At 40.8% G+C, this 71,005-nt stretch overlaps 1 protein-coding gene across 3 annotated transcripts; it reads left to right on the forward strand.

Moving 5' to 3' along the window:
- The first annotated feature begins 2,105 nt into the window (after nt 1-2,105).
- On the forward strand, nt 2,106-41,492 carry CLRN1 (clarin 1). 3 transcript variants are annotated; one of them, XM_025376637.1, is made up of 4 exons: nt 2,148-2,400; nt 27,559-27,738; nt 28,826-28,864; nt 40,045-40,310. In XM_025376637.1, the coding sequence occupies exons 1-4, from the start codon at nt 2,148-2,150 to the stop codon at nt 40,308-40,310; spliced, it is 738 nt and encodes a 245-aa protein (XP_025232422.1). The 3 variants fall into 3 exon arrangements, with proteins under 3 accessions (XP_025232423.1, XP_025232422.1, XP_025232424.1); XM_025376639.1 differs by lacking the exons at nt 2,148-2,400; nt 28,826-28,864 and adding exons at nt 25,480-25,504; nt 41,472-41,492 and having other exon boundaries at nt 40,045-40,181; XM_025376638.1 differs by lacking the exon at nt 28,826-28,864 and having other exon boundaries at nt 2,106-2,400; nt 40,045-40,359.
- The last annotated feature ends 29,513 nt before the right edge of the window (nt 41,493-71,005 follow it).

Consider the following 71,005-nt stretch of genomic DNA (forward strand, 5'->3'; position numbering starts at 1 on the left):
CATGATAGCAATTATTGTAAATCCAGTGGAGAATTCATTAGAGGGCCAAATAAACTGCGATGAGTTGTTTATTCTGTGTTAAGTTATACAAAATAAAAAAGACTTACTAATATTGTAAACTTCATTTTAAGTGCCTCTTTGGTATTTCTATATGGCCAGTTCTTCTGTGGCCATGTTTTTATTGCCCCTCTTCTCCCCAAATGTACAGGGCATTCTAGAATGAGTTCTATACTTCGTTGTCTGTCCTTAATGAGACTGGCTGTTGTCACTCCTAGGAGAGGCGAGCTGTGAGAGAAGTTTACTCCGAGTCTATACCTCAAAGTTCCCTTCAAAGTGTGCATAACGTAGAGACCCATTTATGCTGAAAATGGTGTGAAATAAGTCTTCATTTATTAATTTTCTCTAAGCTGTCATGCTTAAAGGTGGATCAAAAGAATAGAAGCTAGCATACACATGTGCTTTTGGCCAACTGAAAAAGTTCTATTTACTGATGTCTGTGTTCTTCAAACACTCAAGATGTGTAACTAATAATGGGCTAGTCTGCCCCTGTTACTCCCAGACAAACCCAACGCAAACTGAAGTGTTTGCCATCTTTTCAAGGTCAGGGGCTTTGCTTAGAATAGAACATCAACCTCAGATGTAGAAGACCTGGATTTGAATCCTAGCTCCACTACTCTCTTCAGCAAGTTGCTTAAACTCTCTGAGCCTCAAGTTCCTTATACATAAGATAGGAATAATTTCTTTTTCTTCTTCTGTCTTCTTTCTTATTCTTCTTCCTTCTTCCCTCCTCCTCCTCCTCCTCCTCTTCTCCTCCTCTTTCCTCCTCTTCTTCATTATATGGTAATTATGAGAATTATATGAGATAATTTAGGTAGAATACTTCGCAAGTTGCCAGACATAAGTTCTTACTAAACATTAACTTTGTAGGTCAGAGCTCAGGACAATAACATGGCATTAAATAAACATTCACTAGACACTTACACACACACACACACACACACACACACACAGAGAGAGAGAGAGAGAGAGAGAGAGAGAGAGTCTTGTGTCTGCAGAAGGAGGAATCTCATTGGAAATGTAAAGTTAAAAAGCTGTTACTGAATTCTGAACTTTAGTTTCCAGGTCTTGACCATTTAACTGGGCCTGCCTGCTACTTAATCTTTGCTCATAACTGTTTCTAATCTCCCAAACAGATTGCCTTTGCTGAGACCTGTGCATTTTTATGATGAATCCATAGAGTCACCTATCTGACCACCATCCGTCCTTCCATCAATATGTCCTTATCTTTACAGATCCTGGTATTCCTTGGACCCAGAAACACATTCCCTTGCTATTATCCTAATGCAGCTAAGCTTGTTAAAGGAAAGCATTTATAAATCTAGATATTTGCTCCTGCATTTTCATATTTCTGTAAGCCAAGAAAAATTTGAATCAAATTCTCTATTGATACATCAGGTATAAACCATGGATCTGGGAGAAATTAAGTTGGAAGGACTAGAACCCATGGTTGATCTAGAGCACTTAATATTCATGTAGAACCCAATTCTGTTTAATATTTTTATGCTGCTGTAATTAAAAAATTTTGACATCAATTATCAATACATGTACATAGGTTCTCCCTATCTCTGCTAAAGCTCCTTCCCCCACCACCAAAAACAATGACAAATAAAAACAAAAATGAAAATATCGATAAATGAACTTCTCAAGTTGCTGAAAATTTACCATCAGATTCAAGCCTGTTTCTGAAAGTTTCAACTCACCCAATCAGACAAAAGGCTGAGGAAGGGAAGCATTTATCAAGTTACACGGGGGACTCCATCTGTTATCTTAGACCTTTGTTACCAAGTGACACAGAGGAGATACTTGAAGGCAGTTTGAAAGACTTTTATTTTATAGATCCTTCATCCAAAGATTTCCAATTAGGGAGAAGAAGCAGCAGAAAAGGAGAAAAGCCAAGTATGAGTGATGAAGATGCCTTCATCTACTGACATTTAACCTGGCGAGAACCATCAATGGTGAAGTTGCCTTTTCAGCTGGGATCTGTCCGTTCAGCTTCTGTAATAAATGCAGTCAAAGGGGCAGTCCCTTCCCATTGCTCACAAAGGTCTTGTTTTTGAACCTCGCCCTCACAGAGGCCGTTTCTCATCATGCCAAGTCAACAGAAGAAAATCATTTTTTGCATGGCTGGAGTGTTAAGCTTTGCATGTGCCCTCGGAGTTGTGACAGCCTTGGGGACACCGTTGTGGATCAAAGCCACTATCCTCTGCAAAACGGGAGCTCTGCTCGTCAATGCCTCAGGGCAGGAGCTGGACAAGTTTATGGGTGAAATGCAGTACGGGCTTTTCCACGGAGAGGGCGTGAGGCAGTGTGGGTTAGGAGCAAGGCCCTTTCGGTTCTCGTGTAAGTAGCAATTGCATTTGAATTATTTAATACTTTAGGCAGACTCTTCCCAGTGTTGTGAGGAATTATATTTGACAGTTTTGCCCTGTTTATTGCAGGACTTTTTAAACTGGGGTGAACCATATGAAAAACCTATGACTCTGAGGAATTTCTTCTTCCTAGTTTTTATTGTTTTATACTTGCCCTTTTCATTGTAACATAGAGTTAATTCATTGTTACATAATTAAGGTTTTTGGAAATATTAGCAATTAAGATTCGTAAGTATTAATATTTATGTAAGAAATTATGGAGTCTTTTTTAAAAAGTAAACTTGGGGAAATAGGAAAGCTGTAAAGAATGATCTTTATGCCTTTTATTCTTTATAAAAAGAACCAAGGTTATGGGCTCCCTACTTAACCCTACCTGCTTTGCCACCTTTTTCATGATTTTGTTTCCTGCTCCCCACTCCCTCCCATTATTTCTGCTAAGACCTCTGCTGCTGCTAAATATTCAGTTTTCATTTTTAACCAATCTGGAATCATTTGGCTGTAGAAATTTAAAATGATCTGCTGTGCTAACTGGGAAAGAAATGGATGCCTATTTAGTATAGAAAATTTTAAACTGATTGACCTGCAAATCATGTAGAGAATATGCGATTTTCTTGTCTTGATTTTTGTGAAATGGAAGTGTTATCCACAGTATTTATCACCTGTTTATCTTAAGAAGAGAATTTTTAAAAATTACCATGTGAATAGGCAACTCATTAAATGAAAATTAATAAGAAGTCATTTGTTATATCTCTCACAACACACATTCAGAAGTTATTATTATTTCAGAAGGGCTGGTTTGGAACAATCTTATGAAGACACAGTCAGTAAATTACTGCATAAATCACTCTTCAGGAAAGGAGGTTACCAATTGAAGCATTTAAAATGAATTATTATTTTGCCCAGGTTTTTTTTTTCCTTCTAGTATAGGTAGAAGGCTAAATTAATTGAATTTATTATTAACATATGCAGTGCCTAATTAAATTTCAGTGCTGGTCTATTTATATTTCTGCGACATTCCTTATATCTTCTTAGCAGTCATTGGACACCAACCTTCAGCTCACATAGGTTACTAAGTGATATGAATTTTCATAGGGCTCCAGAAAATTTCCAAGAGTTAGTCATCAGCTTTTTAATCGATGAAGTGGATACCAGGTCTTTTCACTGAATGGCTTTTATTCATTAAGGTAATGGGGCTGTTAGAGTTGCCTAGTTTTCCTCGGGAAGGGGGAGGAAGAAAACAAAGCAGAATGTCATGTGATATGCAACTGTATTAAAAAACCGAAAAGGAAAAAAGATGAGAGCGATGATTTAACCATGAGTCACCGGCAGCCAAGGCGTGAGTAAAACTTCTCACAAATGAATTTAGACAAAAGCAAAAATACTGGTGAATTTTCTGGAGCCTTTACATTTTCTACAGTGAAATGGAGATAAACTTTACTCATACCATATGACATGTTTCAAAACAATAATAAGATGTTTTCTGAACACTTACTACATGCTAAGCACTTTATATGCTTTGTCTCATTTAATCCTTACACAGCCACATTCTTCTGGGGTTCAGCAAGTGATTTTTGTGGTTGTGTCCTATGCTGGTCCTGTCGAGGATGAAGTTGTTCTAACTGGATACCCCTCCCTTTGCTTTCTGTGAGGACTCACAGAACTGGTAGGGTTTAAACAGTACTCTCACTTATCTCACAGAATTGCATTAGTTCCCACATACCCCTAACATTCCCCCCCAGCCTAGTGAAGAAATTCTTCCATTTACTTGTTTGTTCTGCAGTGACAGCTCCATCTATATACAATAGACTATACATATTAAGTGTACTGTATATACTATACATATTAAAACCTCTTTCATTTTGGTGAGGCCCAGCAAAGAATACTTACGGTATAGCTTTTTTTTTTTCCTAAGCATAAAAGTATCTTTTTCAATGCAGCATGAGAGAGAGTTGGGAAAATGAAAATAAACAGATCCAATGGACTCCCCAAAGAGCATAATATTCATTTAAATAAACACCCCTCTCAGTGTTAAAACTTCCTAATCAACATGCCTTTGGGACACGTTGCACCCTTGAAGTTTACACTCCCATTGCAATGCAGCTTCATGGTTCACATTTTTTCCATTCAAAATGTCATTACCCTGTCAATGATGTTTCATCAACGTTTGCTTGGATGAGAATCCTCTGATATTCTTCCTGATAGAAATGTATAAGCCCTGTTCATATAAATGAATGAAAGGTCTAGCCTTATTTTCTCAGTAGTGGCTTCCTTGGAGCAAAAATCAGGGACCTCCAGAGAGCTCAGGTGAATGACTCTTTTCTGTTTCTTCCAGAGCCCAACTTCTGATTAGCGTACAATTCATTTCCCAGAATGTCTTCTTTCTTATTTTGCCTTTAGAAAGTTGTTAAGCAAACATTTGAATTCACAGAATCGTACCAGTGTAGGAAGAATGGAAAAGGTAACTTATCAAGGTAAAAATCACTTCGTGGCCAGTTTTCTTGGCTCACTGCAACCTCCCCCTCCTGGGTTCAAGCGATTCTCCTGCCTCAGCCTCCCAAGTAGCTGGGACTACAGGCATGCACCACCACACCCACCTAATTTTTTTTTGTATTTTTAGTAGAGACAGGGTTTCAGGCTGGTCTCATGGCCAGTTTTCTTTGTGTTGTCATGTTATCATCAATTAATAGGAATTTATATTTCAGTTCTGTTAGGTGGATAAACACTATTTTGCATACCTAAACTTTTCATTTATATCAGCATTGCCCAATAAAAATATACTACAAGCCACAAATGCAAGCCATATATGTACTTTGAAATGTCCTAGTAGCCACATTAGAGAACAAAAGTAAAAAGCAACAGATGAAATTAATTTTAATGATTTTTTTAAACCCAAGATATCAAAAATCTTATCATTTTAACATATAATCAAAAATTTATTGAGATGTTTTACGTTCTTTTTTTCTTGATGCTGTCTTGGAAATCTAGAGTGTATTTTACATTTATATTACATCTACTTCAGTCTAGCCACATTTCACATGCTCATTTTTTTGTGTGTGGTTTTAAGAAGAAGAGAGTTTAATAGGCAAGAAAGAAAAGAGAAGGCAGAAGGAAGAGGTTCCCTCATACAGAGACAGAGGTTGGGGGGGCTCCAAAGCCAAAAGAGGAGGTCCCTAAGTACGGTGGACACCAGCCAGGTATATATGCAGAGTCTGGAGGAGGTGATGTCTCATTTGCATAAGGTCACATGCTCATTTTTATGGCTACTGTATTGTTCAGTACAGATTTAGATGGGGATTTGCTCTGAACAAGTTGGTCATTGATGGTGTTCATATTCTGATTGAATTTTTCCTGGGTTCTGCTGTATAAGTCCATGTGTGTTATTTTCATGTGCAATGCTTGCATCACTTTTAAAACCCAGATATATGGCATAACGTGAGAATGAAAAATGGACCAGAAAAATAGTTTGGCAATGTAGTCATGTTTGTTCCTATAAATGTTCCCTGTTGACCACTCTATCTCTTTTAATTATAACAAGAATCTGCCCTGCCAGCATGCACAGTTATGCTGGGAAAACTTCTGCCTCATTTACTCTGGCTGATTCTCATCCACTTATGGGTCAGTGGTTCATTTTCTAGAGGTCACCAGCATTCATACCTAGCACACAATTTCATTTATTATAATGAAGGAATGTTTTCCTTTCAAAGAGGCACAACTGGTGGGCTTAATTTTTCTTGATATGTCACCTGTAAAATTTTAATGATGATGTTTAAACTCTAAATGTAGCCATCAAGACAAAAACTGCCAATTTTGAGCTCAGTGTGTGTGGGTGGGTTTCTGTTTTGGTAATTTGAAACATTGCAGAATATCATCAAAATATGATACCCAAGAATCATATGGTATCAATCGTTCCTAGATATACTGATCTATTCATTGCCAAGACAGTTCATGAGCTGGTAAAAACATATGGAATTATTTTCTTAAAATGTGAAAAATAAAATTTAACCAATCATGTATCACAGCTTGCAACTTTAGTCGTACTTTGAAAAGCATTTTAATTTGGACCTCATGATAGAAAATTTATAAAAAGCTGAACAGAAATTAGTTCACTTCATATTTTAGAAAAGCAGCGTTTCTTTACTAAATGAGGCATTTGACCCAGATTGGAGAGAAAATGTTGAAACTACTTCTATGAGCAAGCAGGTGGCTTCTCAAACACATGTTGGGATGAAATGGCTGGGGCTCAGGGGCTCAGTGCCTGTCACTGAGAGTTGGTACTCTCTATCTCCATGGTCTCCTCCAAGTGTGACTCTTGTCTCTTGCTGACCTGACCTGCCCCAGGTTTCTTACTGGTCATGACTCTGCACACCTTGCATCTCTCCTATCACCCTGCCTATGGCAAAGCTACAAAGGTCTTTGATGTGGCTCTGTCTGATATCCTGTGTTTCCTCCTATGGTCTGTGTGGAAGCAGGTATGGGGGTGTGTAGAGGGGAAGCCTATGAAGTTCATCTGCAAAGACTACTTGGTTAGGGGAAGAGGGAAAGAAGCCATATGCACCATTTCACCAGCAAGCATGGGCTCTTCTGCTTTTTGACTTAGGGGTCCTGTTGTCTAGTCTCACTCACCTATTAAAACAGTCCAGCAAATAGAGGTTTTGTTTACCTCCTATTACAAAAAAAGCAATTAATGGAATAGAAGATAATAATGTATGAGAAGCACTATTGTGAAAGAAAAACCTTCAGCTTCTCTCAGCCAAATAATTGTTTCCTCCTCTGTCCTTCCCAGACCTTGATGTTTGCTCTATTATTTCAAAACAACTATGTTATAAATATTTGAGAATGTGTATTTCTCTGCAAGGAGATCTTAATCCCCAAGAAGGCAGGAGCTGTGTATTATTCATCCCAGTGCTCCTTCACACCAGGGCCTCAGACAGTGCACGGCCCAAACAGGTACTTAATAAATATTTGGATTTGAGGTGGGTCTCTGCCACTCACAAGAGATTACACTTAGAAAATTCCATCACTTCATTGATTTTCAGTTCTTGCATCTGTATATGGGAGACGATACTAGGTGATTTCTGACATCTCTTACCATTTAAATGCTCTGTGATCTATATAATGAGGGACTGGCTGTTCTAGACAAGTTCCTTCCAGCTTTACAGTTGCATAACCCTTCTAATCTTAGTCACATGATGACTCCACTGACAGATTTTTGGCCACCATCATTAGACATGCTGAGTTACATGTGCCTTTGCTCTGATCCTCAAAACTCATGATTTTTAAAGTATTCTGAAATGTCTACCATTTATCAGGATCCAGATGGATTTTATGACTAAAGTGGATGTTTCTTTTCTCTCCCATTACAATCTTTTACTTTTTGTGTGGGAAATTGCATGTTAAAGAAAGGGAAATTGAAGAATGGGATGCTTTGAAATTCTGGTAAGATGGATCACTGGGTTCCAGAAAGTGGGGGCAGCCACAAATACTGAAACAAATGAGATGGTATTATTGAGAAAGCACAAATAGAAGAAGGTCAAAAGCAAGAAGAAGCTGACATCCTACTTCCTCCCATTTTTGCTTTCTCTGTTTTTCCAAGAAACTCCTCTTCCAGCCTCGCTGAAAAACTACACTTTCCTAAATCTAATTTCTTAAACTGATGATGGCAAGAAGTTAGGAATGACCAGTATATTTAAGACTCCAAGAGTATTTGTTTTGTTTCGTTTTGAGACTGGGTCTCACTCTGTCATCCAGCATGGAGTGCAATGGTGCGATCACAGCTCATTGTAGCCTTGACCTCCCCTTCCTGAGGGATCCTCCCACCTCAGCCTCCTGAGTAGATGATACCACAGGCATGTGCCACCACACCTGGTAACTTAAAAGAATTTTTTTTTTGGTAGAAATGGGGTTGCCCAGGCAGATCTCAAACTGTTGGGCTCAAGCAATCCCCCTGCATTGGCCTCCCAAAGTGCTAGGATTATGGGCATAAGCCACTATGCCTGGCCTCTCCAAGGGCTTTCTTTACCCAGAAGAGGAACTTGGCAGAAATTATCCTCCAATTGGTGAGGAATATGGAGAAAATGACTTTGAGGAAAGGAACTTCTGGTTCTGCCTACCTAATCCAGAAAAAGAAGTTTTACTTCTCCCTTCCCCTAGTAACTATCTTCCCATATTCATATAAAAAATTACAGAATCAACTTTGGTCAAGAATTATAATTTTGCATGTATGCACATGTGCACATGCACACCCATATACCTTCCCTCCCTTTAAATCATCCCACACCCTAATAATAGTAAAATCACTGACTTGAGCATACCTGGGAGAGGAAGAGGAGTCTGACAGGGGCAAGTCCTAAGTGGCACTTCTGAAACTTAACCCTGGTGTACGCACTTTACCTACTGCAGGATGACTCCACAACTGTTCTCACAATTTGCTGCTCTGCTTTCTTTTCTAATTTCTGAAGGTGACTTATCTTCCCCAAGGACTCTCAGACTTCTCAGAAGAAAAAAATATTGGGTGGGTCCCTGCTAGTCACAAAAGATTAGACTTTGAGAATGATAAAAGTATATCAGAATATACTCATTAATATTGAATTACTTTAATTAATATTATGATATTGATAAAAGCAATGTTCAATAATGAATACTATTTGTGCCTCATAGGGGCCAGGCATTTTGTATGTTTTATCTACAACCCTTACATGGGAGATGTTATGATGCTATTTCTCTTGAAGAAATATGGAAACTGGAAACAGAGAGGTCACAATAATTTTCCAGAGTCACATAGCTAGTAGGCAGCAGAGTTGGGATTCAAATTCAGATACATATGATAGATCATGCTCTTCCTCTGCTACATTTTGCCCCCTTAGAATATGAAAAAAGGATACAAAGTGATGAAGAAAATACGTAAGATTATTCTTCAGTTTCACCATCTATTTTTTTAAAGTTTTTAAAATTATACTTTAAATTCTGAAATACATGTAAAGAACGTGCAGGTTTGTTACATAGGTATACACGTGCCATGGTGGTTTGCTGCACCCATCAACCTGTCATCTACATTAGGTATTTTTCCTAATGCTATCCCTCCCCTAGCCCTCCAACCCCTGACAAGCTCCGGTGTGTGATGTTCCCCTCCCTGTGTCCTTGTGTTCTCATTGTTCAACTCCCACTTATGAGTGAGGACATGTGGTGTCTGGTTTTCTGTTCCTGTTAGTTTGCTGAGAATGATGGTTTCCAACTTTATTCACGTCGATGCAAAGGACATGAACTCATCCTTTTTATGGCTGCATACCATTCCATGGTGTACACGTCCCATTGATGGGCATTTGGATTGGTTCCAAGTCTTTGCTTTTGTGAACAGTGCTGCAATAGGCATATGTGTGCATGTGTCTTTATAGTAGAATGATTTATAATCCTTTGGGTATATACCCAGTAATGGGATTGCTCGGTCAAATGGTATTTCTGGTTCTAGGTCCTTGAGGAATCGCCACACTGTCTTGCACAATAGCTGAACTAATTTACACTCCCACCAACAGCGTAAAAGTGTTCCTATTTCTCCACATCCTCTCCAGCATCTGGTGTTTCCTAGACTTCTTAATGATCGTCATTCTAACTGGCGTGAGATGGTATCTCATTGTGGTGTTGGTTTGCATTTCTCTAATGACCAGTGATGATGAGCTTTTTTTCATATGTTTGTTGGCCGCATAAATGTCTTCTTTTGAGAAGTGTCTGTTCATATCCTTCTCCCACTTTTTGATGGTTTTGGTTTTGTTTTTTTTTTTTCCGTATAAGTTTGTTTAAGTTTCTTATAGATTCTGGATATTAGCCCTTTGTCAGCTGGGTAGATTGCAAAAATTTTCTTCCATTCTGCAGGTTGCCTGTTCACTCTGATAATAGTTTCTTTTGCTGTGCAGAAGTTTTTTAGTTTAATTAGATCGTATTTATCAATGTTGGCTTTTGTTGCCATTGCTTTTTGTGTTTTAGTCATGAAGTCTTTGCCCATGCCTATGTCCTGAATGGTATTGCCTAGGTTTTCTTCTACAGTTTTTATGGTTTTAGGTCTTATGTTTAAATCTTTAATCCATCTTGAGTTAACTTTGTATAAGGTGTAAGGAAGGGGTCCAGTTTAGTTTTCCACATATGGCTAGCCAGTTTTCCCAACACCATTTATTAAATAGGGAATCCTTTCCCCATTGCTTGTTTTTGTCAGGTTTGTCAAAGATCAGATGGTTGCAGATATGTGGCATTATTTCTGAGGCCTCTGTTCTGTTTCATTGGTCTCTATATCTGTTTTGGTACCAGTACCATGCTGATTTGGTTACTGTAGACTTGTAGTGTAGTTTAAAGTCAGGGAGCATAATGCCTCCAGTTTTGTTCTTTTTGCTTATGATTGTCTTGGCTATGTGGGCTCTTTTTTGGTTTCATACACAATTTAAAGTAGTTTTTTCTAATTCTGTGAAGAAAGTCAATGGTAGCTTGATGGGAAAGCACTGAATCTATAAATTACTTTAGGGAGTATGGCCATTTTCATGATATTAATTCTTCCTATCCATGAGCATGGAATGTTTTTCCATTTGTTTGTATCCTCTCTTATTTCCTTGAGCAGTGGTTTGTAGTTCTCCTTGAAGAGGTCCTTCACATCCCTTGTAAGTTGGATTCCTAGGTATTTTATTCTCTTTGTAGCAATTGTGAATGGAAGTTCACTCATGATTTGATTCTCTGTTTGTCTGTTATTAGTGTATAGGAATGCTTGTGATTTTTGCACATTGATTTTGTATCCTGAGACTTTGCTGAAGTTGCTTATCAGCTTAAGGAGATTTTGGGCTGAGATGATGGGGTTTTCTAAGTATACAATCATGTCATCTGCAAACAGAGACAATTTGACTTCCTGTCTTCCTATTTGAATACCTTTATTTCTTCCTCTTGCCTGATTGCCCTGGCCAGAACTTCCAATACTGTGTTGAATAGGAGTGTTCACCATCTATTTTAAGAATAGTATTGAAGTCTCACAAAAGCTGGTTCTCATGTAACTATCTGAGAGTATTTGGCCTTATGACTTGAATTCATTCATTGCCTTTTTATTTCACATTTTAGTGATTCTGATGTCTAAATCTTAATCTTTGATCCTCGCAAGGTAAAATAGCCAAGTCAGGCCTGTTTAATAATATTGGTTGAGGAAGTCACATGCTTATGATCAATCTTTGGGTTATGTAATTATATTACCTTAATGTTGGCAGTTTAGGTGTAAGGCAGAGATATCTGATCACATGTGTGGTTAGCTAATTTAAGATCACTGCCCACTAAAATCTTCATGGTATGATCTTCAAAGTTAGCTACTCTGACCACAGCAACGATTTCACCACAGAAATTTCCAAAATGGCAGACTCTTTCCTGAGGTGGAGTGAACAGTTTTAAAACAGAGTCAAGGACTAAAAGAAAAGCAGGCACAAAGCATTTGATTCATTTCAAAAACTAGTATTGTATTAAGAGCCAAGGGAACAGAATTGTAGCATCAATTAAAATGTTGTTTGAAAAAAATAAAATAAAAACAAAAGTTCATTTTTATCTCTGAAATATATTAAGGTTTTCATAAAGTTACAGGTGTATTTTTAAAAAAAACAAAACTGATATACATTAAACTGACAAATTTGCCTCTCATCTCATCATGCAGCTAAACACAACTGTCTATGGTGATATACACTCTTATTAGAGGTATGATAGAACTGACTAATAGCAAACTTTGTACCTGGTAGACTAATTTATGCAGGGTTCATATTTCGCTCCCTCTCAGCATGTTATAACTGTGGCAAAGCCATTCTCAGAAGTTATTACCCCAACATAATCATACCCCTGTGGATTCGGAGCAGTTAAATGGGTTCTGTTATCAGAGACACATATGTGCCACAGCAGATGTCGTCCCTGAGCCACCATGGGTGATTAAGACTCACTGATGGGACTGCCTCTGAATAGGCTTGAGTGAGGTGGATACACTTCAGCTGAGAGAAATTCAGGTAAGGGGCTGAGAAAATCAGATTTTGAATGGTTTCATCATACCATCAGGTCTCCTTCTTTTAAGTTCTGGGGTCATGGATTTCATTCAACCTGACCACATAGCCTTTGGAATCTTGGCTCAATACCTAAGTGTGAGACTATGGGTGATATTAAAGGAGATGAATGCATTGAGCTGATGTCAGAGAATGTCTTTTACTGGATTTTCATAATGACTGGCTGCAGATGGGCTGAGGGGAAAGTCAGATCAAGAGCATTTCTGTAAGAAGAAAGAAATCTTCCCTCTTATTCTCTTTCAAGAAAATGAATAGCTGAGCACCAAGAGGCCAAATACTTTTATAAAAAACACATCCTTTTATGTAGAGAAGGACAAGTTGAGACCAAAAACAGGACCTCTGAAACTGCTTTTAGAGCTTTAATCTAGGAAGAAATTGCTGCACCATTGCTGACATCATTATCAGAGGCTGCCTTAGTTCTGAGAGCTTCACAGATGGCCTTTTCTGCATTTTACATCTGGCCAGATGAAGGCAAAAAGGTTGATGAAACCAAAACTATTAGATCAGTGGTCCATAACTCTGGCTGCACTTTAGAATCATCTGGGGAGTCCTTAAAACTACTGATCCTGAGGCTCCATCCTGGACCAATTGAATCAGGATCGCTGGGGGTGGGACCTGAGCATTGGAATGCTTTGAAAGTTCCTCAGGGGACTCTAATGTGCAGCCAAGGCTGAGAACGACTGAGGTGGATGGTGGCCAAGACAGGTGAGGCCAAGAGTTAGAAGCCCTTACTGTTAGGGAAGGGGGAAGCCACAAGGAGGAGGGGAGGGGGAAGGAGCAGTATTTAGCATTTCTTCCACACAGTTGGGGGGTTTTCTGATCAAAATTAAGCCGGGATCTTTCGCTTCCATTTTCATGAAGGTCTTTTGCTTTGTCCATAGCCACCTGGCCTCAGGGCAATGAGCAATCTGATGAATCTGCAGTAAGAAACTGAGCATACTTGGCTGTCAGCTCCAGCGGCTTCCCCTGTTTCCAAATCTGCCCACCAGTTACAGGAGCCTGCTCACCAACTGGTTGGGTTAAAGGAGTCAGCTCTGTCCTTGACAGGGAGGCCTTCAGCTACCTGGCCCTGTCTGTGACTGCGTGGGTGAAGCTGCCTAATTCGGGGAACTTGATGGAAGATCTAAGCTATGTTCTCTAACAGTTTTATCAGAAATAAAGTTAACTTTTGACCTCCATCTGTCTGTCTCCTGTGGAAGGGCTCTGCTCCTTCCAAAGAAACTCTCAGGGGTTCTCCTTAGAGGTGTGTTATCAGTCCAAAGATCATTTTAGACCAGCCATTACAGAGGATGTCCAAGAAATTGCACAAGGGAAATAGAAGCAAGAATGAGAGCAATATATCAGACAGTGAGGAAAGTATGTGACTGGTTTCAAATAAGTAATTAACCATAAATCCAAAGTTCCAGCATTATTTATAGCAATAGTTGCCTACCTGGTCAGGAAAAAAAGTAAAAGACTGAGCTGCAAGATAGAAAGTTTGCCAGAATTCCATGTACTCCAAGGACTCCTGTGGAGTATTCCTCTGTCCCAATGCGGAGACCTGTACTCTGACCACCCGTGGGCCAAATCCCTCTTACCCACCCTCAATGATTCCTCCTGGGACCCTCACCACATCGAGTTCTTACATTCCTCACTCTTTTCAGGGGAAATACAACCCTTCTGCTCTTCTCACGATGTTAAAAATATTTAGACAATTACTTAAAATTAACAGCAATCTTCCACATAAATGATCTCGCTTGTGTTTCTTGTAAGCTCCGTGATTTATTTCTATTATTATCTATGCTGATAGTTAAGGAAACTGAGATATAGAGACTAACATGCATACTAAATGGCAAAACCAGATGAATTTCAAACTTCCCTGACTCCAAAAGCCACGTTCTGCCCAACCCGCCATGCTGCCGCGCAGTTAATGCCTGGCTCCCCACTGACCCCTCTACCCATTGTGCTTTTGGTGGTACATTGTATTCCAACTGCCTGAGACTCCTGGTTAATGCCATTACATATAGACTTAGGTTGAATTTACTAGGATTTTTAAGATTTGTAGGATAACAGATATGACTGGAATCAGTAATAGATAAAGGGATAACAAAGTTTCAGAATAAAATATAATAGAAAACCCCAGCAGATAGAAGTAAAATGAATGTTAAGGCAACTGAAATGAAAGCCATACATTTAGAAATATCAAATAAAACTCAGATTAATGGCAGATAATAAAGGAACACACTTAGCAGTCAGTAAAAACACTTTTTATCTTATTCTTATTAACCTCAAGTAAACTTTTTTTTTTTTTTTTGAGACAAAGTCTCACTCTGTCATCCAGGCTGGAGTGCAGTGATGCGATCTCGGCTCACTGCAACTTCCACCTCCTGAGCTCAAGAGATTCTTCTGCTCCAGCCTCCCAAGTAGCTGAGACTATAGGAGCCCATCACCACACCCGGCTAATTTTTGTATTTTTAGTAGAAACAGGGTTTCACCATGTTGGCCAGGCTGCTCTTGAACTCCTGACCTCAGGTGATCCACCTGCCTCAGCCTCCCAAAGTGCTGGGATTACAGGTGTGAGCCACCACGCCCGGCTGTAACCTATTGAAAATAGCATTACTTGACATGTGAGACAAATTATTTGTAAGTTAAAGAGTTTATGTGCCTTCAATGCTCTCACCCTTCCCTCCCCTAAAAAGATGATTGAGTGCCCATGATGTGCCTAAGCCTTCTGGTAGACTCTGAGAATGTGAAAGGAATTAGACGATACTTGTTCAACAACCCAGAATCTAAGCAGAAGTGTTCAGAAATGATCAGCCACTTGGGAGAGCTATACTAGCATATCATTCAGGATGGGCTGGGTTATGTTTTAATAACAAGTAAGTTTGAACTTCATAGGTTTGAAACAACAAAGATGAGTTTCTTGCTCACGGTTCATATTTTTTGGAGATTGGCTGGAGCTGCATTCCAAGCCACCATCTGGAATGTTGACAGTTACTGTAAGAGAGAAAGAGTTGTGGAGGCTCTCACACTGGCAATTAAATTCTCTGACCTGGAACTGACACATGCCACCTCCACTTACATTTTATTGGCCAAGGCTTGTTACACAGCCACATCTAACTGCAGAGAGGTCAAGATGAGCAAATCCTACCATGAGCTATAGATGGTGAAGTAGCACTCATTATTATCACAATTATTGTATTTGTTATAAAAACTCCAAGAAGAATAGGTACTCTCTGTGAGGAATAGGCATAGGAAAACCAGAGGAAAGTTCTTAAAGATGAGATAGATTTCACTAGATGGCATTGAAGAAACATTCTAAGTAAATGAACAGCATAAGCAAATGCATGAAGAACTTATTGTGGCCCTAGTACTGACGATGCCTGAGAGCGTGGAGGAGGGAAAAGGTAAGACTGGAGAGGAAGGCAGGAACCAGAACAGGACAGACTGTGTTTGCTTTCAGGCAGTGAGAAGTGGGGGCCAGTCATAAGGCTCCTCCAATATTTGGGGATCCAAACCAAAGCATTGGCAAAGAAATAGAAAGGAAGGGAAATATTTCCAAAATATTCAAAACAGAAACCAACAGAACTTGATGACAGAAGATGAACCCAGGTTTCTGCTGGATAGACCGTTGTTACATTCTCTGAGAGAAGGAATACAGAAGGAAAAAGTTGAGAGGGAATATGAAATTATTTTTAGTCATGTTTAATTTGATCACTTGCAGAACATCAACCAGAGATGTCCATCAGTTACACCAATTTGCAGGTTTTGAGAGAGGCCTGGGGTAGAGGCAGAGAAGCGGGAATCAGCAGATTAGAGGCAGTAGTTGGAACCATAACTGAAGATGAGATTTCCTAGGGAAGGGAGTTGAACAGGAAGGTAGACAAAGGCCAGGTGCAGTGGCTCACACCTGTAATCCCAGCACTTTAGGAGGCTGAGGTGGGTGGATCACAAGGTCAGGAGTTCAAGACCAGACTGTCCAACATGGTGAAACCCCGTCCCTACTAAAAAACACAAAAATTAGCTGGATGTGGTGGTGCACACTTGTAATCCCAGCCTCAGGAGGCTGAGGCAGGAGAATTGCTTGAACCCGGGAGGCAGAGGTTGCAGTGAGCTGAGATCACGCCATTGCACTCCAGCCTGGGCAACAGAGCGAGACTCTGTCCCTCCCCCTGCCAAAAAAAGAAGGTAGACAAAGATGTGTCCTAGAAAACACTATTATAAATGGGTAGAGAGGGGAGACTTGCCAAGGAGATTGAGGGAAGAGTTAGTGAGGTGAAACCTTGGAAGGACAGACCTTCACCAAGGAAGTAACAGTCAACAGGCCTAGATGCCACAGAGATGTCAAAGGAGAGACACTGGAAATGGTTCTTTGAATGTTACAGCCAGAATATCACAGGGGACCTTTTCCAAAGCAGTCTTGATGAAGTGGTGGGGAAGGGAGGTCCTTGAAGGAGCTAAAGAGGGACTGGGAGATCATGACCCAGAGATAAGGGTTGCAGGTATAAAAGGGAAAGACTGAGGTCGGGAAATAGACAGAGGAACCTTAAGGCCAGGCTGTGGGTGGGGTGTGTGTGTGTGTGTGTGTGTTTGTGTGTGTATACAACGGGAAGACCTTGAGTATAATTCTGTACTAAGAAGATAGAGCAGTAGGGAGGAAAAGACTGAAGACAGATGGGAGGATAAATAGTGAATTAGAAAGGTCCCTGCAAAGATGAGAAAGGATGAGTCTGAAAGTACAGGGAGAAGGGCCACCCTTGGCTTGGACAGGAGAAAACATTTATTTCACTAAGAATAAAGGGAAGGTTGGGTATACACCAAGAAGAAGGTGTAGATGGGTGGCAATGGAGTTCTGCCAGGTTGAGGGCATTTCATGATAGCCTCACCTTTCTCTGTGAAATGAGAGAGTTTAGTTTACAAAATATGTTTGAGCACTTCATAAGCCAGGTTCATAGGCTGAAAGAAATGGAGGTGGAGTGTGATAGGTCCTTAAGAATAGGGGAGGTTTGGAATATCTGACAAGGGATAGAGAGGAAAAAACTAGAAAAGACTTTGCAGAATGGGGGCCCACAGATCAGAGGCTCAGGGGTCCTCATTTGAGCAGGAGAGTTAAGGCAGGAAGGCAAGGGTCACAGCCCAAAAAATAGAGCCCCCACCAAATGACTGCAGGAGGGCAGCTTTCCTACGAGAGCATCCCTATCACTGTTTTCACTCCAAGTCATTAACTTATGACTTACTCAGCTCTGTTTCATAATAGCAGACTCGAGTAATGAGGGTATGACAGCCTCTCTCTGCGTGCCAAGGTATGCAGTGTGGATTTCCTTTTCTGCTTTCTCTCTCCTGTGGCTTAGGTGCCTTCTGTTCTGCTACTAGGATAGAGAATCCAGTGACTAGTTTCTTCTAGCTCTCTGTTCTGACTAGGTATCTAGTCAGAAATTTCTGTTTTCCAGACTTCACGGAGAGGGAATCAAGCTTTGAGTCATGGTTGAAAAAGTAGAGTTTAATATATATATGTATTACAAAATGCCACTCATGTTCTTGAGGTTACCTTGTATCTATACCACAACTAGCGTTCTTTTAGAAAGCACCATTACCCAAGTAATCCCTTTCCTGGGAATTCACCCAAAAAGGTTATTCCTATATATCCCCCATCTCCAAAATAAAAAAGAAAAAGGTATGTGCTTAGAGATGTTCCTGGAAGCATGAGCTGTAATGCGGAACCAATAGAAGACGACCTAACAGATTGCAGGGCATCCGTTTGGTTAAAAACGTATGTGTTATCTAAATGATAGTTATGAAGACAATATGTATAACACAGAAAATGCTTATATTCTGAGTTGAAAGAACAGAAGGTGATTTCAAAACTGCATTGAGATAATAGTAATATAGGAAATAGTAAGATGAACAAAGATTTCAAAGGAACAAAAATAAAGACAAATTTTGCTTTTTATATTGGTTAGGAGTATGGGTGAAATTCCAATTTTAATTTTAATTTTATTGTTATAATGTTGTTCATAAAAAAAGGTCCTCTATAGACAGTGAGGCTTTGGGACAAACTAACAGAAACAGGGTAGGAAGAAAATTCATCTTCCTTCAATCCCCTTTCTCGGCTTTAAAAAAAAAAGAGCTTTGTCATGTTCAGGTGTGCAATGAATTCTTTTTCCAAATCTGGAACTTTAAACCTACTATTAAATGGGAGTCAGTTTCCATGTAACATGTTGACAATCCCCCAAGTATGTTGGATTAATTTTTTTTAATAAGGGAATTTGAAATTCCATTTCAATTGCCAACCTGCATCTTTTAACTTCTAAAAACAAAGTAAAACAAAACAAAAACACACTGGGTCCTATCACCCTCTCTTGCTACTACTATTTTATCTCCATTGCCCTGAATTCCTCCCAAACCTCTTTCCACCTAGCTTTGATTTGTTTTCAGTCGGGTTTATTGAGGCATAATTTACATACAGTAAAATTCATCCTTCTTAGGATGCATTTTGACTAATGTATGCATTAGACTAATGCATTTTGACTAATGTATATTGGCTTATAATGACCACCACAACCAAGATATAGAATGCACCCAACCCTCCCGGGTTCCCTCTGTCCCTTTTTTGGTTCATCTCCTCTCCTACACCCAACCCCTTGGCAACCACTGATCTGTTTTCTGTCCTTATCATTTTGCTTTTTCCAGAATGTCATATATAAGGAATCATGCAGCATGCAGCCTCTCGAGTCTGACTTCTTCCAGTTAGCATAGTTATTTCAGATCTGTCCGAGTTATTGTGAGTAGCAGTATCTTTTCATTGCTGACTAGTATTTCATCACATGGATGGGCCACAGCTTGTTTATCCGTTCACCTGTCAATGGATACTAAGTTGTTTCCAGTGTTTGGCAAATACGAATAAAGTAAATATTTGCATACAGATTTTTGTGTGGACACATGTTTTCAATTCTCTTAGGTAAATACCGAGCAATGGGATTGCTGGGTTATATGTTAAGTCTATGTGCAGTTTTCTAAGTTCTGAAACAATTGGATATCTATATGCAAAAATACAAAATTAACCTTGACTCAAACTTGTACTATATACAAAAAATAACCTGAAAGAGATCACAGATGTAAATGTAAACCTAGAACTAAAAACTTCAAGGAGAGAAATATAGCAGAAAATATTTGTGACCTTGCATCAGGCAAAGACTTCTTAGATTTGACATTTGAAACTTGATATGTAAAAAATCTTGATAAATTTTAGTTCATAAAGATAAGAACCACTCTTCAAAAGACACTGATAAGAGAATGAAAATACAAGCCACGGACGGGGAAAATATTTGTGAATTTCTTATCTGATAAAGGGTTTGTATCTAGCAGGCAAAAAGACTTTTCAAAACTCAGTAATATACAATCCAATAAGAAATGCACAAAAGATACGAACACATCATCAAAAATGACCTATGAAAGGCAAACAAGCTCACAAAAAAAACGCTCAACATCATTAGACACTTAGGAAATGCAAATTAAAACAACACTGAGATAAACTACGTATCTATTAAATGGCTACCACTTTAGAAAACCTGCCAAGTGCCAGCCAGAATGTGGAACAAGTAGGACTCTCGTACATTGCTAGTGGGAAGGTGAATGGTACAGCCACTTTGGAAAACACTCGGCAGCTTCTTACAGCTACACATATGGACCTGGGGGTAGAGGAAGGGTTGACTGCAAAGGGGCAAAACGTCCTGGGAGGGGTGGGGAGAGGTTTTAGAATAGTGAAATTGTTCTACATCTTGATTATTGTGGTAGTTACACAACTGTATGCATTTGTCAAAACTCACAGAACTGTACACTAAAAAGGGATTATTTATGCTCTGCTAAATTTACTTTAATCTTGAAAATAGCAAGGAAAAAATAAAATCAATGCCACTGTGTGACTTTGAGCAAATTACTTAACTTCTCTGTGCCTTGGTTTTTTGAAATCTATACTTTAAGGATAAAATAATACCTTCCTCATATTGTTAGAATTAAATGTGCTAATTTATGTTATATATATATAAAGTACTTGTTGGAAGGGTGTGATGATTCACGCCTGTAATCCTAGCACTGTGGGAGGCCGAGGTGGGTGGATCACTTGAGACCAGGAGTTCAAAATCAGCCTGGTCAACATGGTGAAACCCTGGCTCTACTAAAAATACAAAAAGTAGCTGAGCTTGGTGGTGTATGCTTGTAATCCCAGCTACTTGAGAGGCTGAGGTGGGAGGATCACTTGAACTCCGGAGGTGGAGGCTGCAGTGGGCTCCACCCACTGCCTGGGTGACAGAGCGAGACTCCATCTCAAAGAGCAAAAAAAAGTACTTGAAACATAGCAAACGTTTTATAATTATTGGCTTTTTTTCCTTACTGTTATTACTTGCATATTGTTCTTTGAAGAAGTTTGGTGATAATGGAGAGAAAAGGGCAATTAGGGGTCTGGGATGGTTTAAGGATGAGGACACCTAGAAACATTGACTAATAGAGTGAATAAAACAAAGATAAGAGAATGAAAGAGAGGGAGGGTAATTCTGAATGCACAAAGTTATGTTACTAATGTGGCAGCAGCTGTGTGTTTTGATAAATAACTCCCTTTCACTTGTCAATAGCTAATCAAATACTTTCTGGAGACCAGAAGTGACTTGCCGGATCAATGACAACTCCTCCACAGATCAAAATGTTCAAATCCTTGTTCTGTGTTGTAATCCTAAATATAAAAGAACAGAAAGACCAAGCAAATCTACCTCCTAGATACACAATATCCAACATCATTAAAGTGACAACTCTCAATATTTATTTGAATGGTCCACTCTCAGCTTCAACCAAGGAAAAGTCATATTAGTGTTGGTCAGAAAACAGAAGGGTGTTACCAGAGTTCTGGCTGATCATTACAGACTCGGGGATTTTTGATTGAAAGAACAAGAAGAAGAAGAAGAAACCTGATGAAGTGTAAATATAGTACGCAGGGATTAGTGTCCTGCTGGGTCATGTTCTCACAACAGTGAGAATTTCAGAGATTTCACAAAAATTTAACTGCGCCACATGACAATTTATTTTAGCTTCTGGCTTTTCTAGGAGGCAAATCAGTGCAACTTCTTTCTGTATTTGTTTCAATTTGGTAACAACCCTCAATTTTAGGACAGGCTTAACCTAACCACCCTATCAGAGATGATGAAGTAGCTATCTTTTTAACAGGTGGGGAGATGAATGGAATCAGCGTTTGTTTGTTTGTTTGTTTGTTTAACAACTGCTAGTAAAAACAAAGTCAATAGCTGACTGAGTGTAAGGGAGACTCCAGAAGGCAGGTTATTGTAGTATAGATGTGCCTCGACTTATGATAATGTTACTTCCCGATAAACCGTCATAAGTTGAAATATCGTTAAGTTGAAAATGCTTTTAATACACCTAATCTACTGAACATCTAGCTTAGCTCAGCCTATGTTAAATGTGCTCAGGACACACATTGCCTACAGCTGAGCCAAATCACCGGGCAACACAAGACACTGTAGAGTACCGGTTGCTGGCCCTCGTGATGCTGTGACTGTCTGGGAGCTGCGCTTGGTGCCACTGCCCGGCATTGAGAGTTTCCTATCGCATATCACTGGCCTGGGAAAAGATCAAAATTCAAAATTCAAACTGCAGTTTCTACTGAATGCTTATAAATTTCAGACCATCATAAGGTTGAAAAATCAAGCCATCATAGGTTGGGATCTCTAAGAACTTGCTTTATGAATCTGGGTGCTTCTGTGTTGGATGCATATATATTTAGGATAGTTAGATCTTGTTGAATTGAACCCTTTACCAATACGTAATGCCCTTCTTTGTCTTTTTTTTAATCTTTGTTGGTTTGAAGTCTTTTTTGTCTGGAATTAGAATTGCAACCCCTGCTTTTTTCTGTTTTCTGTTTGCTTGGTAGATTTCCTCCATCCCTTTATTTCAGGCCTATGGGTGTCCTTACATATTTTATCTTTATCTTTTCATCCAGTCATCCAGCCATCCATTCATCTGTATCATTTTTAACCAATAAGGACTTTTAAAAGTGCAACCACAACACCATTAACATAACCAATAAAATCTATAACAATGATAAAATATCATCTAATACACATCCATGTCCAATTTTCCCTCGCTATCTCAAAATCATCTTCTTAGAATTGGTCTGTTCAAATCACAAACCAGATTCAGAAACAATAGCCATACATTACATTTTATTAATATGTCTCTTAAATTTCTTTTAATCTATAACAGTCAGGAATTTTTATGTCTTCATTTATCCTTCCAATTATTAAAAAAAAAAGTATTTATGTATTCATTGAATAGACAATGCTTGCAGAAAAGTGAAAAAAAACATTTTAGTACAAAAAGGTACATGATGAACTGTTCCTCAGTCTCCCTTCCCAGAAGCAATGTTACCACTTTTGTAGAAATAGTCTCTGCCTAGACACACATGCCAGTCCCTAAGGCTGCTGTAACAAGGTGGTTAAGAGTGAGAACATGAATTCAAATTCCTATTATGCCAGTAAGTATAAATCTTGGGCATGGTACATGGCCTTTGTGCCTCAGTTTTCAATAATGGTACCTATCTCATAGGGTTGTTGAGAGAATTAAATCAGATAAGTGCTTAAATAATTATTAATATTTATTATTATTCACATTCCCTTTTGGCTTTTTTCCCAAATAGAAGAATGGTGCACATATGTCTTCATTTATTTGGCTTGTTTTTTCACCTCACATCACATTTTGATGAATAATCCATACATGTTATTATAGATTTGGTTCATTCTTTGTAATCATTGACTAATATTCCATTGTATGAATATGCTACTGCTAAACATGTACGTCATTTCCAACCTATTCTTATCTTATTATCAAAAAATGCTGCAATGAATATCCTTGTAATACTTTATTGGATTCATGTGCAAAAATATTCATGGGATAAAATCCTGAAAGTTAAATTGCTTCGCTAAAGAATATGTGCATTTTAATGCTTTATAGATATTGCCCAGCTGTCTCAAAGGAGGTTATACCAATTTACACTCCCAAGAAAAATGCACAAGGGTCCCCATTTCCCTGTACCCTAGCTAACACAGGATATTGCTAAATGTTTTCATCTTTGTAAACATGATGTGTTGAAAATGGTATCTCATAATTTTAATGTGCATTTTTCTGATTGTGAGAAGATAAAGGAAATGTAGTGCAACTAAAACTCAGCAGTCAAATGACCTGCCCATGACTCCTGAGTGAGGACACTGGTAAACACCATCAGGATCCAAACACCTCTGTATTTACGAAGAGGATGCTCCCTACTGGATAGCACTAAGCTTATTACATGTATGTACATGTGTAGTTAGTTAGTTACACCCAGCAGTGGTGAAGGGCTTGTTCTGAACCAATCAAACTTTCTCTCCTGGCCCCCTTCCAGCATGTGGTCAGGAGTAGAGTGTTGTGGCCATGAAACATGCATTTGTACAGATGACTATTTACTCCTCCTTGAAACATTTTTTTTTTCCATTTGCTTCCCTGCTGTCTCACTCCTGGGTCTGCTCCTAACTCACAAATTACTCTTTTCCCAGTCTTCTTGGTTGGCTTTTCTCCTTTTCTGTGCTTGTAGACATGGGGGAGCTCCAGGGCTTCTCTCTTGAACTGCAGCTTCTCCCTGGGTTCATCTCCTTGGGATGTCTATTCCAATGGGGTTAAATACCAGGGCTAGGACTACGGAGAGGTCATGGAGGCACCTAGCACATAAAGTTTAAGGAAACATTCTTTATCGGTCCCATGTAAGTACAGGACTGGCCCTGGAGAGTGACTACTACCTTACCTTTTCCACCCTAGGCACCTTGTTTGCCTTACCCTAGTCCCAGTCCTCTTAAACACCCCAGTCTTCTGCCTGGACCTCCAGAAACATAAATCCTATTTGACATTTCTACTTGGAGGTTTTAAGGAAACTCAAATGTAAAACATCTAAGAGAGAACTCTTGCATCTTCCCATCCTGGTGCCCAAGCCTGTCTCTTCTACTAGTCTATCTCAGCTAACAGCATCACCATTTATTCAGTTGCTCAGGACAAAAATTTTGGAGTAATTCTTGACTCTTCTTTTTTTTGAGACTGATTCTCACTCTGTAACCCAGGCTGGAGTGCAGTGGTGGGACCTTGGCTCACTGCAACCTCTGCCTCCCAGGTTCAAGCGATTCTCCTGCCTCAGCCTTCTGACTTTGTGATCCGCTCGCCCTCGGCCTCCCAAAGTACTGGAATTATAGGCGTGAGCCACCGTGCCCGGCCTGGTTTCCTCTTTTTTTTTTTTTTTTTTTTTAACAAGTCCTATCTTCCATCTCTAAAATGTATCCCAAATCTGACAGCCTCTCCCACTGTAGGCGAACCCCCATCTCTCACCTCTGTAAATAGCCTCCCTTAGATCTCTGGACATTTGTCCTTCCCCACCCCCTTGTGATCACTAGTCAGCATTCAGAAAGATTTTTTAATATCATGAAGGAGACCATGTCCCTCTCCTAGTTAAAATTCTCTAGTGGCTTCCTAATAAATTTACAATAAAAAGCTGACTCCTTGCCATGGTCAATAGGCCAGGATCCAGTGGGTACAACAATCTGATCCCAGCACAACAATCCACTTCCACCTCCTCACCATTCACCAGGCTCCACTGCACTGGCTCATTCCTGCCTCAGTTGTGCTTCTTTTCCCTGGAAAGCTCTTCCCCCTAGATCTTCAAGGGGTGATTTCCTTCTCAACATTCAGGTGTCAGCTCGTGTCACTTTCCTGACCACCCCCATCCACTCAGAGATCACTCAAAATCCCATTACTCTATTTTATTTCTCTATCATATGTTTCACTATTTGAAACTATCTTGTTGTTGATGCAGGCTATTTTGTTGACCCCTTCACGGGACTCACAACAGGGGTGCCCCATTTACTCAGCCTGCCCCGCGAGTGAATGAGTGCAGGAACCAGCTGGCTGCTTTAGTGCTGTCAGGAGCAAACTCCATGCAGGCCCTGCAGCAGCATCCAGGTGGGGGTGCCTGTGACCCCAGGGCCCCAGAGGGTGTGTGTGTTACAATGCTCTCTTAGTTCTGCCATCTGCAGACAGCAGTGTATTGTCAGCTCATTGGGGCTTTTGCTTCATCACGTGGGGTGGCTGCCCTCTGCCAGTGAGGGCAAAGGGCCAGGGTGACAGTCTTTTGGGGTACCCACAATTTGTGCATCCTGAATTCTTGTTTGCTGCCCAAGAGGAATGAGGTCACACAGATGAACTGAAGGATTTTGAATGCAGAGAATTTTACTGAGCAATGAAAGTGGCTCTCAGCAGAGAAGAAGCTGAAAAGGGAATGGGAAGGGCAGGTCACTCTCCCCTGAAGTCAAGTCACATCTCTCCAATGTCCAGCCACCATCTCTGAAGTCAAGTTGCCTCTCTCTGATGTCCAGCCACTTCTCCTCTCTACTGGCTGAGTCTGGGGTGTTTATAGGCAGAGGATAGGAGGTGGGGCAGGCCATACATAATTTTGGAAAAGGCAACACTCTATTAGTAAAAAGACATTATTCAGAAAGAACCAATTGGGAAAGAATGGGCACACAAGGATGGAAGTTTTCACTTTGAACTGCGGGTTTCAGGCTTTTCAGCTCAAAAGTGAGGTTTTTCCACAGACCTGCCCCTGTCTGCCTAAAATTTCTACACCTCTATCATTGTTACCACTGGATAACAGCTCTCCTATAAAGTTCAGGGACTTAAAACAAAAATTTACTTATTCACCTGGACAGTTCTTCATAGGGCCTCTCCTAACTGTTACAGTTACATAGCAACTGGGTTGGAGTCATCTTTTCTGGGCTTGACATCCAGGACAGCTTCTTCCCTTGTGTGTCTGGTGCCTCAGTGCTCCTCCAGGCAGCCTTTCTCTCCAGAAGAGTAGCCTGGACTTCTTGGCAACTCAAGCTTCCAAAAGAAAAAAAAGCAGAGACTGCCAGTTCTCTTATCAAACTGGCCTGGAACTGGCACAATGTACTTCTGCTGCCATATTCAGGAGGTCAAAGCAATCAAAGACCAATCCAAGTTCAAAGGCATTGGGGAAAAAATTCTACCTCTTAAATGAGAAGCGACACATGTATAAAAGGGGGAAAAGCATTGATTGCGGCCATCTTTGGAGATAAGCTATTGCGTTTATTTGTTTGTTTACTTTCTAATGGTCTGTCTTCTCCCATTAGGTTATAAGCTCTGTGAGACAACAGGAACCCTGTCCGTCTTGTTTTATGGCTCTACTTCCAACACCTAGAATAATGCCTAACACACAGTAGGTGCTCAGTAAATGACTTAAGCACTTGATACATGTTTGGAGAACTAAGATAAACTGAATTAAACTTCTCCAGATTGGTCCTGCCAGATTTGCTGAGGCCAAGCATGCTGATGCCTCACCAGAAAAAAGAAACCCTAAAATGTAGGGTTTTGCTTTCTCTGCAAACAAGAAAAACTTGCCCTGAACACAAAATCTAGAAATAGATTTGGCATGTTTTCTACGTGGAAATATTTCCCATAGTACCAGAAATTACTTTCCCACAGCTTTGTGCTACATTAAAATATTGAAGTTGACTGAAAATATCTCCATTCTTTAATCTTGGTGTAGACTAGAAACAATTTTTTTGTAACAAAGTAAATATCAAAACTTCCTGATGTTTGAACACCCCAGATATCTCCAAACTTAAAATATCATTGCAAGTTAAGATAGATTTTTTTAAATGATGACTGAGAAAGGTCATTAAAAGCTTGATTATTAAAATGTACAGATTGGGTTATAAAGCCAGCATTTATTTGTTCAAATCATTACATACGACCAAGCTCAGAAAATAAATTACCTCAAATCTCCTCTTTGCTAATTTTTACTGGTACACTCTATAAAATGATCCTATCTTTAAACCTTTGTGTAAACCCCTTATAAATTAGTAAGTGAGAATGTATTCATCGGAAGGATTGTAGTGATGTTTGAAAATTAAAAAGAGAGATTGAATTTTAAAAATTATACTTGCAGACTACTGCTAATGAAACTTCTTCTAACCCTAGTTTTGTCTTATCTTCAGTTTTTCCAGATTTGCTCAAAGCGATCCCAGTAAGCATCCATGTCAATGTCATTCTCTTCTCTGCCATCCTTATTGTGTTAACCATGGTGGGGACAGCCTTCTTCATGTACAATGCTTTTGGAAAACCCTTTGAAACTCTGCATGGTCCCCTAGGGTTGTACCTTTTGAGCTTCATTTCAGGTAAGTACAAAATTCTACCTCTGAAGACAAATGTGCTTTTCAATATGTCAAAAAGACGATCTACCTAAATATAAAGTTATAATCTTAACATATATACATGGATGCACACTGTAGTATCATATATAATAACAAAAAGTGTGGAAATACCACGCTTGTTCAACAGTAGGGAATTCAATAAATACTTTATGAGTGTCTATATGAATAACAATGATGCTGACATTAAATTATATTTTTGAAGATGTAATCAAGAGGATAAATGCTTGTCTCAAAAAGTTACATGGAAAAAGCAGTATGTAAACTTATATAAACATTGTGAACCTAATTTGACTATATATATAAAATATAGAGAATATACATATAAAATACTTATATGTATATATGGGGACTATATATATATATGAAATAGATAGGTAGATGATAGATAGATAGATAGATAGATAGATAGATAGATAGATAGATAGACAGACAGACAATAGAGACTCCAGTGTGTTGGTTATGGTTGTCTCTGACCCATGATACTATGGGGTACTTTTATTTTTGCTCATACTTATCAATATTTCTCAGTGTTCAATAATGTGCTATTATTTATACATAATAATAAAAATAAATAAAAAATAAATAAATGGCATCAAAAAAGAGTAAAGGGCCAGTGTTCCCACATATGAGCAGCCATGTTCAAATCTGTAGATACTTTGTGTAGCCTAATGCACTAAGTGTATCTGGGCAAGGATAAACTCTAAAGCCAGAAATTAGTTCATCAATAAACATGTGTTACTCAATAGCCAGGGCTGATGGAAAAGAATATAAAACCCAGTCAGTGCCAAACGGTGCTTACTATCTGCAGCTGGGAGACGGAGAAAGATGAGAAAATGAAAAATGTGTTTATAATTTATATGTAGCTGTTCTGTAGGAGATCTCTGACTTCGCCCCATTCTAAATTTGCAAAAAGATCCAACACTTTGTCAGATTCCTGGGAGGCAAGTAATTTTATTGATGGTTTCATGGAGAGATACAGAATGATAACAACTCACACAAAGCAAACAATGTAATGAAAATCTCTATTCGACTGTTTCTTTTTCTCTCGAAGTTGCCCTTTGGCTGCCAGCCACCAGTCACCAGGCTCAAGGTACTTTCTTGCTCTTGACACTACTCCCTTCTCTCACACAATTCAACCCCTGCCACAAGCGTGTATAGATCTCTTTCTATAAAACAAAGCCCTGTAGTTAACAGGTCACTCGCAGTGTAACCTCTGTTCATTGTTACTTGTGCACACTGCTTGGGGTCTCATGCCATCCACATCCTGCTAATCACATTATTCACCCAACCAAAGTATATCCTCCAGTGGAGATTCTGCTAATAATTTCTTTATATTTGTCACAAGTATATAATACCATTTTAAATTTTACAGATGATTACCCTATAAGGGAAGAGTCTAAGTCTTTCACATCTTTGTATCTCTGACAAAAGCATTCAGCATGAAGCTCTGTACACAGTGGACAATTCAATATGAATTTGCTGACTTGAAATAGCAAGCCTAGAAAAGAGCTATTAACTTGGTCACCTAGACAGAACAGGTTTCAGCAATCAGAATTCAGATGAGATGGAACTGGCAGAACAGGTGCTTTGAAGCAATAGGACATGAGCCAGTGAGGAGTGGGATGGAATATCATAAACGAAGGCCAAAGGCATTGCAATCGGGGCAGAAGAGCCAAGAGCACAGGCTCAGGGTGTGGGCAGACAGAACGAGAAAGTGATTCAGTCACAGGTGAAGGTCCAGATGAGAAGAGAGAGTTGGGATTACTTCTGCTCACCAAACATCCAAAACCAAACTGGTGGATCTGGGTGGTGTGCTGTTTTACTGATAACCATTACACATGATTTTAACAGAAGGAATGGAATGTAAAGCAGTGGTTCTCAGACTGGAGTCCCCAAATGAGCAGCATCTGCATCATCTGGAAACTTGATAAAGCAGCAAATTCTCAGGCCTTACCCTAGACCCACTGAATCAGAAACTTGGGGGTCTGGGGGAGGATGGCCATCCGTATTTGAACAAGCCCTTCAGGAGATTCTGAGGCTGGCTCAAGTTTGAGCCACAGGGAGTTGGTTCAACAGGTGTTGGCAGACTGACAAACAAAAAGGAGACCCCGAGGTAACTCCAAGATGGTAATGTTAGAAAGCAGCTTCCACCCCTAGGGCTTGGGGGAACCAACAAAAGAGTTTGGCATTGTCAGAACCTAGAAGCTTGAGGAGAGACCCCAGAGCATTGTGTTTAAGACCTTGAGGACTTGGCTCTGGGACACCACGAGGGGTTTCTGTGAGTGTGGAAAAGGTTGGACACTCCCCAATTGCTGCCACCGGGGAGAACTACAAGTGAAGTGGAAGGTGTGGGCCTTTCTCTCTTTTCTTTTCTTGTCTTCCCTCTCCCCCTGGTGCTCGTGTTTGACAGAAAACAGCTGAAAAGGCAGAACTAGTTTGGGAAGTCTTGACCTGGCATCATAAAGCAGAGGAAAGCAAAGCTGGAGTGAAGGTGAGATGCAACAACTTATTAGCAGCACAACCGTCTAGCGCTCCAGCTTCTGAATGAAATTCCAAAGAACAGCCCATTTGGAAGACAAATTATTTGACAGTTCTGACAGACGACCAAACTAACAGCATTTGAAAAGCGAGATGACTCAGAGAATACAGAATTTAATCCAAATCCCTGATCTTATCTCTGCCTTTGGCCAAGTCTAATGCAAGGAGAACCTGAGCACACAAATATATGCGGGAACGATCAGGACCTCTGCCTGCATTCTGTTCCGTCTCACCCACCCTCAAATTTGTTGTAAAAGCTTGGGCTCAAAAAAGTTTTGTGAATCACGGAAGGAAGAGAAGGGGAGAAAGGAAGGGAAGGAGCCAGCTCCAGATCTGTGTCTTGCAGAGGATAAAGGCCCAGTGTTTTTAGATCATCCAGTGTTTTTTTAAGCCGCAAATGCTTATTTTTTAAATATCAAAATGTTCAATAACTCAAAAAAAAAATACTGTTACGACAAAAAAACACATTTGAGGGTGAGATGGACTGACAGTTTGTGACCTCTGGGGATAAACAGGTCACTTTGGAATCACAGACTTCCTCATTCCCCTTAAATCCCATATGGTACCCAGAAGCCCTTGGAACTTTGGAAATGTTTATTCACAGTTGTGATGTCCATGCAGACTCTGGCTCTAAGCCCCAATTGTGTAAGGGTAGGGTTTTGTAGCCCTTATCCCAAATATTCTAAATGTGAGCCAATGCCTTACATACTCAGAGGCCAGAGACTGCATTAGGGGTCCTTTATTTCACATATGAGTCACATTCCAATAAGAGACGCCAGAGGTCAGCTCTCTTCCACCGACTGGTTCTCCTCCCTTGTTTCTCTCGCCAGTGTGTGCTGCCCAGGTGGCAGTGCTCACTGTCAGCAGAGAAGAAAAATGCTTTCCTCCTTGGACCTCTTTTCTCTTTTTCTCCTCCCCACTCACATCCAGCTTCCCTAAGCTTCCCCCTATCCTTGTGCTGAAGTCATTCTACGGTCATTTCTTCAACTGTCTACTTCTCTGTTGGATGGGCACCCAAGACTTGGCATCCAGGGGCATGCAGAAGGGGGAAAGGGAAGGGAAGGGAAAAGAAGTCCTCCCAATTGTCTATCTGGAACTTTCCACACTGCCCAGAGTACTGCTATGGGCATCTCCTTTTGTCTCCCGATGTGGTGCATGCCAGACCCAGCAGGTAGAAAAGGAAAGAAAGCAACCCATTGGACCAGGCCAGCAATGGCTTCAGTCACACAGCTCGCTCATACTTATGGCTTCATATTCTGTTGCCTCCTGAACAAGACATTTCTTCCACTCTCACAGCCTCCAGTTTAGCTCATATTCCTCAGCATTCTCCATGTAATATTGTTGCATGAAACCCATGCAAGTCAGCCAGTTTGCTCTTTCTCATCTTGTCATTTACAAACTGGTGCTGAGAAGTCTTTTTCCCAAGGTAGGATTTTAGCAAGACCTTCATCATCCCCCATAGTTCATTTTGGGCAGTGATTCTCTTCTTTGACTGTACATTAGAATTATCTGAATAACTTTCTAAAATGACTGATCTCGGGTCTCACACAACACTCATTAAATTATAGTCTCTGGGGGTAGGGCTTGGGCACTGCTATTTTACTTTAAGCTCTCTGGAGTCATTCTAATTTGTAGCCAGTGCTCAGGGTTGTAATATAGGTGAATATATTTCACATATTTGTCAAACATTGGCTGAGTAGCCACTATGTGCCAATCATTATAATAGGTACTGGTGATCCCACAGTGAATCAGGCACACAGTGCTGTCTTCATGGAGCTTGTAGTCTAGTGGGAGAGTCAAACAAAAGTGTATTTCAATAATTAAGTGATTACAGATTGCAATAATTACAATAAGGGTGATAAACATGTTGCTATAATATGCAATAGTATGGCCTTTCACCAGACATTTCTTAAAGAGGTAAATCATCTATCGGACACCTTTTAAAATCTCATCTAATTTCAAAAGTGTACATAAATAATTAAGTTATTATAGTTTGCAATAATTACAATGAGGGTGATAAGCAAGTTGCTATGAAAGAGAATGATAGCAGAGGTCTGGCTTTGATATGGTGGTCAGGGAATACTGCTCCAATAGCTGAGTTCTAAAGCTAAGAAGGAACTGAGAACCTTCACAGAACATCCCAAGTAGAAGAGGAAGCACACTGAAGACTCTAGGGAAAGAGATCTGCTTGCTGTAGGAACCAAAAGAAGGCCAACGTGGCTAGGGGCTGGGTAGTGAGGGGGAAGTAGCACAAGGAAAAAATGAGGTTAGAGAGATCAGTTCATACCAGTTAATGTTGGACCTTAAATATTAACCATGGTAAGTCTTTTAGAACTGATTCTAATTGCAATGAAAAGCTTTTGAAAGAGTTTAAAGAGATGTCTGATAGCTGATTTACCTCTTTAAGAAATGTCTGGTGAAAGACAATGCTATCGCATTGGAGGTGAAAAAAGATGAATGGATTCTAAAAACATTCTGAAAGTACATTCAAAATATTTTTCAGGTAGCTTATGCAACTAATAAATAGTGGTGGCATTATGGATAAGACAAGGGAGGAGCAGGCTTGCTGTTTAGGACAAGAAAAAGGTGGGGAGAAGAACTCAGCACTAAAAATCATGTGTTCCATTTGGGGCACATCAAGTCTGAGATGCTATGAGACCACCAAGTGGAGATGTCAAGTAAATAGTCAGTTACATGAATCTGGAGTTCAGTGAAGAGGTCTAGAAGAAAGACATAAATGTGGGCATTATTAGGATATAGATATTATGTAAAGCAATAAAATTGGATGAGATCACCTAGGGAGAGAACGTACATAGATAAAAGCTGGCCTAGGACCAATTCCTGAAGAACACTGACAGTTAATTTTTTGGTTGAGGAGGAGGAGAAGCCAGCAAAAGACACTGAGTAGCAATGTCCAAAGAGAAAGAGGAAAAAGGAAAACTGGGATATTATGGGTGTCCCAGAGGGAATGTTTTAAGGGTACCAGTCAGCAGTGAGCTTTGTGTAAAGTGGGCCACCTGTAATAGAGGTGCGGGCAGGAGAAGGCAGAATAGGGAAAAGGGGGTGAAAAAACTTCCCTCAAGATTTATAATACAGTGGGAGAAAGAGAGAGAGAGAGAGAGAGAACTTAAGGAGGTAGAGGAAGAGAGAGAACCAAAAAAGAGGGAGCTGAATATAGAAGCAATTAGATTCACAGTTTTCAGTTGCAGCACTGATATTTGAGTGGGGGCCTTTTATATATTCCATTCTAGATGTTTTCCAGTTGACGGGAGCGAGCCTTACCTAGATCTGCATGTAGATGAGAGTAGGCCAGCTGGCAGACTTGACATGGGTCAGTGGTAGAACATCCTAGTAGTTCTGTGAATACTCTCTGAGAATGACATGAAAAGTATTGGTTCAGGCCTTTTGGAGGTGATAAAAGCCACCAAAATGTGGACTTATTGCAAATTGTATTTGTTACCATTTGCAATGATTATAATTATTCTCTTATATATAGCATTTCTTACGTATAGCTTCTCTTACATATAGCATCAGGAGTTATGCCTTCTCTTACATATAGCGTCTGCTATGAGTTATGCAAGCAAGGCAAACAAAATTGCTGCCTTTCTTTAAAAAGAGGATGCTCCTAGTATGGGCCTAACTAATTATGATAATTACAGCTATGGCATGGAACATAAGCACATTCATATACACAAAGACAAGAAAACAAAGAACAGTTTAAAAATAGAACACTTACATTATATATCAGTTTCAGTATTAATAATAACCTGGACTCTGAAATATGCCTGGGGCACATTATTCTGCAAATGGTGGTGAAAAAAAATCTGCATCTCATCTCTATGCCAATCCTTATGGAGGCGCACTTTTTCAGAAGTTCAAGAAAGAGATACAGGGATGTCCAGTCATCAAAGCCACAGAGCCTGATGAAGGATAAAGGATTTGTGGCAGGAAAACCCAGCAATGAAAATATTCTGCTAGTTTCTCAGGACAGAACTTAGAAAAGAGGCCACAGAAGGAAAAGAGAAGTAATGTTAGACAGCTGATGTTGGCAGTGGGCAAAGAATTTCATTTTCGTATGCAGGGAAGTGGCTGAATGGGCAGTGTTGTGAGGAATCACATTCCAGGTCATTCATGTCCACGGTGTGGTAGGAGGACCGTGTTTCATCTATTTTGTACATGGCCCAGCCATGACCTTGTGCAAGGAAATGCTTAATCATTTTCTATCACAGTTGCAAAGAGATTCTTGCCCTACTCAGAATGTATGTCTTCCCTCCTGTTTCATTTAGAGTCACAACCCAAGTCCTTGCTATGGTCTCCAAAGCACCACTTGATGTATCTACTTCAGAAATACACACAGACAGCTCACCTATTTCTATCCCTTACCTTCCTCCCCTCTTCACTCAAACCACCTACTTCCTTTGCATTCACTCTTCCTTCAGCCTGAAATAATCTTCCTCCAAATATCTACCTTCTCACTCCCTCACTTCTCTCAAGATGCACTTAAATGTTATCTTCCCTATGAGGCCTCCCCTGGCCATCCCTCCCCAGCCTTCCTATCCCCCTTCTCTGCTTTATTTTATTCTCCTTAATATATATCACACTCTGATAAACTATTGAATGTACTTATCAAGTTATTGCCTCTCCCTCTTTTTCCATTGTCTCCATCACTGAGAGCTCTGTGAAGAAAGGGATTTTTACCTGTTTCATTTAGTGCTGTACCCCCAGTTCCCACAACAGTGCAATAGGCACTCAATAAATAGTTGTTGAATAAATGAATAAAACAGAAGTAGCTAAATATTTTCTGGTAACAAATGACATTCTTCTGAAAATGTCATATTTTCAGACATATTTCTGAAAATAAATTCAAATTAGATAGACATTGTATTTTTAGATCATTTCTTCTTTGCATTAATCATCCTTCTCAATAACATAACATCTGTAAAACTTAAGTTAGATATGGGCTCTTCAACTTTCCATTACAGAAGATAAAGTGAAAAGGCTAGACCCAGTGGTATTATTCCTTCATCTACATCTATCCTTTGGAAACACATGACCAAATTGCTTGCCATCACAATCTCAAAGTCTACTCTTTGGTATTAACTCTCTTCACTTGTCGCTCTGTCCCTTTCTAGATGGTAGCCATCGGTCTCTGGAGCAGTGTAGACTCAGAACAACTTCTATTGGGGGAAGAAATTATTGCTGGTGACCTTACTTTCAATTACCAACTTTCAAGTGACATTGGCATAATTTTAGAGAAAATTAACACCTACACTTGTAAAGTTGTGGCTTTCCCACACCCATTTATCATCTTTCAATATTCCTTGAAAAGGAAATTATCAATTTATCATTCTATATTGGCGATGAAATGCCCCTAATATCTGTCACCTATAAGACAATTGAAGATGATGTGTTGAAAGCTTTCTGAAAATGTTGATCATTACTTTAAATGGAATTGAAATTTCAATTTATTATTTCCCAAAATACGATCTTACTGATAATAGGATAACATTTCAGAGATTTCTTCCCCTTCGAGGACCCAAACCCATAGTACTTCTGGACTCTCACAGATCCTGGCAGGGTGTTCCCACTCATAAAAGCGTAGATGCCCTCGGGGTCACGCAGGGATGAAGAAGCAACTCTCAATGGCTGTGTCCTACGTTCACATATAGTAAGGACTGGGGGAGACCGGTGCTCAATTCTGCAGTCTCAGACAGCTGTCAGAGGAGAGTCATGAATGTGCAGTGTCTAGCACATTACAAACGTTTGTTAATTGACTGATCATTCATGGTGTGACAGCCCTATAACTCAGCTATCCTATTCAGTCAGAAATTAACTCAGTAATCAAAGTCATTAAAAGGAAGAAAAAAAACCTACAGCACCAGCCAGATGGTGGGGAAATCAGACGGATGAAAGGAAAAATGGCTGTAGGTCATTGAGTAAGACACTGGGCAGCAAAACCTGGGCCTTGTGCCTGGTTATACTCCAAATTATAGCCCCAGCAAGGTTTGGCAGGCTTTTCAAAGTCCTGGTTTATTCTAACCTTTCTTGGGAGCAGGAGCAGTGTTGGTCAGATGGACAGACACATAAGGAATCTGTCCAAATGGCACCATGTGGATTTGGGCTCTTGGTGTACATGGATAACTGGGAAAAAGAGGAGAGAGACATGTAGGACTGATCCTACCATTTGTGAAGTCTTGGGCAAGAGTATGAATGAAAACCCACTTCTCTTCCCCTGCCTGGCTCCACTGCACACGGTAAAGAACCTGAAGCATATGAGTGTCGACACTGTACCATGTATCCAAGCTCTGACCATGCCTCTTGAAACAGCTATTCCTCAGCCACCGTTTGACCCTGAGAGGACTGACCCAGGAGAAATGACCACATAGGCCTTGAAAATGGGCTCAGGGCTATTTATGAAGTAAATTCCGGGGTCCCAGGAGTATGGACTAAAATGTGAGTTGGGCACGCCAGATGGGTATGTTCTATTGACTTCAAGGATTCCTTGTGCTATGGGAAGGAACCTCTCCAGAACAGAGACAGAGCAGAACCCTTTAAATGTGGAGCACAAAGCAGGAGCCCCTCTTGCTGGATTCAAAGGGTCGTACTGGAAGTGGGTAGGTTTAGTCCTATTCTCACATCACTCATATTCCTTACACACTTCTTTTATAGCCTTAGCAGCCATGCCACAAAGAGAAACTCTTCATGCGTATCTTTTGGTCCATAAGTCATAAATAGTTATCCTTGATCCCATGTCTTTTTTAGAGCTATGGACAGAGAGAAGCAAAAATATCCCAAGTTCACACTGAGTTGTCTCCCTTCATATCTCTTATCCCTTAGCAGTCACTGAAAGGTTATGAGACTCAGGCTGGGTTTCTATCCTCTGGCCCTGAAACGACGATGCTGACCTCGTGATCAACCCTAGAACCCAGAGCAAGATCTCAGACTGTCCTCTCTACTACTAGACAGCACACTTTGTTTTGGGGGCTGTGTGCTTGAAATATTAGCTATGGCAAAAGACTGAGTCTCATGACACCCCAAGTAACTTTTACTTTAGGAATTTGAAGTACAGCCTTGCTGTAACGCTGTCTCCTTAACAAAGTACTACCTTTAAAATATTTAACAACTTGAAAAGGAAACTGAGCTTGAATTTTCCTTTCAGGTGCTCAGGAAATAGTGTTTCAATTCTGTCTGAAATTCACCATCTCCTCAGACAAAGAAGGCTCTTATGGTAAAAGCAGTGGCATTTTCTCCACAATTTTCGAATAAAAGATAAAGAGAAAACAGCACTGCAGCCTTTTTGTTAGGATCTAACAATAAAGCAATAATACGGTTTTGCCAGGGGAGAGCACTGGTTTTAAGCTTAGAATACAAAAATAGGCTGACAAAATTTTACAAAGGAATATTCTCAGCTACCACTCTGAGGATAGTAGAAAGTGAAATTTCAAGAAAATTACATTATGCAATTATTTGATGATGATTAAACTGATGGGCCAGTTCTATGTGAAATTCTAAAGTAGAAGAAATGTGATGTCGCCTTTTCTGCTCACCTCTCCCCTCATTCCTACCCCCCAATCTCTACCTCTACCCCAAACCCAGCCTGACCTTTGGGAAAGGAATGGGGGCTGTCACCTGCATGATAGCTCCTCTTGCCTGCAATGCTCTCCCCACACAGTCCAGCATCCCTCTGCTCAGCTAACTTTTCCTACAGCTCCTTCTGGCTGCTTCTAAGGACACTTCCATGATGCTGCCCACCCTCTCAGTAACAGCCTCCCTACTACCCGTTGATTACATGCACTGTAATTGGTTAGTAATTGATTTTATGTCCTCCGCCCAATTATACTCCATGGGAGCAGAAACCATGTGTATTTTCTTTAATGTTTAAATCTCCACAAGTATCCCCTATATAAGTCTAATGAATAAATGAATGAGTGAATTAATGAAAAGAAACTCAAGCCATTATGTTGCCACTCCTAGGATATTTGGATTAACTTTAACTGAAGAGTAAAAAGCATTTACCTGTCCTAAAGGAGACATAAAATCAGTGGAAGAGTATCCGGAGGAAAAAAAGACACTGTGATATGTTCTTTTATATTGCCTACCCTGATGTAGTCAGGTGTTCCTGATATGGGGTGGGCTGAGGATTTGAAATAAAATTGCCTAATTTGACATAGTAAGTGGAGGAATCAGGATTTGAAACCAAATTGGTTTGACCTAAATCAAGCTATTATGATAAGGACTTGCAAGAAAAAAGGAATCCATAAAAACCATACGAATAGCTACCAATTAGTAAGCATTTATATGTGTCAATTACAATGCCAAATGCAAATCATGCTTTATTTATATTAACCACCTTTTATAGATGAAGAAACTGAGACCTGAATATTAAAATTGCCTACTTTTGCATAATAAGTAAAGGAATCAGGGTTTGAACCCAAATTGGTTTCACCTAAGGCAGAAAACTATCCCAGCAAGTCTCCTATTAACTGGAACCCTATTGTGGTGGCCTGGGGTAGAACAGTGGCTGTGGAAGTGCTGTGAAGTCCTGGTCATCCCATGTGCTCCTGATCTGGTCCCTCCTGCCACCTGCTTCTGCTCCCTGTGCCATCCACCCATCTGGAAGTCTCCCATTGTCCATCTTTAGGGGAGACACTCACCAGAGCTTCCAGCTTCCAGCCAGTATGGAGTGCCCCTGTCCCACAGCAATCTCACCCAAATCACAGCTACATCTGTTAAGATTAGGCTACCAATGAGTGATAGATGAGGGGGAAAAATAATAATAGTGTACTAAATAAAACAAATTTTTTTTTTTTCTTACACATAAAAATCTAGAGGTTGAAGTCCAGGGCTGGTCCAGAGACTCCAAGATCTGGGATTTAGACTCCTTCTTTCTTGTTTTTCCACAGCGTATTGCTTCCATTTCTGGGGCCACATCGGTCCAAAATGTATGCTGGAGCTCCAGCCATTGCATCCATATTTCAGCCACAGCAAGGAGGAAGCAGGGAAGAAAGGACAGGCCCCTAATACCTGTATAGTTCAAGAAGACTTTCCCACCCATACATCCCAACCACCCTTAGTTGAACAATGCCGTCTTAATTCAAGACACTCACATGTCTAGCTAAAAATCTGAATTCTGTTACAAACAAGGAGAATAGAGATGTGCACCCCATCAACACCTTATCCATAGCTACCTTTGTTCAGGTTTTCCTTTGTGCCGCTGTGGCCAAGTGAAAGCCGAAGGAGCCGTGGTAACCCTTCTGAAGGGAGGCCCGGGGCCTTTCACAAGAGGTCGCATGATTGGCCTTTATCCTGCATGGCTGTGAAGTACAGAGAAATATTTTCTCTTGAAGCCACATCATAGCAGTGGCTGCTTTGTAGCCTGATTCCACCATTATGCCTTTAAAGTGCCTAGCAATTCAGCCTTCACATCATGCAAAGAGGAATATCTCCCAGTCTTTGTAAGATCAGCGTAATTCTAACCACCTCCTTACCCCCCACTGCACTCCTACACACACACACACAGATCTTCTTCACTCAGAGCAGAACCATAACCCAAGCACTACTACCTATAGATTGAAGAATCAGGCTCATGATTACAAATACGCAGTATTTTTTTTGTGGAGAATGTAAATGGGGATGATGGTAAGAGATTTCCTTGGTTTACACATTGACCCTCTTCCCTGGCCCTTACAGTCAGGAAATATTTGTCCCAACATGTTGTTTCTTCTGTTGCAGGCTCCTGTGGCTGTCTTGTCATGATATTGTTTGCCTCTGAAGTGAAAATCCACCACCTCTCAGAAAAAATTGCAAATTATAAAGAAGGGACTTATGTCTACAAAACACAAAGTGAAAAATATACCACCTCATTCTGGGTCGTTTTCATTTGCTTTTTTGTTCATTTTCTGAATGGGCTCCTAATACGACTTGCTGGATTTCAGTTCCCTTTCGCAAAATCTAAAGACACAGAAACAACTAATGTAGCTGCAGATCTAATGTACTGAAAGGCAAACCTTTCTATAATTTTACAAGGGGGTAGACTTGCTTTGGTCACTTTTAGATGTGGTTAATTTTGTATATCCTTTTAGTCTGCATACATTAAAGCATCAGGACCCTTCATGACAATGTTTACAAATTATGTACTAAGGGTACAGGCTGGAAAGTAAGGCAAGCAGAAGGAAGGCTTTGAAAAGTTATTTTATCTGGTGGAAAATTGCTTGACCCAGGTAGTCAAAGGCAGTTGACTAGAATCGACAAATTGTTACTCCATATATATATACACACATATATATACACACACATATAATATACACACACATATACACACACACACATATATATACACACACATATAATATACACACACATACACACACACATATACACACATATATACACACAAATGAAAGTGTAAGATGCCTTTCCATCAAAAAGGAATCAAAAGGCACATGGAATATATTTTAATAAAAACAAATACTATTTCTGATATATCCACACATTTGTTGCCACAGATTTCAGAAAACTGACCTGGAATCGCTTTCCTAAAACAGTTGTGTATTAAATGAACATCTATAAAATGTATCAACCCACTTTTTTAAAAAGTTTGTTTAAAGTATAGTCTTAGGCCAGGCATGGTGACTCACACCTGTAATCCCAGCACTTTGGGAGGCCAAGGTCAGAAGAACATTTGAGCTCAGGAGTTTGAGACCAGCCTGGGCAATATAGTGAGACCCTGTCACTAACAAAATTAAAAAATAAAATAAATATAAAATATAGGTTTTTTAAAAGCATAGTCTTATTAACCATGTCTGTTGGTCAAAATTTGCAAACTCTAAAACAAGAAAGAACCAAGCTTAGGGTATTTTTCCTCCTGTGCCTGAGTCCCAGTTACATTCACGACAGTACTTTCAATGAAGATAATTGCTGGGACCACTGAGGAATCATGAAAAATGATCTCTACGAGTACACTTGATGCAAAAATGACTCATTGGGGGCTGTTTTTCTAGCTATAGTGTCTTGAGTACTAATATGCAATTATGAAAATTATATTAAATCTGGGATTATGATGGTATCACTGTGTCATCTTGGTCTTGGTCTGGCTGTCACCAAGCATGACCCAGGTCAACTTTTTTTTTCCCTGAATTACCCATCAAAGTGATCTGCAGCTGACTAAAGGCCACAGCTGAGCCTGGAACTGACCCTTCCTTCATCCTCAACCTGCTGTCCTCCAGAAAGCACCAACGAAAAAGCAGAGAATGACAGCAAACAGATCACCAGGCCTCTGACCACAGATGCTGGTTACTCAGCAGCCCTCATATAATAGGTTTGAAAGTGCTCCTTAAAATAAAACACCTTTTCCCTTTGGAACTATTTACAAGGATGAAATAACCATATACCTGAGAAATAACTTACTCTGGTGTCAATTTGCTGTTTGCCAGCAGACATCAGAACACACCGAGTTTCCAGATGCTGGTTTTTCCCCTTAAATCAGAAAACACACCTGGAGAATTTCTAGAAGACTACAATTCAGTCTAGCCGCAAAGGGGATTTTTTTTTTTGGTAACAGGCTAGAGCCCAGTTCTGCAAGTCTACAGCTGAAATGGTCCAGTACAAAAGCACTGGAAATGAGGAGTGGGCTGGGAGGACAAGGACCATCTCCTGTGTGAGGAGTTGGCTGGAGGTGCCCAAGACCAGGTACCCTCTGCACTCTCATGGGATCCCTCTCTGTCTTCTTGGAGTTTTGAAAAACTCCTTCAAGCACCAGCCTTTTTTCTTTAGAAAGCAAATCTCCAATTGTTCTCTGTTCTGTAAAAAGAGAAAGAAAAGCTGGAGCAGCTGCTGAAAAATCTAATGAGGACCTAAGAGGCAAACCCACCATGTTCCCTGGCTGCAAAGGAGAAGCAGGACTGTGACAGACGCTCAAAAGGTCCCTGCAGAGCACACAGCACACAAAATAAAGCAGGAAACAACCTGGCACCAGCAGCGCACCCGTCTCCCTCTCTTCTCGTAGATGCAACGCCTAGTCCCCAGGCCTATGGGGAGCCCTTAGAAGAGGGGTCTGGCCAGGACGCTGGTTCGTGGCTCCTGCTCGGTGGGAATGACATTCATTTTGCTGGGACCGGCCCTCCCTCCCAAGGTGTCAGGGAGCCTTCTCACAAGGTCACGGGGCCCCCTGCTGGCCCTGGGGAGGCAAACACTATGCCAGGTGGGGAGCCTGTTTCATTGTCTCAGACACCCTCATGTCATCATTAAGAACATCAGTGCTGATGATGCTGCCAGAAAGAGTGGCAAGAAGAATGTATGAACACCGTCCTAGGTTCGTCCAGCTGGACCCAGCCAAGGCAAGATGTGTTCACCGGAAGAGGAGCAAGCTTCAGAATGAAGCAGAAACAGGTGCAGATGGTGCATTAGAATGAAGAGGAGGGGCACTGCGTACATCTGGGCTCTTACAGTTTGCAAAGGTCTTTTGCTCTTGTGGTGCCATCTGTTCCTCCAGGGAAGCTGCTTCCATGTCACATTCCAGGTGTTCAGGGCCTCTCAACATGGCCAGAGTCTCATACATTTACACAATCAAGGCAAGGGACAGTGCTTTTATTCTCCTCTCCCTCTGTTCCTTTACCTGGTAAGAGGCTAGGAGAAGGAGACCACCACCCCTTCTTAACCCTGGTGGAGACAGAGGGTGCACACTGGCAGCAGTAGGGTGCACCAGCTCCAAGGTAAGCGTGGCTTGCTACTAGAATGGATATTTGTCCCAACCATTTACCTAGAGAAACCTGAATAGAACCTAGGGATAGACTCCAGAGGGTGGAAAGTGGGGTGAGGGTGGGGGAAAGATTAACCTCCCTCTCAATTTTCCTCCCCCTCTCCCCTTCCAGTAAGATCCAGTGTAGTTAAAACAGTGCAGCTGCTATAATAGAAATGCTGCTTCAAGCCTGGCCATGTTTCTCTAACTGCCTTGCTGCCCCTGGTCTCTTTTATTTAGATATCCTGGGGCCTGTACTAGTTCAGTGCCCGGTATCTGCTCTAGAGATGTGCCCATTCTCAAGCCCCTTTAACATGGCAGTTGGTCCTGGCTCAGGGCTGATGGGCCACCTCCATCAGTGACAAGGGACACAGTAATGCCGGTCAGTTTAGAGTAAAGGGTAGACAGAAAGACTGGGCAGCACTGGGATCTCTGCTTCTGGGCCAAAATCCCCCCTTGGAAAAAGCCCTCTTGCTCCTGTAAATAATGATGTAAACCAAATTAAATTATATTTTGATTTCAGACTTAGTGATAAATTCACACTTAGGCAACCAGACACATCCATGGGTGTCACAGCTCAGAGCTGGGATTTACGAGCCTATTTGGAAAGTCTGAAGACCCAAGTCAGAAATCTTCAGACTCTCCCCTGCCAGTCCTAGTGGACAGTATCAGGCCATGCTTATAGAGACCCCAGGGTGGAAGTGAGGTGAGGCATAACTATGATGCAGTTAAAAGGCAAGCGTCTTAAGAAATTGTTTCTTTGCTTGAATCTTGGTCTGAGGGATTTTGACCCACTCTGAAAGCAGTAGCCAGAATGAGTTACAAGTAGGTGCGCCCCTCACTCAGCAAAAGTCCACTCTTCCCACTGTAAGCCACAAACCTGATTGCAGAGAAGAGTGAGAGACTTGGGAGTTCCTGCTAGCAGTGTTCTCTCTCTCCTCTGGTATAGTTTGGAAGAGAGTGCACGGAGGAGGAGGCTTGGGCCCCTCAAGTAATTCAAGCCAGTGCCCTACCGGAAACATGCAATTTCAGGGTATGGCATTGCATTCTCCTCAGGTTCCAATTTATCATGAATTTTACCTGTGCAAAAATGTGTAGCATAGCTAATCCAGAGGTGTGGATTCCAGGATGCCATGGCTGTCTGATTTGCACTTAAATCTGCCATCTTTCTATTTAGCCAAGTGTAACGAAAAGTGTGCCTTAATATAGGGAAGGACGGTGTCTGCTGCACATCCCAGGCCAAAGGCTCCAAGAGAATCAGCTGTATAGACTTTCATATAGCTGCCATATATCTGCCCCCTTTGCCCTTCTCCTCTGCAGTCACCCTCTCCCCTGCGGAAATTCTGTGTGTTCTTCACCAGTTTCCTCTTCTCTGGCACACAAACAACTAAACTACATTTCCTAGTCTCCTTTGGAGTTGGGGCCAAGTGAGTATGGCTGTACCAATGACATGTTGGTTGAAGTGACCTGTGCCACTTTCAGGCCTGGCCCTGAAAAACATCCCATGCAATCCTCCAGCTCTCTCTTCTTCTGGTGCTGCATGCAGCCTTGGAATCTAAAGCAGGGGCGGGCTGCACTAGAGTACAAGAGTGGTAAATAAACTTTCTCTGTAAAGCCACTGATTTTTGGTGATTGTGACTGTAGCTTAGCCTAATTTAGCCTAGCCTAGCCAACAAGACCCCATTCTCCAAGAAAGCTCTTCTGCTGTCTGCCAGGGAGATGCTTCTCTAAGGCTCCCAAGGCATAGTCTATTCCAGTGCACCTCGCAGCATCTCCACTTGCTCCTCTCTGGGCCTCTGTCTTTTGTGGCCCTCTGGTCACATTACCCATCACCCACTGAAATGAAGACCGGAGAGTGAATTGTCTACATAAATAAGTAAAGACTAAATAAACACTTTTGCTTATGCTGCTGTCCTTCAAGATTCTTTACAAATGTGGGTTAATAAACCCTTTTTCGTTATGCAAAAAGGATTTATCTTGCATCTCCTACAGATGCAGCTGTGTGTAAGGCACCAAATATTGGGACAGCTAATGTAAAAAGGGTAAGAATATATTTTTTTCTTGATTTTTGGTTGAGAACAGAGAATAATATCCTCTAAGACTTTCTATCTTTAGTTTCTGTTTAAAACTTCAGTATAGTATTAAGAAAAAGGCTTTTTAAGTTTGCCCATAACAGGAAAATCTGATGAAATTTTGTAACAAAGGAAATCATTAAAAAAAAAAAATCCTAGAGTTTCAATTTTCACAAAATGCTGAAAGAACTCTGTTACTTAATTAAATAATACTGAAAAAAAAAACTTAAAAACAATGTATCAAGAAGAGCAGCTGGGAGATAGGGAGGCTTCCATCACCATCCGAATCTGGGAGGGTTCCCTCTAGAAGGCGTGGCTGCTCCCTCCTCCCGAAGGGGCGGGGCATTCAGATGAGGAATTTGCCGCAGTCCTGCGTCAGACTACATGTTGAGGCCCAGAGAAATGCTTCTCCTGCAGGTTGGTGGACAGGAGACCTGCTGTGTGCTGTCAACTTGGTCCTCTCCTGGGCAGAAATGAGGAGGCATTGGTCGCTGACTCAGTTTCCCCAACGTCCTCTCCTGCTGGAAAACAATGGTACTTGTTCTAGCAGAGATTCTAGGTTTATTCTAGGGGTACCTCCTCTTAAGTTTCTGCCCATCTCCAGCCCTTGGTATTTTCTAGCTAGTTTGGAGACAAAAACAAACTTATCCTGCAAGAATGTCGCAGTTTTAAACCTAAACTCGTGACTATTGAACTTAAAAATCACTTTTATTCCCTGGATCCAGAGTCACTCACTTCTCCACAAAGCTGATGAGCAGTTACCTGGACTGAGCAGAGGTTTCTGGAGTATAAGGAAGCAAAACAAGCACAGGGGAGCATGAGAGCATATCCAAAAGAACCAGTGAAATATCCTTCCACCGCGCGCAGTAACTCTCAACTGGAAACTCCTTCTGATTTTTTGTAAGCAGTTAACAAACTTCATAGATGTCCTCCACCCCACACAATATGCTTATGTCCTTTGAAAAATACGTAAATATAAAAAAATAGAAAATGCACGCATGTCCTGTCAATTACCTCTCCATCCTTTACCACAACGGAAAGGCTTCCTATTTTACTTAATGTTTTGGTCAGGAAGTATTTAACATGAAAGAAAATATCCACCTAAACCATCCTAAGCAAAGAGCGAGAGAATGAGAATTAGAGATCCAGTGGAAAGATACAGCAGCATCTCCTATGGCACTAGGATACTAGGGGAGTAAGTGCATTCAGGCCTCACGAAGGGGTAGATCCAGGAGCTGGAAAGTCAGTAGAAAGTAAATTTCCCTTCCCTCCCACTCCTCCCCTTACCACTGTGTTGGCATGGTATGCATGCGGGTGTGAATGTACGAGTGTGTGTGTGTGTGTGTGTGTGTCTAAGACCACATGGTTCTGGCCCCTGTTTTTCTTTGTGCCTCTGAACAATTCACTTCTCTCTCTGCATACCAGATTTCTGTGCGTTTTCAAAGCATGAGGGGGAAAAACCTCTTCAGCTTGAGGCCTACATTAATCCCCTAGATTCAGCACCAGCTTCCAATCCTTCAATCTCTCTGTTGCCCATTTCCAAATTCCAGGTGGGGAGGGACAATCACAATGGTCCTGCCCAATTCTGGATCGGTTCTCCTTGATCAGGTGCCCACCCTTGCTCCACACAACTGAAGTGAGGGGGGGATGAGTCATGTCTGCAGGGCCTCGGTGCACAGTACGTGTGTGCGTGCACATGCAGGTGTGTGTGCACGTGTGTGTTTGTTGGGGGGGTCTCACAGAAGAGGATGTGAAGCTTGGCAGATACCCCAAAACTGTCCATAATGATTGGTAAAATAAAAATGTGATTCTGCATACTATACCTTAACATTTATAGGAGTCTTTATATACAGTTTCACGCCTTATCATGACTGACCAAGTTGTCTTCCCAATTTCTAACCCAATTTATTGTTTTATAAAATCAGAGAAAGACATTGAGATTTTTCCATAGGGTTTAAACTTTTTCTGTGTATCTCATTCTTCAACATATCAGTTGAGTGACTGATACTTCCTTAATTTAAAACAAAAGCCCTCTAGATGGTTTCTAGTGAGTAGACAAAGCAGTTTTATTAATATTTCTAGATGTCTCTTCTATTCTAACAGGGGTTTTCATCCTTTCCCTGGTCTTCCCTCACCCACATTATAGCAGACCTATGGCCAAACCCACACATATGTAAGGAACAGGGCAAACCAATTAGGCTGAGCTGAGATTATTCTGATCAAATTTACAACTCACATTTCCCTGTAGGACACAGACATCAAGCCACCTTCTCCCCTCTCGCCTTACCCCCAGCTGTTCTGTGAATCACAACACATTCTTTTGCTCAGGAGACATGTGCAATGTCTGCCACAGGAATCTACAGACTCACTTTACACCATGGCATACTTGTCCCTCATTATTTTCTGGAGACTCAATATCAATTCACAAAGATTCAACCACTGAACTCAAAGTGACACCTCTTCCAGCCTCATGAGTGGCATTTTGCTCATGACGTAGTCCTGTAGCACCGCCACAGAGCATCCTGATTCTGAAGGATACTTAGAAATATTGCCTTCTGGTCTCAGTATCAGGCATTAGCTGTTCTTCTGCCAAAGAAAGGTTTTGTTTTTGTTGTTATGTGTTTGTCTTAATGGATCATATCATCACTCACTGTGGAGTAGTCACTGCAAAGCCTGAGGTGACATCTGTGGCTCACCTGTGGCAGTATCTAGAATTTCACGGGTGTATTTTGTGTACTGAGAACTAGCTTTATTCCTGGCTCAGTTAGGTTCTGCTGCTTTTTATTCCATTTTTTTTCTTACTCATCTATCTTTTCAACTCCTAATTTATAATCTTTCCAAGAATCACATACACCTTTGTAAGTTGCTTTAAGTTTTTTAGAGCAAGGGATACAAATTTTACAAATCCAAATCTTACCATCATACAGTACTAAAGCTACATGAGAATAAGAAGAAATGTAAGTAAATTATAACCCATTTCTCAAAATGCTTTTACATCACATAAATTGTTTTGTCCACTGCTAAATCCTCTTCCCTTGAACAATGCCTCACATGTGCTGAGCACTTACAAACCTGAATGACTATGGGTCAATTTCAATCCTCCTTTCTGTTGCAGAGAACTGACTGTTTCCAACCTCAGCTGAGGTTCCCATACACAGTCAGCTTCCTGCCATTGCCATTTTCCTTAATTTCCATCTAACTCTAAATCTGATGAAGCTTTCACACCTTCATTTTGAAGCAGGTGACTATTTTGAGTCATAAGATCTATTGTCCTGCCATATCTTCCTGATCCTTTGCCAGTAACTGCCCACAGCACTCAAGAGAAGATGCTGATGCTTGTTGTAATGAATGAATCAAATGACTCATAAGATATTGATTAAGCTTCAACCATGTGTCCTGCATGAAAGAAAAATACAGGGCACAGCCCCTGCTCTTAGAACTCAAATCAGTTTCCAAAAATCACAGAAACTATACTGCTACTAAAGTACAGATTGTTTTCTCAGTAAGTAAATTCAAGTTAAACCAGCTTGATGAAGTGGAAAGGCCACTAGGTTTAAACCCAAACTCTTCCTCTCACCAGTTCTGAGCCTGGGGTGTCACTGAACTTTTCCTTATCTTTGTTTACCTATCAGAAACTAATTTAAATGTGTCCAAACTGCCCCCATATATATGCACATAAATAGCCGTCACACCAGCCTTAATTTCCAATTTTTGTTGGCTCTTACAAGCCCCTCCAAGTAGAGAACCAAGGCATTGCTCCCCAGCCCTGTCCACTCCCCAAGTGCCTCCCCTTCCATTCTGGGAGTTTCTAAATCCTCCTGTGTCCCCAGGAACAAGTCTGTCATCCCAGTTTCCACACCAAGGCAGCTCACAGCTGACCTGATCCTGAGGCTTCTGTGAGAAGATTGCTTGGCTGAAGCAAAGGATTTGTTCACTGAGGGATGCTCTGCAACCCAGGGTTCTAGAATATGCTGAGGCCTGCAGTAGAGTGGGGTCGTGGTAGAGAACAGCTCCTCCCACAGTTATGGCACTCCCAGTCTTCTGTGCCCCTAACCACCTTGCTTCTGTCTGAGATGCCACATGTCTGCTTGCATTCTCTCTTGTCACAGGTCCCTCTTTTCTCCTCTCCAGGTACCTAGCTACAACATTTCCTTGTGTGACCAAAAAGGAGAAGCCTCATGCCCATCAGCTCTCATTAATGTCTTATCAATGCATCCAGAAGGGTCCCCAGCCCACACTGTGTAGAGTCAGGATTCAATCCACAGTTGGATTATCCACTACATGAAAGAGGATCCACCCAAAAGATCTCTACAGGGTCAATGCTTGCAAGGAATCCTGTGCTTCCTTGGGAGCACTGAACCACCAGACAGTACAGTGCATCATAGGAGCATTTATTTCTGCTGTGCTGTGGTGAGCAGAGGGGTCCAGGGCCCACCATAACCAGGTGGACATTTGCAACTCCGTTTTGTACACGGTCCCACCATGCAGACCAAGAAGACAAGAAGATGAGCAGTCAGTATTTTAAGCCTCATTATGCCCTATTCATTGTTAAGCTTTCTTTCTCCCTTTTTTCTTCTTCTTTTATATTAGCATGACTTCCCTTTTTTCCTTTAAGCAGTAAAAGGTTTATATCATATTTTTAAAACGGCTTGCTTGAGAAATTGGAAGTTTCTCTGTAGGGCACCTTGAGGGCTTTCCAAATCTGCTCCCTGCTCAGAAGTTCAAAGCTATATCTTCAGTACCTCATGAGTTGCAAATACTCCAGATTCTAAGTCAAATTAATCACTGCCTTCAGCTGAAGTATCATCCTGACACCTAGGGAGGACCGTGTTGATTTAGCAAGCTGATAGAGCTGAGGAAAGCAGAGGCAATGCTGATTTAAATCTATCCAACCATAGAGAGGTGCTCGGTGTTCTGATGGAGGCTAACTCTGTGGCAGCAGCACAGAGGATGCAAGCACACACCCTGGAAAGGTGGGTCTTCTGCGTGTCAGAGTTTATCCAGCAGATCACTGAGGTGAAATGACATAGTCTGATCTGCATTACAGAACAACATGCTGGGGCCTGTCGAGGAGGGATAGGAACAGAACCTGATCAACCAATGAGAACATTTTACAGAAACTCACCCAAAAGATTATGAGAGTCGGACTCAGACAGTAGATGGATACAGAAATGTGTATCATGGAAATGTGCAGTCAAGATTTGCTGATGGACCAAACGTAAAGAGTGAGGAACAGACTCTATTTGAAGTCAAGCTCTGTTCTGAATTGAAGTCTCTCCTACTGCAGTAGCTCAAATATTAAGTTGGTGCAAAAGTTAATTGTGTTTTCCGCCATTACATTCAATGCCAAAGCCTGCAATTACTTTTGCAGCAACCTAATAAAATCTGTCTTGCGGTTTTTAATGAGTGTTCAATGAAAAAAAAATTCTATTACGCACAGACAAGCCACCCAAATGTTACAAGTGGATGATGGGTGAGAATACCAAAGGTAGAACTGAAGCATCAGAAGTGGGACCCAAAGTTCAGTGAGGCAATCGGAGATTTCATGCAAGAGTTCAAAATGCTTGGGTGGTGCCTCAAAGGGCTAGGAGCAATAGCCAGGTGAATGCAGTAGAGTGGGGTCAAGGAGCCAGGTCTTCTGCCTTCACACACTGTAGCTAAGCTTGCTTTGTACTGCAGTGTGATGTGGCTACTTACATTTGTGAGGATGCCCCTATGTGGACAAGCTCACAAGCAAACTAGGTAGCCCCCCTGCATCACATGATGTTAAGCAGAGGTGTAGGGGATTGAAAGCTCTTCACTTTCTTCAGAAACTCCACTTCCTCCTCTCTTTCCCAATGTATACAATTTCTTTATCAGGGAAACATATATTTTATTATGTAATAGAATTAAGGCTACACAGTCACTCTGGGAGAGGCAGAGATCTACAAATTCACAATTTTTTTTACAGTGTCAATGATTGCTGTTGGAATATTTTTGAATGACTAATTTTGATTGGAGAAAGAGAATGGAAACGAGGAAGAAACCAATTTACCTTTCACCCTGAGGGGGTGAAAAGGGCACAGATTTATAAGACTAAAGCACCAAATATTAAACTTTGTCAATGTTGCCAATAATAAAATTGCTTACTTAAGACTCTTGTAAGAAAGAGAAATTACTCTAACAAATTTAAGCAAAGAAATGAATGTACTGAAGGAATAAGGTATTTCTCAGAGTATGAGGACTTTTGGCCTCCAGGAGTCGGGAAGGAAGACTCTAGTACCCCAGGTATGTCAGTGGTTTCTCTACAGACCTCAGCCACTAGTAGGACTCTGTCATCGTTATATGACCCTTAAGTCAAAATGCTATATCTCCAAAAGAAATAATCAAGCTTGTGAAGGATAAGAGTCCATGCCTGAACCAATGAACTGTGGTCAGGGTTGGGGTCCTGTGCAGATTCCTGGGGCTCCCTCTGTGAGAAAGGAGCTGGTCAGATTGGGGAAAAGTACACAGCACACTGGAGCACCCTCCCTGCCCTATTTCCCAGCCACGTGGCTCCTCACCCTTTGCAAACCCCAAGTCTCCATGACTCTCTTTGAATCCTTACAATGGTCACATAAGGTAGGCTAAGCAGGGACTCTGCTGTGATGCAATGATGCCTTCTTCAGAGGGAGGAAGATGAGGCTTACAAAGGTTAGTCAACTTACCCAAGGTCGCAAGTAGACTAAATAAGTGAGGCAGGACTTATCCACATCTCCTGGGCTGCAAAACCAATTATGTGAATGTGGGTATGGGGGACAAGTGACTGAACCAGTAGAAATACATTAGCAATAGGTGAATGGGTGTCCATATCAGAACCACCAGGAGTGAATGAATATGCTTACTTGGGCCCCCAAACCAAGCTGTTGATGAGAAGGCAGGGAGAAGGGGAGGAAGGACAAGAATATAGATGGAAGAAAGGGAAAGGCAAGAAATAGGCTCAGATCAAGAGGAAGGTTTCTGGAGTCCACACGTAAGCACTTCTGTAAGGCATCCAAGGCAGAGACTATTCATGGCCCCCCACCAGTTATCTTCCCTTTCCTATGCAGTAACAGTGTTCTTAGTAGAATGGATGGCTGTCCAACCTAAGGCTACATTTCCAACCTCTCTTGCAACCAGCAGTCACATGATTCTGGCCTAAGGGATGTGAGCAAAAGTAACATATACAAATTCTGTGTCATGCCCTTATAGGTCACGTCCTTTCTCCCTTTCCCCTTTCTATATTCTGGAATGCAGAGTTAATGGCAGGAAACAAAGCAGCCATATTGGACCATGAGATGCAAGCCAAGTATGAGGATGGCAGGGCTACAGAATGTAAGGAGCCTAGATGCCTCATAACTGAGAAACCATCACACCAATCCTGTCAACCCAGACTTACTTTCAAGTCTAAGAAATAATTTCATAGCAGTCATAGTAAAGAAATAATAATCATGCATGGTGTCATAGTAAACATCCCATAATTGCTAAATGCTTATATGATTAATATGCCAGCTAGAAATACAAAAAAAAAAAGTAGGCCGGGCGCGGTGGCTCAAGCCTGTAATCCCAGCACTTTGGGAGGCCGAGACGGGCGGATCACGAGGTCAGGAGATCGAGACCATCCTGGTTAATACGGTGAAACCCCGTCTCTACTAAAAAGTACAAAAAACTAGCTGGGCGAGGTGGCGGGCGCCTGTAGTCCCAGCTACTTGGGAGGCTGAGGCAGGAGAATGGCGTGAACCCGGGAGGTGGAGCTTGCAGTGAGCTGAGATCCGGCCACTGCACTCCAGCCTGGGCGACAGAGCGAGACTCCGTCTCAAAAAAAAAAAAAAAAAAAAAAGTAGGTATAATTGGCCGGGTGTGGTGGCTCATGCCTGTAATCCCAGCACTTTCGGAGGTTGAGGCGGGTGGATCACAATGTCAAGAGATAGAGACCATCCTGGCCAACATGGTGAAACCCTGTCCTTACTAAAAGTACAAACATTAGCCAGGCGTGGTGGCATGCACCTGTAGTCCCAGCTACTCAGGAGGCTGAGGCAGAAGAATTGCTTAAACCCAGGAGGCGTAGGTTGCAGTGAGCCAAAATCACACCACTGCACTCCAGCCTGGGCAACAGAGTGAGACTCCATCTTAAAAAAAAAAAAGTAGGTATAATTGATCAGGGAATAAGAATTTATCTGCTCTTCAAGATGGCTGAATAGGAACAGCTCCAGCCTCCAGCTCCCAGCGTGAGCGACACAGAAGATGGGTGATTTCTGCATTTTCAACTGAGGTACTGGGTTCATCTCACTGGGACGTGTCAGACAGTTGGCGCTGGTCTGTGGGCGCAGCCCGAACAGCCAGAGCTGAAGCAGGGCGAGGCATCACCTCACCTGGGAAGCACAAGGGGGAAGGGAATTCCTTTTCCTAGCCAAAGGAAATTGAGACACACAACACCTGGAAAATCGGGTAACTCCCACCCCAATACTGCACTTTACCAAGGGTCTTAGCAAACAGCACACCAGGAGATTATATCCCACACCTGGCCCAGAGGGTCCCACACCCACGGAGCCTCCCTTATGGCTAGCACAACAGTCTGAGATCTAACTGCAAGGCGGCAGCAAGCCTGGGGGAGGGGCGCCCGCCATTGCTGAGGCTTAAGTAGGTAAACAAAGCTGCCGGGAAGCTCGAATTGGGTGGAGCCCACCACAGCTCAAGGAAGCCTGCCTGCTTCTGTAGACTCCTCCTCTGGGGACAGGGCATAGCTAAACAAAAGGCAGCAGAAACTTCGGCAGAGGTAAATGCCCCTGTCTGACAGCTTTGAAGACAGCAGTGGATCTCCCAGCATGGAGGTTGAGATCTGAGAACGGGCAGACTGCCTGCTCAAGTGGGTCCCTGACCCATGAGTACCCTAACTGGGAGACATCCCCCACTAGGTGCAGACCGGCACCTCACACCTCACACGGTGGGGTACACCCCTGAGACGAAGCTTCCAGAGCAAGAATCAGACAGCAACACTTGCTGTTCAGCAATATTCTATCTTCCGCAGCCTCTGCTGCTGATACCCAGGCAAACAGGGTCTGGAGTGGACCTCAAGCAAACTCCAACAGACCTACAACTGAGGGTCCTGACTGTTTGAAGGAAAACTAACAAACAGAAAGGACACCCACACCAAAACCCCATCAGTACGTCACCATCATCAAAGACCAAAGGCAGATAAAACCACAAAGATGGGGAAAAAGCAGGGCAGAAAAGCTGGAAATTCAAAAAATCAGAGCACATCTCCCCCTCCAAAGGAATGCAGCTCATCACCAGCAATAGAACAAAGTTGGATGGAGAATGACTTTGACGAGTTGAGAGAAGAAGGCTTCAGTCGATCAAACTTCTCAGAGCTAAAGGAGGAACTACGTAACCAGTGCAAAGAAACTAAAAACCTTGAAAAAAGAATGGATGAATGGATAACTAGAATAATCAATGCAGAGAAGACCTTAAAAGAACTGATAGAGATGAAAACCATAACACAAGAACTATGTGACAAATGCACAAGCTTCAGGAACTGACTCTATCAACTGGAAGAAAGAGTATCAGTGACTGAAGACCAAATGAATGAAATGAAGTGAGAAGTGTAAGAAAAAAGAGTAAAAATAAATGAACAAAGCCTCCAAGAAATATGGGATTATGTGAAAAGACCAAATCTACGTCTGATTGGTGTGCCTGAAAGTGACAGGGAAAACGGAACCAAGTTGGAAACCACTCTGCAGGATATCATCCAGGAGAATTTTCCCAACCTAGTAAGGCAGGCCAACATTCAAATTCAGGAAATACAGAGAACGCCACAAAGATACTCCTCAAGAAGAGCAACTCCAAGACACATAATTGTCAGATTCACCAAAGTGGAAATGAAGGAAAAAATGTTAAGGGCAGCCAGAGAGAAAGGTCGGGTTACACACAAAGGGAAGCCCATCAGACTAACAGTAGATCTCTTGGCAGAAACTCTCCAAGCCAGAAGAGAGTGGGGGCCAATATTCAACATTCTTACGGAAAAGAATTTTCAACCCAGAATTTCATATCCAGCCAAACTAAGTTTCATTAGTGAAGGAGAAATAAAATCCCTTACAGACAAGCAAATGCTTAGAGATTTTGTCACCACCAGGCCTGCCCTACAAGAGATCCTGAAGGAAGCACTAAACATGGAAAGGAACAACCGGTACCAGCCACTGCAAAAACATGTCAAAATGTAAAGTCCATTGATGCTAGGATGAAACTGCATCAACCAGCGAGCAAAATAACCAGCTAATATCATAATGACAGGATCAAGTTCACACATAACAATATTAGCCTTAAAAATAAATGGACTAAATGGTCCAATTAAAAGACACAGACTGGAAAATTGGATAAAGAGTCAAGACCCATCAGTTTGCTGTATTCAGGAAACCCATCTCACATGCAGAGACACACAAAGGCTCAAAATAAAGGGATGGAGGAAGATCTACCAAACAAATGGAAAACAAAAAAAAAGCAGGGGTTGCAATCCTAGTCTCTGCTAAAACAGACTTTAAACCATCAAAGATCAAAAGAGACAAAGAAGGCCATTACATAATGGTAAAGGGATCAATTCATCAGGAAGAGCTAACTATCCTAAATATATATGCACCCAATACAGGAGCACCCAGATTCATAAAGGAAGTCCTTAGAGAATTACAAAGAGACTTAGACTCCCATACAATAATAATGGGAAACTTTAACACCCCACTGTCAACATTAGACAGATCAATGAGACAGAAAGTTAACAAGGATATCCAGGAATTGAACTCAACTCTGCACCAAGCAGACCTAAGAGACATCTACAGAACTCTCCACCCCAAATCAACAGAATATACATTCTTCTCAGCACCACATCACACTTATTCCAAAATTGACCACATAGTTGGAAGTAAAGCACTCCTCAGCAAATGTAAAAGAACAGAAATTATAACAAACCGTCTCTCAGACCACAGTACAATCAAACTAGAACTCAGGACTAAGAAACTCAATCAAAACCGCTCAACTACATGGAAACTGAACAACCTGCTCCTGAATGACTACTGGGTACGTAACGAAATGAAGGCAGAAATAAATAAGTTCTTTGAAACCAATGAGAACAAAGATACAACATACCAGAATCTCTGGGACACATTTAAAGCAGTGTGTAGAGGGAAATTTATAGCACTAAATGCCCACAAGAGAAAGCAGGAAAGATCTAAAATTGACACCCTAACATCACAATTAAAAGAACTAGAGAAGCAAGAACAAACACATTCAAAAGCTAGCAGAAGGAAAGAAATAACTAAGATCAGAGCAGAACTGAAGGAGATAGAGACACAAAAAACCCTCCAAAAAAATCAATGAATCCAGGAGCTGGTTTTTTGAAAAGATCAACAAAATTGATAGACCGCTAGCAAGACTAATAAAGAAGAAAAGAGAGAAGAATCAAATAGATGCAAAAAAAATGATAAAGGGGATTTCACCACCGACCCCACAGAAATACAAACTACCATCAGAGAATACTATAAACACCTCTATGCAAATAAACTAGAAAACCTAGAAGAAATGGGCACTTACACTCTCCCAAGACTAAACCAGGAAGAAGTTGAATCCCTGAATAGACCAATAGCAGGCTCTGAAATTGAGGCAATAATTAATAGCCTACCAACCAAAAAAAGCCCAGGACCAGACGGATTCACAGACGAATTCTACCAGAGGTAAAAAGAGGAGTTGGTACCACTCCTTCTGAAACTATTCCAATCAACAGAAAAAGAGGGAACCCTCCCTAACTCATTTTATGAGGCCAGCATCATCCTGATACCAAAGCCTGACAGAGATACAACAAAAAAAGAGAATTTTAGACCCATATCCCTGATGAACATCAATGCAAAAATCCTCAATAAAATACTGGCAAATCCAGCAGCACATCAAAAAGCACTTATCCACCATGATCAAGTGGGCTTCATCCCTGGTATGCAAGGCTGGTACAACATATGCAAATCAATAAACGTAATCCAGCATATAAACAGAACCAAACAGAACCAAAGACCAAAACCACATGATTATCTCAATAGATGCAGAAAAGGCCTTTGACAAAATTCAATAGCCCTTCATGCTAAAAACTCTCAATAAATTCAGTATTGATGGAACATATCTCAAAATAATAAGAGCTATTTATGACAAACCCACAGCCAATATCATACTGAATGGGCAAAAACTGAAAGCACTCCCTTTGAAAACTGGCACAAGACAGGGATGCCCTCTCTCACCACTCCTATTCAACATAGTGTTGGAAGTTCTGGCTAGGGCAATCAGGCAAGAGAAAGAAATCAAGGGTATTCGGTTAGGAAAAGAAGAAGTCAAATGGTCCCTGTTTGCAGATGACATGATTGTATATTTAGAAAACCCCATTGTCTCAGCCCATAATCTCCTTAAGCTGATAAGCAACTTCAGCAAAGTCTCAGGATACAAAATCAATGTGCAAAAATCACAAACATTCTTATACACCAGTAACAGACAAACAGAAAGCCAAATCATGAATGAACTTCCCATTCACAATAGCTTCAAAGAGAATAAAATACCTAGGTATCCAACTTACAAGGGATGTAAAGGACCTCTTCAAGGAGAACTACAAACCACTGCTCAGTGAAATAAAAGAGGACACAAACAAATGGAAGAACATACCATGCTCATAGATAGGAAGAATCAATATTGTGAAAATGGCCATACTGCCCAAGGTAATTTATAGATTCAATGCCATCTCCATTAAGCTACCAATGACTTTCTTCACAGAATGGGAAAAAACTGCTTTAAAGTTCATATGGAACCAAAAAAGAGCCCGCATTGCCAAGACAATCCTAAGCCAAAAGAACAAAGCTGGAGGCATCACGCTACCTGACTTCAAACTATACTACAAGCCTATAGTAACCAAAACAGCATGGTACTGGTACCAAAACAGAGATATAGACCAATGGAACAGAACAGAGCCCTCAGAAATAATACCACACATCTACAGCCATCTGATCTTTGACAAACCTGAGAGAAACAAGAAATGGGGAAAGGATTCCCTATTTAATAAATGGTGCTGGGAAAATTGGCTAGCCATAAGTAGAAAGCTGAAACTGGATCCTTTCCTTACTCCTTATATGAAAATTAATTCAAGATGGATTAGAGACTTAAATGTTAGACCTAAAACCATAAAAACCCTAGAAGAAAACCTAGGTAATACCATTCAGGACATAGGCATGGGCAAGGACTTCATGTCTAAAACACCAAAAGCAACGGCAACAAAAGCCAAAATTGACAAATGGGATCTAATTAAACTAAAGAGGTTCTGCATAGCAAAAGAAACTACCATCAGAGTGAACAGGCAACCTACAGAATGGGAGAAAACTTTTGCAATCTACTCATCTGACAAAGGGCTAATATCCAGAACCCATAAAGAACTCAATCAAATTTACAAGAAAAAAACAAACAACCCCATCAAGAAGTGGGCAAAGGATATGCACAGACACTTCTCAAAAGAAGACATTCACACAGCCAACAGACACATGAAAGAATGCTCAACACTCGCCATCAGAGAAATGCAAATCAAAACCACAATGAGATACCATCTCACACCAGTTAGAATGGCAATCATTAAAAAATCAGGAAACAACAGGTGCTGGAGAGGATGTGGAGAAATAGGAACACTTTTACACTGTTGGTGGGACTGTAAACTAGTTCAACCATTGTGGAAAACAGTGTGGTGATTCCTCAAGGATCTAGAACTAGAAATACCATTTGACCCAGTCATCCCATTACTGGGTATATACCCAAAGGATTATAAGTCATGCTGCTATAAAGACACATGCACACGTATGTTTATTGTGGCACTATTCACAATAGCAAAGACTTGGAATCAACCCAAATGTCCATCAGTGACAGACTGGATTAAGAAAATGTGGCACATATACACCATGGAATACTATGCAGCCATAAAAAAGGATGAGTTCGTGTCCTTTATGAGGACATGGATGCAGCTGGAAACCATCATTCTCAGCAAACTATCGCAAGAATGGAAAACCAAATGCCGCATGTTCTCACTCATAGGTGGGAATTGAACAGTGAGATCACTTGGACACAGGAAGGGGAACATCACACACCGGGTCCTATTGTGGGCGGGGGGAGGGATAGCATTAGGAGATATACCTAATGTAAATGACGAGTTAATGGGTGCAGCACACCAACATGGCACATGTATACATATGTAACAAACCTGCACGTTGTGCACATGTACCCTAGAACTTAAAGTATAATAAAAAAAAGTCAACAAGCAAAAAAAAAAAATTATCTGCTCTTTATGTAAAAATTACAAATGACTATATATCAATAATAAAATTATTAATAATGTATATTCCATCAATTAAAATTTTTAAATGCTTGAAACTTTTGACACAACTGTTCTTCAGGAAATTTTTTCTCATATGGAAACTTGTTCTCAGGTATTTTGTAAATCCAGCTATGATGATTGTAATGGTATATTTTTGGCACTTATGTGAGCTTTTTCATAGACTAAATTTCTTTAAAGTATAAATTTTTAATCACTGGTTATGGACATCAAATATTTTAAACTTTTTACTATGGAAAATTTCAAATATACACACAATTATTGAAAGTAGTGTAATGAATCCTAGGTACCCATTACACGTATTCAACTACCAACTCCTGGATGATTTTGTTTCATCCATGTGGCCTCACCAACTTCCAACCCATCTCATCTGGATTATCATGAGGCAAATCTCAGACATCACATCATTTCATCCATAAAATTGTAGTATGTCTCTCAGGACTCTCTTTTGAAAACATGATGACAATAACATTATCACACCTAAAAATAAATAAATAATTCTTTATTATCAAAATACAGTGTTTAAGTTTCCCCAATTATCTCATAGTTTTTTTTTGTTTTTTTTTTTTGGCAGGATCCAAATAAATTCCCTACATTGCAATCAATTGATATGTCTTTTTTAGTATATAAGTCACCAGGACTTTTGTTGGAAAGATAAATATGCTTCTAGCTTGTTTAAGTCACTGTTCCTTGGGATCTCTCTGTCACAACAGCAACATCCTAAGTCCACAACCACTGCAGCCCCCAGCTCTCAGGGCAAGCTCATGGCTCATCACCCCGGTTCCCAGGCCTGGGTTGACCCAGAGCAAGAACAGGAGGGCTGGAGTTCAACATCCGATCCTGTCTCTGGCCAACACAGTTCCCAGTCCTTTTCAAGACTTGGCAGAGCTACCAGATTCCCTCTAGGAGCAGCCCAGGCCTGGTCCACCTACAGCCTGAAATTTCTCAGGTTGAGAAGGAGCTGTGCTGAGAATTAGTCAACTTTTAAAATAAAGTTACAGGGACCTAAGAGATGATCTAACTCAGGGATCAGCAAACTTTTTGTAAAGGGCCAGAAAGTAAATATTCTAGGCCTGGCAGGCCATACAGTCTCTGTCCCAGCTATTCAACTCTGCTGTTGAGCGTGAAAGCAATCGCAGACAACACATAAATGAGTGTGGCTGTGTTTTCACAAATCTTTGTTTATGGACACAAATTTGAATTTTATATAAGTTTCATGAAATATATTACATAATTATATGTTATATTGTAAAATAGAATATTTTATGTTATGAATTCTTTTGATTTTATTTCCAACTATTTAAAAATGTAAAATCCACTCTTAACTTGCAGGCTATACATAAATAGATAGTAGAACTAATTTAGCCTATGGGCCACAATTTGCCTTGATGTAACCCTACCTTCTCATCTGCTGCTGAGAATTAAACGGAGGACCAGAGAGGTGAATTAATTCACCCAAAGTCACACAGCAAGTTGATGAGAAAGGCCAAAGTTAGAACCCAAGTCTTCATCCCTTAAAATTTCCAAAGGAATACTTTAATAGCAAGAACAGTATAGTCATGAACCATTTGAAAGGCCAAAGACAGAGAACTTGAGCTTAAACCCCAAGCCATATGGACATATCACGATAATAGAGAGCCTGACTGCAGTGTTCGTTTCCTAGTAACCACAGCCTCTCTGATGAAAGATTGCTCTGACTTGTTATTTATAACTTATTTCCCAATAGGGAGGGTGAGTGATTTGATTATATTTAGTTACAAGAGCCAGGGAAATCCTAATCTACCATCTTAGCATACTCGCAAACCCTAGAGCCACAGCTGCCAGGAGATGGGAGAAAGCAAAGAAAGCTGCAATGTACAGTGTTGTCCCTGTTACTAACAACAAGGGTCACATATAGCAATTACTGACTGCCTGACACAAATAACAGATGGTGTGAGGGGAAACAGGGAAGAAAGGCATGCATTCCTATTTATACTCTATGGAGGCAGTCATTATGAGAAACCTTTCTGCACCTTGTTCATTACTCCACTCGGAGCATCTGTTAATTTGGCCTCCCTTTTTGACTTTGTCAGTATGACTACGCTTCTGGCTCCTAGAGTTATATTCCTGAGAATGAACTCTGCTGCCTCTTAAGGCGATTTCTTGGTTCCATAGAAAATTGGATGATTTGAAGTTCAGAGAGAGACAACAAAGCATTAGAAAACCACAGACAGCCTATAAATAGAAGAGGTCTCATTGGCCTCTTCTAAGAGTCAAGAGATTCCGGGTGGAGTTAGGTAGAACTGACAAATTAAGCCAACGTCAGAGACAGTAAGCCATGAAGGGGTTATCCAGAGATTATCTAGTGTTGTCCAACCCCATATTTTACCTCCCAGGGCCCAGACAGCATAAGTAACTTACAAAAGATCACACAGCAGATTTGATGAACCCAGATCTTGTTACTCACTGCCTCGTAACATTTCTGATACCTGAGCAGCTTCTAAAACAAGGCAGAAAATATCTCTAAGCAGGCAGATGGACAGATGTGAAACGCCAACATGATGAATCAATGCAGAGTCTTCGCTTCCTTCTGTCCACAAATTTAAATAGATAATTATGTGTCATTGCACAATTATACAAAAATAGGAGAAGAGGTAGCATTTGTTAAAAGAATAAGGAACAAAAAGAGACCGGGGGATCACAAGTTGACGGAGGCATCCAATGGCTGCCTCAGACACATTGCTTGTAGAATATAGTTCTTAGGTTTAGTGGCTCAGCTGGGGCTCTGAAAGTGCACACGGGATGTCTGTACTTTGGAAGAAAGAAACAAGAAATCACTCAGAAATGTTGTATAGTTTGTCTGAAGCAATGGTTGTCTTTTTCCCCCATCCTAATTAATGATGTAATAAGATTGGGGTGTATTTTTTATTATATGAATACATACAGATACATGTTTTAAGTGAAGAGCTACATATTGATTATAAAATAATCTGTTATTATTTTTGGAGCAAACCAAACACTGCCCTTTCAATTTTCCACCAAGTGCTTTTCCCCATAATACCCCATGTATACTTTAGGCATGCAAGATGGATAACAAGGACTAGAAGAGAGGCTTCAGGAAAGCTGAGCAAGCAAATGCACAGACCTGAGATGCGGGACAGCTTTTGTACAGAAGAGTAAAATAAAGCAGCTGACAGTATTCCAGGGGTGCCTGGCTGACCATGTGTTGGGGACATGGGAGGGGGAGGTTGACTAGATGGCTTCTGTGATCCCTGCAGCACTGACAGTCTGATTCAACAGGAGAAGACCACATGTATTTTCAGAAATAGCTCTTACATTGTGTTTATGCTTTATTGGCAGAGAGTTCTAGTCTTGATGTTCATACTGTAAGAGTGCAGTGAGCCTTTTTAAAAATATATATATACAAGCAAACATCCACTACCCAGGCTGGTAACAGCTTTTCCATTTTCTATCGGAGAGCTATTCTTCCTCACCCTCGGTCAGGGGGTCTAATGTTATCCTCCAGCTCTAAGAGTGAGCACATAAGCCAGGCCTGGCCAATTAGTGCTTCCCATCGCCCTGGTCACAGAGACTGGGCAAAACACTCAATAAGAATCAATTCTGGGGTTTTGCTAAATTTTCCAATAGGAAACAGGGGTATTCTTGCTGGAGTGGCTTATCTGATACAAGTAAGCCTGGAGCTGTTGTCTTTCCTATCATGGGCAAGTCTTCCTAAAAATAAAGTCCACACAGAAGCAAGCCAGCCCAGAGGTGGAGAGAGACTAGATAGATTCCAACAGCGTCATTTGAGCATGTGTGTTCAGTCATATCTAAACTGAATTTTTCCTTTGAAATCAAATCAGACACTAAATTCCCTTTTTACTTAAACCAGTTTAAACTGAGTTTGGTCCTTACAAACAAGAGTCCTGGTTAAACAAGAAAGACAAAATAAAATGAAAGACAGACCCTAAAACAATAATCCATCTTATTTGCATAGTCCTTTTCAGTTAGCAGAGACCCTGGTCCAGGCCCCTGGAAGATTTATAGCAACCCCAAGAGGCCAACCAAGCAGGAATTGTCCCTATTTTGAAGATAAACAGCAAAAAGTAATTGCACTCTTGCTATGTGCCACTGTTCTAAATGCTTCTCAGGTATTAATTAATGACTCCTCAAAGAGACCTAGTGAAAGAGCTGATATTGTTATCCCCATTTTATAAGAGTAGAAACGGAGGCAAAGAGGTGAAATTGTTGGCCCAAGATCACTGCCAGTAAATAGATGTGGTGGACACACTCTAGGGTGACCCCACCCCAATGCCAACCAGCGATGCTTCTGTGGAATCCTCTCCCCTGAGTGTGGGCAGGACCTGTGCGTGTTTCTTGCCAGTGGAATATAGCAACCGTGAGGAGATATCACTCCCATGATTACATATGGCAAAAGTGAAGGGATTCTGCTGATGTAACTAAGATCCTTAATCAGTTTGACTTTGAGTTAATCAAAAGGGAGATTATCCTGGGTGGGTCTGACCTCATCAAGTGAGTTATAAGAGCACAGAGGTTTCCCCAGGATCAGAGACTTTGAGCAGCAGAGATTCCCTCTTTCCTGCTGGTCCTGAAGAAACAAGTTCTAGAGTCACAAGGAAATGAGCTCTGCCAAGAACCATGTGAGCTTAGGAAAGGATCTCAAGTCTAGACATGACTGCAGACCTGGACAGCACTTTCACTGCTGCCTTGTGAGACCCTGAGCCGAGGGCGCAGCTAAGCCATGCCCAGACTCCTGGCTCCTGAAAGCTGTGAGGCAACGTATGGGTGGTGTTAAGCCGCCAAGTCTGTGGTAATTTGTTACACAGAATGGACAACTAACACAGAAGAGGAGCAGAGATTCCCGCCCAGTGTGACTCCAGGAACTGTGTGACAAATGTTGGTTACCAGGTTCTTTTGGACACCAACGGAGAAAGGTATTTTAGCACAACAACCAGTTTTCCAATCCCCAATACTAAGTAGGTGTCCTACAATTCAATTCAATCTGACACTACCCAGAGTTAGTGTCACACTCCCCAGGTGTGAGGGCTCAGTCCCGCAGACTGACTTCACTTCAGATGCCAGTTGCAAGGATCATGTCACCAATACCTCTGACAGACTGGCTGTGAATCAGGGGTTCCCATGACCCCCTGACAATTTGTTAATTTGCTAGACTGGCTTACAGAAGTCAGGAAGCCCCTTTATTTACACTTACTAGTTTATTGTAAAGGATGCAAATAAACAGCCAGATGAAGATGTACACAAGGCAAGGTCTGGGAGGGTCCTGAATGTAGGAGCCTCTGTCCCTGGTGGAGTTGGGATGCAATACCCTCCTAGCATGTGGGTGTGTTTGCCAACTTGGAACTTCCCTAAACCCTGTTAACGGACTTTCATGGAGGCTTCATTACATAGCCATTATTGATTAAGCCATCGGCCATTGGTGATTAACCCATCTCCACCCCTTCTTTCTTCCCCATAGGCTGGGGGCTGAGCTAAAAGTTCCAAACGTGTAATCAAGGCTTGGTCTTTCTGGGCATAAGACCCTGTTCTGAAGCTGCTTAGGGGCCCACCAAGAGTCAGCTCATTAGAATAAAAGATGCTTCTATCACCTTCATCACTCTGGAAATTCCAAGAGTTTTAGGAACCAGGGAGAAAGCCCAAATATAGATTTCCTATTAAACCACACTAGTCTTTAAGGCTTTTGAAGATGATGACTGGGGTCCATACCAATGACTAGCGGATCAGCCAAAGGTCAATGACTGAGGTACTGAGTTGGGACCAATGCGTATGTTTCTTTACTTCAGAACTTCTGACTTCCGACTCTGGCTCTGACTCATTCTGCCACCCCTAAAGTACACAAAGGCATAAAAGATAAAATGAGATTTTTTTCTCCATAAAAAATAAAATGTTTAAAGGAGAAATTTAACATATAAGAGCCAAGAAAATATTGATTAAAGGTTAGGAGTTTTTATATAAGTCATATACATCACGACTCTATAAGTCAAAGAAGTGTGGAAAGTGAAATTCGAGACCCTAAGTGACTTCTCCAAGGCTACACAGTCATGGAAGAGGAGCTGGGATTTCACCCTGGGTCTGACCTCCACCTTCTTCCTCCTCCCTATAGCACCAAAGAACAAAGGGAGAATATTTCAGCCATCTTCTAGTTTCCAGTGGATTGGCAGAATTCTTTTAGGAAGGGATATAATCAGGAAATTTCCATCTCCACAGAAAGTACTACTAAAGAAAATGCATGGTAATTAAAGCATAAAGGATTTAACTTAATCCTAAGGAAGAGCTTTCCAGGGATAAGGTTAATTAAACGCTAACGAGATTTTGTTTAAAAAAAAAATCAAAAGCCTCGAAATTCTGCTTTCAGATTTCTGTTTATGAACCATTACATGAAAACAGCAAGAAGAAAGGTTGGGGATGATTTTGTAAGCTAGTCAAAACGCTTGAAAGCCCAAGGTTTTCAACTTTGACTATAAGGCTGAATTGAGTAAATAATTGTAAAGATCAGTCAGAGCTTTCTGGGAGACTATAGCAAATGTTAATGGCATTAAATTTTACATATTAATTTCCAGGTTTGAAATACATACTAGCTTTTCTCATTATATCATTCATAGTTTTTAAAATTATCAACAAAGAAAGCAAACAGAAGCAGCTGCAGATTTCTGCACTCACACAGTGCATTTCCTTTATAGGTGGATGATTTCGGACTCTCCACTATCTCCCATTGTGGGGTCACAGAAACTCTCCTTCTCCACCACGGCCCCTGCTTTGTACTTGTGCTTTCTTTTTGCTGCTGCAGACCCCTTGCTGCCTGATACCCCATATTCAGTCCCAATCCTTTGCTGCATCAGGAGCAGTCTTGGGGCAAGAGCTTTAGATGACTTCATATGCTGTGAGGAGGGAGCAAGGGCATAAAAATAGAAGAGGGAAATCTCAGATTCCACATATTTCTGTACCCTCCCTTGCCCCCTCTCTCCAGACTTGGTCCAGGACCCTCCAACCCCACCTCTGCTTCCCAACCTCTTTCATACACTCAGGATTCCTGCTGTAAGTCTTTTAATAAAATGCCCCAAAGAATGTCGCTTTTCTCTGGATATGGCTGAATTGCATGCTTAACCCTTGGTGTATTCCAGAGATCAGCCCTTTCCATATGAAGGACCTGACTGAAAGAGGAGAGAAAGGTGGGGAAAGGAAAGACAGCACTTCATTTATCGAAAAGTGAGATCATGAATTCCACCCTGGGATAAAAGTAATAAGAGGGCTGGGCAAGAGATGATCACAAACAGTGTTGAAATTTGGTAATTTGTGTCAAATGTCTTTAGAAGACCACATTATCTGATTCAGTCATTTCACTCCTGGGGAACAATGGGAAGATAAATAAGATCTAAACAAATAGAGTGATATACAATGCTCATAAAAGTCTCAATATGGTAAAGATATGAAATTATCCCCATTTCATAGATGAATAAACTGAGGCAGAGAGAGATTACATAAACTGCCTGAGGTGATATAGCAAGTAAGAGGTGAAACCATGATTCAAAACTAAGCAGTTCGGGGCGGGCGCGGTGGCTCATGCCTGTAATCCCAGCACTTTGGGAGGCCAAGGCGAGCAGATCACGAGGTCAGGAGATCGAGACCATCCTGGCTAACGCGGTGAAACCCTGTCTACTAAAAATACAAAAAATTAACCAGGCACGGTGGCGGGCGCGTGTAATCCCAGCTACTCGGGAGGCCGAGGCAGGAGAATGGCTTGAACCCAGGAGGCGGAGCTTGCAGTGAGCCAAGATGGCGCCACTGCACTCCCGCCTGCGCAGCAGAGGGAGACTCTGTCTCAAAAAACAAACAAAAAAACTAAACGGTTTGGGCCCAGAGTCCAAGCTCTTAACCACCCCGCTCTCTTGCCCATCCGCTGTGCTCCCGCTGTTCCACTGCATTTTCCTCCTGCGTGTTTATTTCTTGCACTAGGAAGAGCAGGAACCACATCTGTTTCACCTTGGGACCTCCAAGTCCCTGGTATGAAGGGAAGAGTCAAAATACATTTATTGAACTCAACAGGATGGTTTATTGGTAAGTTATCTAATCGTTTGGATTTATGCTTCTACCTTTACAGAATTCTCTGTAAATTAGGGCACAGACGTAGCCAAAAATACACAGATTTAATAATGAGTTTTAAAAATATAGTTTATTTAGCTGCTCCCCTTTTCTGGTTTTGGGTTGTTAAATAATTTAAATGGCAGATCCAGAATTTATTTTTTAATATGACTTTTTAAATAGGAAATTCCAGAACATTTCTCATCATTATATTATTTGAGAACAAGAATTATGTAATTTCTTATTTTTTTCTACACTGTGGGTGCCCAATAAATATTAATACTGATGCCACCATTAAAATTATAAAACTATAAACAGGAAAACAGTAGTGAAGTGCCTTTTTTTAACAACAACAAAAAAAGGTTTTATGGCTAGTGAAGGTGAATAAAAATTATTTATTTAGGCCTCTTATGTTTATAATAAAAATAGTAAATCTGATGGACATTTATGAGACCTGTGGAAATGAGGTGGTTAAACCACCGCCAAAAATTAGTTGAAGAAACCAGTGGTGGAGCAAGACTCTGAAGCAAGACTGTGGACACCTAAGCCCACCTCTGGTTTCTTTAGTGCCTTGCTATGTTTCAAGGTCTTTGCAATAGTATAAATAACCAGTCCCCTCAACCCTGACCACTCTACTAGTCACAATAAATCCAGATAGCTTCTTTGTCTTGACCTCTTGGCATTCCCAGGATTTTATATAACTCATGATTAGAAATGTTTATAGAGAAAACGACCTCCTGTTGAAGAGGTCCAAGATTTATATTCAATCAAGTCAGAAGGAGCAAGAGAAAACTGTTACTGGTAACCAGTATTGTTTTTGATAAACACCATTATATTAGGGTTCTCCAGAGACATGGAGCCAATAGGCTATATATATACATACATACGTATATACAATTATGAGGGTAGTCATGCAATTGTGAGGGCTGGCAAGTCCAAAAATGAAAATTGCAGGGCAGACCAGCAGTCTGGAGTCCCAGGGAAGAGTTGATGTTTCAGTCTTGAGTCCAAAGGCTGTCTGAAGCATTCCTTCTTCTTTGGGGGACCATTTTTAAGGCCTTCAACTGATGAGATAAAGTCCATCCACATTGTAAAGGGTAATTGGCTTTATTCAAAGTCAACAGATATAAATGTTAATCACATCTTTTAAAAAAGACCTTCACACCAACATCTAGATTGGTGTTTAGATAGGTGCCATGTAGGCAACTCAGCCTAGCCAAGTTGACACATAAAATTAATCATCAAAACCATTAATATTCTTTATTATATCAGTGACTGCAGCTACAATTCACTAAGCCAACAAGAAGAGATATAATGATATAACTTTTAGATTTCTCTTTGAAACAAATCAGACCAGTTCTTCAACTGTGCAAGATTTCTGTGTACTAAACTCTACAGCAAATGCCAGTTGGCCAGTGTCTTTTTTGGCCTATATATTATCCAACAGTAGTTGATAAAGTTTTCTGATGTCAGCAGGATGGTTTTTACCCACTTTGGCTATGTATTTCTGCTCCACAAACACTTCCAAGAAGGCATTACGGCATAAAAAACTATCACATTCCACCACCAGCATAATATCTCTCACCAATTAAATTATCTCAATTGCTCTGATACAGATAATGCAATCCCTTTGTTTATAAATCTGTGTCTTGGATTAAACATTCATGGTCCCTATATAGTGAACAAAAATACACAGACTATTTTACCTCTAATGAAAGTTTAATCATGATCTGATAGCAGAGGCTTACAGTGCGCTCAGAGCAGCCATTGTGTGGAGTGATCTCTTTGCTGGTCAAAAGAAAGGGTGGCACACTTCCTCCAGCCATCTGTTTCAGCCACCTCACTTGCTTCTCTATTGCCTGACCTCTCTCTCCCAACATAAGAACTTCCCGTTTTCAATTCGTCCAATTATCCAAATGGATATGGAGGTCTTGGGCCAGGAACAAAGCTCCGAACAGCTGGATTTAGAGGAGATCTCAAGGAAAATTTCATGCCTTGACAAATGGAGGGAAATCTTTAGTTTTCACAGGTAAGTTGTTCTCATTTTCTCATTTCTTTAGAAACAAAGGGATTTTCCGTGTTTAAGTAATCAACTTATAAGCTTGCAACATGAGAAATTTCCTTTATAGCTTTACCTCTAAAATGCTTCAGACATAACTATTTGTGGACAGAGACTTCCCTAGCAAGGTTGAGGTTTGGGAGGCTTGTGGATGTGAGGTTTGATGAGAGCGAGTAATTTACTTGATGTTTTCTCTTTCATTTAAAGGTTGGGAACCAATAATACAACTCCTCAGGTAATTACTTTTCCCAAAGCCAATGTGTTCTCCTTTAGTTGCTTCTTCAAACAATCACATTAACAGCATAATCTGCATTTATTCTTTGCACATAATGTCACTCAGGCACTGGCATTTAACGTGTGAAAACATAAAACTAGAAAGCCTGTCGAAGATTTTTTTCTTGTGCTTTTTTATGGATTTCTCTTTCTACTTCTAAGAGCTATGTTTTTATCATTAAGAGCATCATATGGTTATTATTTTAGAAAAAAGGTAGTATTAAAATATAAAGTTCCCACATTTGTGAAATAACACTGGATTCTGACAACGAAGTGCTTCTGTGTCCCTGAAGAAAAGCAGTTTTGAAAATAGTTATCATCTTTATTCAGCTTGAGAAAAATCATTTTCCTTTACCATTTCAAAATAAGAGATAGATGACTGAATTCTGGTGCTAAAAAGGTATTTTAAAATCTGATATACAATATAAGATGAAAGATGTTTGTACCTCGTGTAAACTGAAAAGGTTAGAAGGTAATGGACTTTGTATTTCAGGTATTACTTCAATCACTGAGCAAACACAGGATAAAATATTAAGGTGGTTTTCATGGCACTAGTATATATGATCAAGCAATTGAATCATTAATATTTTAACTATAATGCTAAAGCTTCTTGCCTCAAGTACCCTATGATCAAAAGTCTTATTTATGCTAAAACTCTCTTAACCATAGTCTAAATTAGAATGAGAGCAATAATTTTATTTCTATTTTATTTACTTCTTTTTTTTTTCTTAAAATAGCATCTAATTTTATTTTTTTTTATTTTTTTTTCCTTTTTTTTTTCTTTAATTTATTTATTATTATTATACTTTAAGTTGTAGGGTACATGTGCATAACGTGCAGGTTTGTTACATATGTATACTTGTGCCATGTTGGTGTGCTGCACCCATCAACTCGTCATTTACATCAGGTATAACTCCCAGTGCAATCCCTTCCCCCTCCCCCCTCCCCATGATAGGCCCCGGTGTGTGATGTTCCCCTTCCTGAGTCCAAGTGATCTCATTGTTCAGTTCCCACCTATGAGTGAGAACATGCGGTGTTTGGTTTTCTGTTCTTGTGATAGTTTGCTA

Source organism: Theropithecus gelada, chromosome 2 (assembly GCF_003255815.1).
Source record: "Theropithecus gelada isolate Dixy chromosome 2, Tgel_1.0, whole genome shotgun sequence".
NCBI lineage: Eukaryota > Metazoa > Chordata > Mammalia > Primates > Cercopithecidae > Theropithecus > Theropithecus gelada.

What these genes read in the sequence shown, in the direction of transcription:
- CLRN1 (XM_025376637.1), top strand. Translation starts at nt 2,148, where the DNA reads ATGCCAAGTCAACAGAAGAAAATCATTTTTTGCATGGCTGGAGTGTTA. An exon ending in AAGGCCCTTTCGGTTCTCGT is followed by an intron (nt 2,401 to 27,558) that starts GTAAGTAGCAAT and finishes TCTTATCTTCAG; the next exon opens with TTTTTCCAGATTTGCTCAAA. An exon ending in CCTTTTGAGCTTCATTTCAG is followed by an intron (nt 27,739 to 28,825) that starts GTAAGTACAAAA and finishes TTTCTCTCGAAG; the next exon opens with TTGCCCTTTGGCTGCCAGCC.